The sequence below is a fragment of the Oreochromis aureus genome, linkage group 6, assembly GCF_013358895.1.
Source record: "Oreochromis aureus strain Israel breed Guangdong linkage group 6, ZZ_aureus, whole genome shotgun sequence".
Taxonomy (NCBI): Eukaryota; Metazoa; Chordata; class Actinopteri; order Cichliformes; family Cichlidae; genus Oreochromis; species Oreochromis aureus.
The window spans coordinates 9,053,759-9,125,847 of NC_052947.1; the positions used below are offsets into that span (position 1 = coordinate 9,053,759).

A 72,089-nucleotide genomic window follows, 5' to 3' on the forward strand; every position below is an offset into this window, starting at 1 on the left:
GTAATGTCTACAGTGATTAGACATGCTTAATAAAACAGTGTGGGGCACAGAATATTTTTGTGTGTCAGTGTGGAACATGTCAGTAACACTGAGGGTTACACCCACTTTGCCAGGTACACCTGTTCACCTGCTCGTTAAACACAAATATCTAGTGAACCAATCAGATGTCAGCAAATTGAAGTATTTAAGCATACAGACATGTTCATGATGACCTGCTGAAGGTCAAACCAAGTATCAGAATGGGGGAAAGAGAACGCGTGGTTGTTGGTGCCAGATGGGTCTGAGTATTTCAGAAACTGTTCATCCAATGAGCTCACAACATTACCTCTACAGTTTACAGACTGTAGTGGCAATCCAACCAGCAAAAGGCCACCTGAGGGAAACTGAAGTATTTCCAACTCCTCCTGGTGATGAGGTCAAATACGGCCACTACTTTTAACACTTTTTGTGGTAACTTGTTTTTAATTTTGCTGCATACAAGTTGAATGTAACTAAATCACATGACGTTTTATCGTCCTTGAACTTATTTCTAGTACAACATTTAATATAAACACTGTATTTTTATTTAAAAAATAATTATTAAAAACACTCCTTTTAATGTGTTAAAATCAGCCCAACTGTTATTTTAAAATGTAAATAAAGTATATCAGCCAACATACTGGACACTGTTCTGCTGAACAACACACATATTACCAATATTGTAGCTGGTGTTATTTAATAATAAATATTATATAATATATAATAATAAATATTTTCAGAATTAAAGTTTATATTTTTATTTGTCACACTATCTAAAACTTTATTAACCTTACAATAAAACAAAGTCTCAGATTTAATTATTCTGAAACTAAGTTTAAGCTTCTCATAACTTTGTATTGCAAGTTACATTACTGATATAATAAATATAAAATGTTTTTATTGTTCATCCACAAGTGCAGTCTCTGGCTCAAATAACACAGAAGCTTGGTGTGTTCTAATATCTTTAAGGATGGTTTGTTTGTCAGTCCAGGCAGTGTTTGACTTTTGTGGAAAAACTTGCGATACATTGAGTATATTCAGTATATCGCACACTGTGAACCCTCCAGTGTGAGCCGGAGGCCACCGGCTGATGGCTAACCAAGCCTGATAGAACTCCGCCTTCAGTTTAATGGCTTCCTTCTGGGAGATTGCCACCACGACAGGCACCAAGCACCTTGCTGCCACAGCTCCTTACAGCAGGCTCAGCTATGGAGGTGCAGAACATTGTCCATTCTGACTCAGTGTCCAAAGCCTCCCTCAGAATGCTGTCGAAGTGGCAGTTTAAGGGGAGTCCAGCATCCGCCCCCCGCCACCTGACCCAACACACCATCAGGTAATCATCAGTTGATAGCTCAGCTCTGTTCTTCACCTGAGTGTCCATAAGATACAGTTGCAGATACCCAAGCTGTTTACTGAGGTCAGTATCTCTCAAGTAAAGTAAAAAGCAAGGAGAGAGAGGAAAACCAGCAAATTATTTAGAAGCTGATTTGATTCATAATGGGTGTGCAACCATTATAACCTACAACACAGAACATCAATGTACTTCTCATACAACTAAAATAAACTACTGCATATAGTACTTATTTATAAAACATATAGTCATTTAAAAACACCATCTACTACTACAGTTGAAACCAGATGTTTACACTTAAAAAAAAAACCAAAACATTTTTTTCTTTACCGTCAAACATCAGATAAGAGTAAACTTTTTTGTTTTAGATTAATCAATGTCAACATATTCTTTGTATTCATGAACTATCAGGATAAAGAGTGAAAACTATGTATTTTCTTTTATTACTTTCATCAAAGTCAGAAGTATACATACACTAAGTTTACTGTGTCTTTAAACAAAAGGAAAACTCCAGATATTTTCTATTTTTAGCTTAAAATGGTTCGATAGGTTAATTAAGTCCATTTGAGTTCATTTGTGGCACACCTGTGGATGCATTGAAAACCACACCCCAAACACAGAGCCTCCTTCTTTGACATCATAGGAAAATCACCAGAAATCAACCAAGACATCAGGAAATTAATTGTAGACTCCACAAGTGTGGCTCATCGTTAGGTGCAATTTCCAGATGCCTGAAGGTCCCACATTCATCCATTCAGACAATAATAGGTGAGAATAAAAAGTACAGGAATGTACAACCATCATACCGCTCAGGAAGGAGACCTTCAAACCTGACCCAGTTACACCAGTTCTGTCAAGAGGAGTGGGTCAAGATTCCAGCAAACTATTGCAGAAAGCTTGTGGAAGGACACCTGAAGCGTTTGGCCCAAGTGGAACAATTTCGGGGCAATTTTACCAAATAATAAGGAAGTGTATGCATACTTCTGACTTTGATGAAAGTTGAAAGAAACAAAAAACAAACAAACAAAGTTCTCTCTTTATTTTGAATGTGTAAACAGATTCTACAAAAAGATGTAAACACAAATCATCCAAAGCAAAATAGTCAGTTCCCTTTGGGCATGTGATGTTCTAGTAGGAAGATTACACTATGAAATAACAAGTTATCTATAAGGTTATAATTAAACTGCTACGCAGATAAGCTACACAAAAACACCACTATGTGTTGGAACAGGAAGTGATACTCTACCGCAGAGAGAGCGAACACCAACTGGATGGCGCTGTAGTCTGCACTATAACTTTTTATTATTTATTCACTAATGAAAAAGCACACACATTGCAGCTCTTCCTTTTTGCTTACTGGATCTAGAACACCATTTAGATCATAACAGCTCCTGATCAGGATGAATTTCATTTTCAAATCAAATTTCATGTCCCAGTTTCACAATTTTGTGACATAATATTTCAAAGCTTGCTTATGGGCTTGTTTTGGAGCAGACCAACAGTCAGGCTCGTCTTCACCCTTACTGTCAGACTCTGAATTGATGGTTCTGCTATATCTCACCTGGCTGAGTGGGGACACATGTACTAAAGGTTAGAGTTCCCACTGCAGGAGCTTGGGTTTGAGTCTGCCCTCGACCATTTCCTGTGTGCCATACCGCTTCACTCTCTCCCCACCTTCCTGTCTGCTGTCTGGCAAAAGGCCTCATGTTCTGAAATCTCTTCCTCTCCATCATCTTCCAAATCTCTTTGAGTTTCTTTGAGCAGAGATTCTTTTGCAGCTGTGACAAAATATAGAACGGTTTCTGCAACCAGGGGAGTAAAATGTGCTGCAGTGTGAGGGCGCACAGGTGTAGGTGCTTGAAAAGTAACAATGTTGGAACCGTGTGCAGGAATGACAGACGACAGAAGAACACACACATGCAGGCACCGCTTCAGAGTACTCTCTAAGGAGACTCAAACTACTTATGCACCACTTAGCATACAGCTTTTAGTCTTTCTGAGAAAAAATCTCACTCTGTGAACATGACAGTTGCTTCAGCCACGTTCATGAAGCCCATTCTCACTGTGACTCGGGTTGAACTGCATTTTCTGTCTTAGTTATTGCTAAGGAGGAAGGTGAAATGCACTGGCTGACGGTCGTAAAGTGACTGCCTCATTCAGTTAAAAAGTCTGGTCTGAACATGGACTGTTAATCAATGGCCCCTCCATTTTTACTTACAGCTATTCACAGAGGCAGAAAGATGAGAGAGCAAAGCAAAGAGCCTGCTGTGTTTGTATGAATTTCTATTTTTGAACACTTTGTTTGCATTTCTGAATCAGAATTAAATGTCTAAAGAAACACAGCTTTTTAAAATCGCTTTGTGCAAAATATAACAAATTTCCAACTACATTGCCCATTGTGTTATTAAAACAGACACTGTGATAGCACTATCCCTGTACTTTGTTATACAGTACTTCTTACCACCAATTTGTCTTGAGGACTCAAATTTAAGTGCACAAAAAGTAAAAAAAACTGAACCTATGGTAATGGCACTTATTTAAAGTGATGGTTTTCCAAAGCTGCTGCTATGAGTAATGGCTCCAGAGATTCAGGTGCTTAGCTGTTTGTTAATTTGTGCACTCCCCGCAAAGGTATTAACAACTGATTAGTGTAATGGGAAATTTTAAGACTCTTTGTGAAGCTGACCTGACTCAGTGAAAGGCTCCATATTTTGTCATGTTTTGTCATTCTGTCTTCATGCACTCAGAAAATATTTATGCTGAATGCTGATTTTAATTTAATTCGTGTCAACTTTCTGTGTCTTTGTTTTTTTCAGTAAGTCCCGCGTAAAACATGAAGTTTAATGGAATCTGGCCAAATGAAATGTACTTGATTGGTATGTATTCACTTTATTCTGAGCATATCTTCCTAATAATTTGAATAAATAAACAGATTTTATTTATTTCAGTTGCATTAAAGTATTGTTTTGTGTTATGATGGCAAAGAATAATCTTTCAGGTATACCCCACGATCATGCATCAGTTATCTTTCGCACACAGTGTTCTGACCGTATTCTGTGATCGTGGCAGTGACGTGTAAATATTGGAGGTTAGCGTCCCGCTTTGTAAAAAAGCACGTGGACCTGCTGGTAATTTGAACCAATGCAAAGTCAAATAAAAGTCACAGAGAAAACCTGATTTATTTCAGATTTCCACAACATTCGCTGCTCAGCTACGAGAGAGGATAATACAGGATGTGATTAAGCCGAGCATAACCATTATAATATAATGTATATATAAAACATCTAAAATTGTTTCTGGAACTAGGGTTGGGGTTTGTATTGGTTAAGAGAGTTGCTAATACGTCGTGTCTGCAGGGTCCTCGAAATTCCGACAAAAACAGAAGGAAAGAAAAAAAAAGAAACACGGGCGCGTGTGTGCGCGCGCGTGGGTATTGTAGGTGGAGGCTGTTCTTACAAACCCCCTCAGCTCACAGAGCTCTGAGACAGTCTCCGCTGTGCACGGCTCCGAGTGAGTCTGTTCTCAGCTGAAGTGCAGACCGGTGAAAAACAGTGAGCGGATAGTTGTAAGTATTTTTTTCCCTTCGTCATGTCTTTACTCTCTGTTTAAAGTGTGCAGGACAGCCTTTTTAATCCACGCTGCCGCTAACACGAGCCTGTGAAAATGAAGCGTCGTTAAGTTTGTCTTACTTAATAACATAAACTTGATGCCTTGTCCAAACAAAAGCAGCCATTGCCGTCAGCTGGCTGCATTTTCATTTGCATAATTCAGCTGTGATAGCGGACAGCACACAGTCATAAACTCGTGCTTACATGTAAATACATCAGGTGAAGGTGGCTGGTGTCCGTGTTTAGGTTCACTTTAGCAGTCTGTGCTTTGTGTGTTGCTTCTGTTTTGTCCTAGTTGTTGCTGCGTATTGGTGGGATTTATTTTAATCTCTAATACTGTTTATTAATGTGAGATATATTTCGCGTCGTGTCTCTGGAGGTGCAGCAAGCCGAAAACATTATCAGTCATGGTGCTCATCTGTCTGCTGCTGATACAGAACTCCTGGAATTACTGTAAAAATTAGGATTTTTGTGTATGTGGCTTTTAAAAATGATACAGGTGGAAGTGGAGGCCTCGATTTGCTCTAAAGGGTCACACATACAAAAAAAGACACTGGAATAGAAACTGGAAAAAGAAATTGAACTCAAACTAAAAAGGAAAAATGCAGAATTAAGAGGAATAGGAGTCACAAGAGAAGAAATGAGGAGAGAGTGAGATGAAGAAGGGTGACATGCGGTGTAGGGGATAGAAGAGGAGATGAGGGGAAAACAACAACAGGGTAGAGAGGAAATAAAGATGAGGAAAGAAGAGGAAGGAATATGAAATCTGCTCCACTATCACTGATAAGGTTTAGAACACTGTTATTGAAGCCCTGCTGCTTGAATTAATGGACTGCCGTGAAACAGGTAAAAAAATAATTAACCTCTACGTGACCCTTTGTTTTCTCTTTCTTTCACTGTCCGAGGAAACAGAACTTTTAATTTAATTGGTCACCCACTCTTTAGCTTTTAAAGCTTTTCATTCTCGTCTGTTCACCTGTGGTACGTTTTTTTCATAAACTGCATGTGTCCTGCACACTGTGTAGGAAGAGGATAAAAGTGTTGCTGATATTGGTTTTAGCAGAACTGTGGCAATGCACGTAAGCATTAATGCACCCCAAAAATCCTGTATACCTTCCTAAAAATCTACCCTCCACAAGCAGTGTGACACTGTGGGTGCTGCACAGTCTCCTGTGTTTTTTAACTTCAGTCACTCCCTTAGGGCCAAATGACTCATGTCTGCACACGAACACCTCCCTGTGTGTTTATCTAACCATAGATAAGTCCATCCATATGTGTCGACCATAACCGTTCTGTGACCATGTTTGCATTTGCAGATCTTTGATCCACATGACATGCTTGTAAGAGTATTGATCAGACTCTGTGCAATCTGTGACCACTTGTCAGCTTTGTAATAAAAAGTGTGGAGGCAGGCAGCGGTGTGGAGGTGGCTGGGATGCAGATTGGATCCAGTCCAAATCTGTTAATTAGACAGCAACAGAGGAAGTAGATTCCCTGAGGGAGTAGGACTAATGGATAGCCAATTAGCTGATGGTGTATCTCTGCTCAATCTATGCTCTCCTGCTTCGAGTGAAATTGCTTTAAAAAAAGAAAAGAACATTACTGTGTATTATTATTGTATGTCATAAACAGTGTACACACATCATAAACCCACTATTTTCCCCAAAGAAATATCACAGATGAATGTTTATAGTGCAAATTTTTGCCTTGCTGAAAGCATATATGTGTTTTTGTGAAAATACAAGCTTAGGATCTTTGTACTTTGGGCTAAAGTAACTTACAAATGTTTACTGGTCTGTCTTGCAAAGATGGGGCTATTTTTAGTAACTGTAGATATTGAATAGGCTAAATTTAGTAAACCAAAAGTACAGTATTTCACACTGATAATATGATCACTATTTTAAACATTACCTAAAGTCAAACACTGTACATAAAATTTGGACCCAATCACAACAAGAGCACACACTCTTTTGTGGACTACTGTTTTGAAGCTTCAAGGTTGGCATTTTGGCTGTCACCATGTTATTTCTTTGGGAGTAAACAATGGCCATATTTGGATGAGAGGATGTAGTATTAGCAGCTAGTTAGCAGCTAATGTGGTTTATCTTGATTAGCAACTTGCATACATAGACTGAAGCATATTCATACAGTATTACAATTTAAGTCACAGAGCTTTTTGTGACAGAAGACATATAATTTGCCAGATAAACCTGTTAAAATGGTCCAAAAGAGCACAAACATGTTCAGTGATTTTTAACTAGCTGAGGCGTTACGTAGCATTTGCTAGCAGCTTTAGCTACCCTAACCCTGGAGACTGCTGCCAACCTAGAATGAACTAACTTTGGTAAGCTTTTTAAAATGTTTGTGTCATTAGCATTATTGTTGTATTTTATTGGCATATAATGCAAATTCACAGATGCAGGAGTGTGTTTCAAGCTCCAGTCTCTAAATGTTTTGTCTACACGAAGTGTACATATACTTAGGTGTGTGCATGTCCAAGCTGAAAGCGTCGCAGCAAGGAATTCAAGTGGTGATTTTGTGCAGCATCACCATCGTGTGATGATCAGTTGTATCCACAATTAGAACTAACATTATAAATCATATGAAATAAATGGACAGATGCACATAAATGTATACAATTTATGCTGCAATTCCTTGGCACCTTCTTAATGATGGCATGATAAGTAAGGCTTTGAAATCTATTTTGTGCAGTGAGTGATGGTTACTCTTCCCCATTTCCCATGACCCTTTATGACCCTTTATGACCCTCTGCAGCCTGATGGCCACACCACCAACAGTCTTTGCTTTTTCCTGTCCTATTTTTTATATGCTGGGAATAAGGGCGGCAAAAAAAGAAAAGACCAGACTGACATTAAAAGAAACAATAGAAATGCCCTAAAATGCACTTAGTGAATGTAACAATAATGAGCGGCCCTTTGGGCAATCAGCAGGCATTCACTTCCCCAACGAAACAGTTGCCAGACAGGCGTTTGTGTTAATGGGGACCTTGTGGCCTCTAGATTGCATCAGCAGGTTGTTTGTTCCAAGCTGTGGATTGAACAATTACAAGGTATTACGCAGGCATCAACAGAGTTTTCAGTGAGGAGGAAACATGTATTTACCACCAGTATCAACCATGTAATCATCACCAGGCCTCTTATGAAGAGAGTCACCATTAATGTTAGTATAAATGCTTTCCAAAAATTCAACTATTGAAAGGACATCTCTTTGCCATCTCTTATGCGCTCTTTTGTCTTTATGAGAGGTTAATCACACCAGAAATATGAGAGGTTAAAGACAAATTGATGGTTGTACAAAACGTAATGGTGATGGGAAAAAAACAAAAACATAAAAAAACAAAACATGGAAACTGATGTTAAAAGTGTTTATTAAAGCATCGTGCACCAAACCGCTGTGAGCATGAATGTGGATTTTTGAAAGTTTTCAGCTTGTTCCTAAGACACAACAGCTGAAGCTCACAGCAGGTGCAAGCTATTTTCATTAGCAGAAACCATAACAATAGTATCCAGGGTTTTTATGTGCCAGGCAATTGTCGCTTCACCAGCTAATCTCTAAGTACAATACTGCTAGTGTCGCTTTGCAGTTACGAGCAAGCATCATTATGGAAATAACTGAATTTAGGATTCAGTGATGTTGTGGATGAACAGCTGGAATGATCGATATGGGAGTGTAGAAGTGTGTTGTCCTGCAGTGTCAGCCATGGCGTCCAGTTATGAGTACACACACCTTCAGTGAATTCCATCGAGGAACAATAACTGCTGAGGTGGTGCATGACTCAGTATAATAGTCTTTCCTCTGGAAAAGGCTCCCTGAAAATCTCAAGATGACATCTTGGCTTCAGCTAATTCAAAGGCTAACTGTAAAGCCTATGCTAAAATACACTGAGGCTTCAGTGAAAGTGGATTTTATTTTCTACTGATTCATGAGGAACAAAGTGACATGCATTTGTTGGTAATCACAAACTGAGTTTGCAGCATTGAGTTTAGTCAGAGTTGTATTAGAGCAGTGAGAAAGTCTCTGACGTGAAAGCCTAAAGGTGTTCAAGCCAGCACAGGAAAACATCGGACTGATGAGATTAAGAAAAAATACATTGAACTGTAATGTGGTTAAAGTGTGTAGTGAAAAAGTGGATAGAAAGGACTGCTGCTTAGACCACCGACAGTTTGAAAGCGTTGCATAATTTCTGTAGGTTATGAACTGCTGCCTCAAATTATACTGTACAAATGGTAAATGGACTGATTCTTATATAGTGCTTTTCTACTCTCCCGGAGTACTCAAAGCACTCTATACAACATGCCACAATCACCGTCTCTAAACCAAGTGCTTTCTATTGACATTCACACTCCGATGGATGCATCAGAGAGCAAACTGGGGTTAGTATCTTGCCCAAGGATGCTTGACATGCAGACTGGAGGAGCCAGGGATCGAACCACCAACCTTCCGATCAGTAGGTGACCTGCTCTACCTCCGGAGCTACAGCCACCCCACCCAGGACTCTCATTGTACTGCCTCAGCAAATAGGTACAATTTCACCAGTTCATTTGTAAACCCTGTGCTGTCTCACTTAAACAGGGTTTTTTTCTAGACTTTTTTCAGTTTTTTAAATATATTTACATTCAATTTATTAACTTTAAAAAATAAAAAACTGTAAATTAAGATTTTAACTTTTTCATTCTGTCACTTTGAAAATTAATATATATTATATTTTTTTTATTCAGTCTCATATGTGGCATATGGCATTCACTTATTATTAATAGTTAAATTACTGTAAATCACAACCAGTAAGTTACCATTAAAGTTTAATGATCAGGCAAAATACATATTTCAGTTGCACATGAGATTTCTTTCTACATTTATTTTTTCAGCACAGCTTCAACGTCATTTAAGTTTTTTCCTGCTCGCACAGAACGATAAGGTTACGAAACCACAGAAGATTACCGTTTCACTCCCTCAATCCAGTCTTGAGTCTTTTCCAAATGGGTTTGATATTCAAATTTGTATGCTTGGCATTTGCTTTTCCCTGCTGCAGCCACAAAATGAGGTAAAAAGTGGGGAAAGTGAACCAGAACACTGAATTAGTAAGCCATATGACTGTATAACCTTGTTTGCCAGAATGATAGAGTAATCCTTGAGACGTGAAATAATAAAAAAGTAAGTACCTTCCTATTTTTAACAAACTTTCAAGCTTCTGTTTCTCCGTGTGTCTGTATTAGGAGAGATCAGACTATGCAAAATTTGCCAAAAGCAGTAGCTCAATGTTATTTTGTGTTGAGCCTATTATTTTAAGATTTGCTTTGAAAACTATACATATTCCATTCTATGCCACAAATGGCACATAAATATAGATATGTATAGCAAACAAGTGAACATTTAGAATTGTAATCATCACTTCAGCTAGCATCAGACTTTAAATAACAAACAGTTAACATAAATTTACCCTGAGATCTCTAAGACTATATTATCTTCACTCTGCAGATGCACAGAGGGCAGGTTTTGTGTACACACATGCACAAATGCATTTGTCACACACCTGGCCTCTCACACACAATACTCTTTGTATTTGAATGTAAATGCAAGGACTCCTCAATCAGCAGTCATTTACACTCTCACTTATCTCGTCAATTTGCTCCATGCAGGGACCTTTAAGCCTTGTCTTGACCTTATGTTACCATAGCAACACCTCCTGGGAGGGTTTTCAGAGAGAGCTGCTCGTGCAATGGCAGACAACAGAGGTGATGCACTTCAGGAAGAAAAATTGTCAGTCTGCTCTTATTGTGTTTATCAGAGATTAGGGTGGGAGGCAATAGCAAAGGCAAAATGAGGAGAATGTGGGGAGTGTGTGTGTGATTAGGTTAGCCTTGCTGACTGTTCGCATCTCAGTGGGACATTCAGTGACTATCTAATGTATGGTGTGAGTAAAAAACAAAAGATACCTGCAACCACTCCAGTTTGTGTTATGGAACCATTAAACTTGTTATTTCCCTTTTATATATTAATTAAACCAGTGTATTGTTCAGGTTATTATAGTGAACTAAAACTAAACTGAAAACTAAAAATAGATGTGAAAACATTTTAGTTAACTAAAAAAAACTAGATATTAAAAAAACCCCATTAAAACTAAAATGATTTTGTGAACTTGGAAAACTAAAATAAAATAAAACTATAGAGGAAATAGCCTTAGTTTTAGTATGTGGTAAAAACTGTGTTACAATGAAGCATTGATGGATGTGTTTATTGGAACTGTGGATGTCGACAGCACTGTGAGTCGGCTGCTTTCAAAAAGCTTATGTGTTTTTATTGTAACGTGTACTGATTTTAATCCTAAATCCTGTCTCTGACACGTCCTACATACAATAATAATTGAAAAGACTGAAAGTAATGAAAACTAAACTAAAACTAAACATTTTCAAACACATTTACAAACACGAAACTGTTATAAATATCATGCAATATAGAAGCTTTAATGACATTTTCTTTCATATCATATTAACAGATATTCTCGTTATGATAGTGATGTGAAGCCTGTGATATGTTAGAAAATCATTTGTCTTCACTAACCATGGATGTGAATTGCATTACTATAGTTTTTATATGTTCAATTCCATTTTATTATTATAGCACCAATTCACAGCCACAGTTGCCTCAAGGTGCTTTCTATCAGAAGATAAAGAGCCTACAATATCATAGAGAAAAACCCAGCAATTCACTGTGAGCAACCACATGGCAACCAACAAATGGTTGGTTTGCTATCGGAACAACATCTACTTTCTTAGCCAGTTGTGTTGCTAAAAGGATTTAGCAAGAAATAACAGTTGAAATTCAAACATTTTGCATGTGTGAGTATTCCTGACACTGGGACATTCTGACAAATATACATTAATTAATATCAAAGGAGAAACAAAGAATTAGAAGAACATACATACTATTTATCAGTTCAGTGAAACTTAACAAAAATCAATTAAACAAGTCTTTATTAACACAGATATGTCATAACCTAAGGAATAGTTCAAGTAGACAAAGTTCAAACAAGCATAGGAAATGAGTGCATTAGTTCACTTACCAACCCACAGGAGGAGAAGGAGGAACTTCAAATGAGTCATTGCTGTCATTCAGCTTGAGGTAATGGCTGTACTGGAGGATCTTTTTAACTATGGTCTCACCATCTTGGTGACAATGGCTCCACCAATCACAGAGCCTAATGTTATCACCAAAATCCCATTGGTTGGTACGGTCTCCATGCAAATGTTGGATATCTTTCATCTTAACAAAAAAGTGTTCTCATTATTTGTAATCTGCAGGAAATGACACTGCAGTACTAAAAGAAGCTATGTTTTAATAGAATTATTGCAAAGTTGGGCTTTATACAGTATATACACACAGCTTGTTAGGGTCTGTCTCAAACTTCTCAAAAAAGTAGCAAAAAAGAAAACCCATAAAACATCTGTTTTTCAGTTAGCATGATATATGCTGACTTAATTTAACAATTTATTTATTTTCTTTTTTTTAATATTTTGTATTGCACTGTCCTGTACTTTTATACATGATGCTGTTGAACTACCACATCTGGCAGAAACTAATCCACAATATCACGCTCACTCAGCACAAAACTCGGGCCCTAAGAATTTCATATCTGAGTTCACTATTTGCTTATGACTAAGCTCAAAAGTTCTTTGTTCTGTGAGAAGCAGCCCATATCTCTTGTGTTACCAACCTTAAAACTTTCTCTGTGCCTCTTTCAGTGGTCAGCTACTACTTTCTAAGGTGTTAATACATTGATATTTAGTTTTTGCCCACAGTGCAGGTTAATCATTCATGTTCACATGGTTATAATATACTACATATATATATATATAATAATACCCATAGTTAAATATAAATTCGTTTTTGGAAACCTATTAAGTTGTTTGATATCCTCCTGGATCATATTATCATATTCTTACTTTTTAATAATGGCACAACTTTAATAATTGGTTGTTTTTTTTTCTGAGCTGTTTCAGAGCAGTTTGTAATGTGTCCATGTGGCAAAGCCCTTTGAGTCAAATTTGTGATATTTGGCTGTATAAATTAAAATGGTCTTTGTCTTGACTGTTGCCACATATCGCTTCAGAAGAACAAAGCGATCTGAGCACTGTACCCTCTACATTGATGGGGAGGAGGTAGAAAGGGTAGAAAGCTTTAAGTTCCTCAGAGTCCACATCTCGGCCGACCTTACCTGATCCACAAACATCTCCCACCAGGTAGGGAAAGCACAACAAAGGCTGTACTTCCTCAGGAAACTACGTCAGGCCCAATTACCCAAAAGACTGCTAGTAAACTTCTACCGCTCCACCATTGAGAGCCTTCTGACTTACTGCTGCACACTCTGGTTCAACTGCTGCACTGCGGAGGACAAGAGGAAACTGCAGCGGGTGGTGAGGGCAGCAGAGCGGGCAATCGGCACTTCACTAACCCCCCTCAGAGACATCTATACTGGCAGACTTCAGCAGAAAGCCAGCATCATTGTTCTGTCCTTATTGTGCGTCCCTTTGCCCAACTTGACAGACAGCTAACGGTTTCAATGAACATAGGAGGCGGAAGTAAGTTTGAGGCTTTTTACTTCGTCAGTAGTTCAGTGATTGACATCCTTTTCTTCCCGTAAAACTAAAAACAAACACAAAGTAAATGTTACAAGATGTATTTTCCTTTTAACTCACACTTCTAGGATATGAACTACACTGTTATATAGAATGCGTAATCAACAGCGACTCAGTAGTGATCACAATACTACTTAGCGAGTTTAGCTTCCTCAAAGATAAACATAACAGATGAACTAACTGGTTTCTAAACAAATCTATGTAATAGAAATGTACCAAATAAACTTGTAAACATGTTGTACATTAATACTGACAAGCAATAACTCTCCAAGGCAGAAATGTTTTAAAGAGCATCTAAGGCGACAAACAGCATATTCTGCAGGCTAACAAGCAACCAGCTTCCTGTTTCCTCTACCCACAGGAACACAGAAAAACCCCACCAAAATATAAGCTTGTGAGTATTCCCACTATGACCAGCAGAGGGTGCTGAAGAGAAAGAACCTATACATGTCATAACACTCCCCGTCTGGTATTGTAAAATACCACTATGAACCAACTGAAACATCATAAACTGCAAGATTTTACAAATTATATCTGAATACAATGTTTACCATCATGACACACATACTTCTCAGTCCTTTGGGGACATCAATAACACTGTCTCTGACACAGGTCTCAGGTAAGTATTAATAGTTCCATTTCTTGAGACCCTCACTTCAATCTTCCTGAGCCTGCCATCCTTATCTGGGAACATCTGGTTGACAAGTCCCATTGGCCATTCATTGCGCCTCACTTGTGCGTCTTTGATGAGCACCAAATCTCCCACCTTGAGGTTTGCATGGTTACGTTGCCACTTGTTCCGGCTTTGCAGTGTCCCTAAGTACTCCCGTCTCCATCTGGTCCAAAATGTGTTTGCAAGGTATTGAACTTGCCTCCACTGCTGTCAATGGAGATCTTTCTCAATAAAACTTCCCGGAGGGCGGAGAGGAGTGCACATCTTCTGAGTGAGAAGCATGGAAGGCGTCAACAGGAAGGGTGTGTCAGGATCTGTTGTGATAGAAGACAAAGGTCTAGCATTAATGATGGCTGTTACCTCTGCCATTAGAGTGGAAAGCACCTCATGTGTCAAGTGAGCGTGCGTGGTTTGGAGAAGCATTGCATCCAGGATACGTCGGGACAACCCTATCATACGTTCCCAGCTTCCTCCCATATGAGAAGAGTGAGGTGGATTAAAGATCCAGGTGCATCCCTCTTCTCCCAGGTATGTCTTAATGCTCGACACGTCGGGGTCTGTCAGTGTGAAACCTAGCTCCCGGCAAGCACCCACGAAATTAGTCCCACAATCGGATCGAATCTGCTTAACAGGCCCTCTCAAACTGAAGAATCGACGCAGGGCATTGATGAAACTTGATGCGTCCATTGACTCAATCACTTCAATGTGCACAGCACGTGTGCTAAGACACGTAAAAAGAACAGCCCACCTCCTGCTATTTGCCTGGCCTCCTCTTGTGCGCCTTGTGACCACAGACCAAGGGCCAAATACATCCAAACCCACGAAGGTGAAAGGGGGTTCGGTGCTGACACGATCAGAAGGCAGATCTGCCATTCTTTGCTCAGTTGCTCTCTTCCTAAGTCTGTTGCAGGTGATACAGTTGTGGATAATCTGCTTGATTAGCCTCCTTGCTCCTGTAATCCAGTATCCAGCAGTACGGACTGCACCTTCTGCGAACACCCGTCCCTGATGCATTACTCGCTGGTGATGGTGTTCTACTATCAACTTGGCGACGTGGCTACCACCTGGAATAACGAGAGGATGTTTCTCCTTGTAGTCGATGTTGGCATGTTTGAGCCTTCCACCTATCCTCAAGAGTCCTTCATCATCACAGTAGGGACTGAATTTTTGTAAAGAGCTGTGTTTTGGTATGTCTTTACCATTGGCAATACAGGCAAGTTCCTCCTCAAACATTTCCTTCTGCACACTTTTGATGATGACAATCTCAGCCCTTGTCAGTTCCTCTGCTGTGCGAGACTGTTTGCAATGATGCCATGAACTGCAAGAGGGACCTTCATCTTTGCTCTTGAAGACCTTTGCAATATGAATGAGCAAGCTAAGGGCCTTGAGGAGTTTCTTCAAAGAGGAAAAACGTCTGAACCTTTGCGATCCAAGCAGAGACCCATCATTGCTCGTGTGAGTGACAAAGCTATGTATTTCATCATCCAACTCGGGGTCCACAAGGTCATAGGTTTCAGCTTCTCTTGTAACACTAGCTTGTAACAAGAAGGCAGGTCCTTTAAGCCAGGCACTGTCACCAAGCATGGCAGTAGGCACCGAGCGTGTGCCTATGTCAGCAGGGTTAGAGCTCGTAGGGACATAGTGCCATTGTTTTGGTTCTGAAATCCTCCTGATTCGCTGCACCCTGTTGCCAACATATACATAGAACCTCTTCGTCTGGTTGCTTAGAACCTCTTCGTCTGGTTGCTTATATAGCCTAAAACCACACGACTGTCTGTGTAGAATTCAACTGCATCAAGATTTAGGTCCAGTTCACTTGTGATGACTTCGGCAAGCTCTGCAGCTAACACAGCAGCTCCCAATTCCAGTCTTGGAATTGTATGAGCAGATTGTGGGGCCAATTTTGCTTTCCCTAGAACGAAGCCCACCTGATGGTTCTGATTTTCGCCAGTGGTCTTTAGGAAAGCAACCGCTGCAATGGCTTTAGTGGAGGCATCTGAAAAGATGTGTAACTCTTTTCTGATTGCTGTTGACATCGTAGCAGAAGTGTAGGTTCTTGGAATATGTACATTCTTGAGATCAACAAGAGATTCTTCCCATGTAGCCCACTCGGCCTCCCTTTCTCTAGGCAGTGGAGTGTCCCAGTCTAGGGCCTTACTTGAAAGTTCTCTCAGCAGCATCTTTCCCTGGATTGTAACTAAGGGATCGAAAAGACCATTGATTGTAGCTAAGACACCTCTCTTTGTAAAGGGCTTCACTGACTCTGCTACTCGAAAGGTAAAGGTGTCTTTCTTTAGGTCCCATATCAGACCAAGACTTCACTGTGTAGGTGTCACATCAGTCTCCAGATTTAGCTCCTTAAGCCCCTTTGCATGGTCAGCTGGAGAAAATGCATCAAGAACCTCAGAGCTGTTTGATGCTATTTTACGCAGGCGAAGGTTAGATGTGGCAAGCATTTCCTGTGCTCTCTTCATTAGATCAATAGCTTCACTGGCTGTGGGCCTTGACATAAGCGCATCATCAACGTAGAACTCCCTCTCAATGAAGCGTTGTGCATCTGATCCGAATTCCTCTTCACCATGAGCTGCTGCACATTGAAGGCCGTATATAGCTACGGATGGTGAGGGACTGTTGCCAAACACGTGAACCTTCATTTGATACTCACAGATGTCATTGGCAGGATTGTTGTCTTCATGCCAGAGGAAGCGCAAATAGTTTCAATGGTCCTCTCTTACAATGAAACTGTGAAACATCTGTTCAATGTCAGCGGTTACTGCAACAGTTTCACGTCTGAACCTCAACAATACTCCCAACAAGCTATTATTGAGGTCAGGTCCAGAGAGGAGAACATCATAAAGAGAGACGCCATGGCACTTTGCACTTGAGTCAAACACAACTCTGATCTGACCCGGCTTCTGAGGATGGTACACCCCAAACGTAGGTAAGTACCAGCACTCCTTGTCCACCTCAAGTGGAGGAGCCAGTTCAGCATGGTCACGATCAAATATGTTCTGCAAAGAGGCAAAGAAATGCCTCTTCGTTTCAGGCCTTTTTTCAAGGGTGCGATGAAGAGAGGATAAGCGTTTGACCACCTGGTCACGATTGTTGGGCAGCCGCTGGCGAGGTCCCTTGAATGGAAGTGGCGCCACCTAGCTGTTGCTGTCATCTATGAACATCTCTCTATTCATGACCTCTAGGAACAGTTTGTCTTCAATAGAAAGGCCGATTTTGTTATCGTCCTCAGATGTATCAAAGACAGTGCTTCCAAGAGTGCATGCCTTAACTCTAGATGTTTCGGTGGTAGGGAAGGCTTTACGCTCAGACTTGGACCCATAATTCTCTTTGATATGAACCATATTTGGACATGGTCTGAAATAGGATGGGCGATTGTTCTCAAGCACATTAGTGTGATAGGCATCCACAGTTGCAGGCTTGTGAGCATCACCTAAACAGACATCATCAATGATGACCCATCCCAGGTCCAGTTTCTGTGCATATGGGGCATTGTGAGGACCGTTTCTATGCTGCCTCGCTTTGTGGACACTAAGTAGGTCACGTCCAAGTAAAAGGAGGATCTCAGCTTTGTGATCGAGTGGTGGGATGAGATGGGCTATTGGCCTTAGATGAGCATGTTCTGCTGCCACCTCAGGGGTAGGTATCTCAGCTCTGTTACTCGGAATGTTATTACATTCAATTATTGTCGGCAGCATGACTGATGTGGCTCCATGTAGTCAAAGTCAAAGTCAAAGTCAGTTTTATTTGTCAATTTCTTCAGATGTACTTGCCATACAAAGGAATTGAAATTACGTTTCACACTGTCCCATGCGTAGACATAGACAACAATAAAGTGCAGATGCACAACATTTAGGTAACATACAGGATATAACAAGACACGACCTACACATAACATATAATAAAGTGTTCCACAGTGCGCCCTGGAAAGTAGTGTACTAGTCTACTTGACGTAGTCCCAGGTTGTGGTTGGTAAGTGTTTTTGTTTTAATGCAGCATAAGACTGTAGCAGCAGTAATAGTAATATAAATAATATAAATAGTGCTAAAGAAAATACTAAAAATACTAAAAATATATAGCAGCAGGTGTGTGCAATTGTAATTGTAGTGACTCCACTACAAAGCCTGTAGCTCTTCTACCCATCATTTCTGTCGTTCCCGCACATGTACGAAGTGTGAATGGAGAATCTGATCCCTCTATGCCATAAACATCAAAAAACTCTGACCTGGCAAGTGACCGATTACTCTGATCATCGAGCACGACATAAGCCTTTGTCACTCGCTCTGGCTGCGCTTTTGGGAAAACCTTTACCAAGCAGATCTTAGAACAGGATCTTCCTCTCTGAGCCTCTCCACATACTTCGGTACAAGTCGATGTTATAGCAGGCTGAGTTGTCTCTTCTGTGCCCTCCCCGCCATGACCAAAGAGAGTTGCAGGAGGTGGTCCTGGATGAAGGGCAGAGATATGATTCCTGCTTTCACATTCTGTACACTTGATTGTTGTGTTACAGTTCTTGGCCATGTGACTAGTGGAAGAACAGCATCTAAAACAGATACCATTGTCTTTGAGGAAGGTCTTACGCTCCTCAATGGGTTTATTGCAAAACCCTCTGCAGCGCTTGAGGGGATGAGGCTTTCTATGAATAGGACACTGCCTTTCCACATCACAGGTTTGCTCTCTCACACTGTCCTGGCCAGCTTTCTCCTGTGATATTTCCGTCTTGTGAGCAGAGACCAAACCCTTATAGGGCTTCCTCACTGTAGTATCTGATCTAAAGTGGTCTGTTGTAGATGCTAAGAGCCTGAAGCCTGGGTCATTGCGGGCTTGTGCCTCTCTGCAGACAAAGTCACAGAGAAAGGAAAATGGCGGAAAAATGACACTATGGTCAACTTTATACTTAAAACCCTGAGAGAGCCACTTTTCCTGGATATTGTGTGGTAACTTGTCCACAATTGGAGCGACACCACGTGCAGTGTCAAGATAGCTTAGCCCTGGGAGATAACCTTCTGATTTTGCTGCCTCAACCTCTTGCAGCAGGTAACTAAGCTCTCTCAGCTTCACAGGATCCTTGCTACTGACCTTTGGGAAGTTTGTAAGCCTGTCGAACAGTGTTTTTTCAATTATCTCTGGAGAGCCAAAACATTCCTCCAAGCGCTCCCACGCTTTGTCCAGTCCAACTTCGGGACGACAGACGTGCACCGTCTTTATTCTTTTCACATGCCGTGCTGAGTCGTGCCTAGGGATGGGTACCGGTGTCCGGTGCCATGATGGCACCGGTTCTGACATAAACGGTAGTAACCAGACCGAAAAGCAGCGCACATTTCGGTGCTTTATTTCGGTGCTTTTTTTTTTCCTGAGCCAATTCTAGCCAATCATTTTACGTTTCCGAGGATAGTAGGCGGGGCCAGGTACGTACGTTCTTTTAGAGCAGAGCTACAGATTAAAAACGCCCTAGGCGAAGCGGTAAAAAGTCTGGCTGTACTTCACAGCAAAAGATGCAAACTCAGCAGCCTGCAACAAGTGCTTTAAGCTGATACTGTGATACTGTCAAAGGAGGTAACACCTCAAATCCGATGAAACACCTGGCGATGCATAGCGGTTTTTTAAAAGCCGAGCACATCTACTGCGGGTGTGGTGCCTGTTATCGGACCCGGAGTTAACATCTCCCAAAAACCCGAAGAGTAGAGTCCTGGCCCCTAGCCCTGTTAGCATAGCAGAAATGATGACGGATGATGATGGCAGCAGCAGCCGTTCTCCTCTGCGTGAGTAGCTTCATGTTGTTCGTGTGTAATTAACGTTGAGTACGCTAACCACATTATTACATTAATGCATGTAAGGTGAACTAGCAAACACCGTCGTAGTTACATGCGGCTGTCTTCTTGTTTGATGGCAGATGCTCCCTTCACCCTGGCCAAAAAGGCTAAAATGACCAAAGAAAAAGTGGAAAACAGTTAAACATGAGAGGTTTTTGGACAAAGTTTGTGTTTTTTTCCATTGTTTAAGCACTGCTTCCAGCCAAGAGTGATGCCATATGCCCTATAGCTGCAGAAAAGGCTAACATTGTTATCTTTTTACAAAAAAAAAACAGTTAAACATGAGAGGTTTTTGGACAAAGTTTGTGTTTTTTCCATTGATTAAGCACTGCTTCCAGCCAAGAGTGAGACCATATATGCCCTGTAGCTGCAGAAAAGGCTAACATTGTTATCTTTTTACAAAAAAACCAGCTGAACATGAGAGGTTTTTGGACCAATTTTGTGTTCTCCATTCTTTAAGCACCGGTTTGAGCACCGTTTAAGCACCGGCACCGTTTCAAAAGTACTGGTTTGGCACCGGTATCGGATAAAACCTAAACGATACCCATCCCTAGTCGTGCCCCAGCCACTTAATAAGGAGGTCCAACTCTTCACTGGAGCTGAGTTTTAGTCCACTGATTGCATTCAGAAAGGAGGATTTCCACGCCCAGTAATTTTCAGGGCAGTCATCAAACTTTGTGAGACCAGCATTAATAAGATCCCTCCGTGCCAAGTACCTTGCTATATCACCCACCTGAGCACTGCCATCTGGTAGGAGTTGTGGTGTGACTCGATCAGGCAACCTTTCCCTTGTGCTCTCTGGTGGGTGCGGTGTTGAGTGGGGGTAAATACCAGACTTTGGTTCCTGAGATAGCCCTGATGTTGGAATGGCTTTGTTTCTCATTTTGAACAAGTGGGATTCAACATATGGAGTACCAAAGCTTTGCCTGGGAGGAATCGTGGGCTTCAGCTCATGAACAGTTGACTCTCTATGCTCTGCCTCTGGTTTAGCACTCTCGGTTGGCTGTAGATGCTGCTCCACATACTGGCGTGTCCTTTCAGCAGTCTCTTCAAAGGCTGGTTTCCTTTCAGTTTTGACAGACTCCTCTGCTGCAACCTCAAGGATGCTGGCTTCAGCCATAGCTGCTGCTACCTCCTTTTCATACTGTAAAGTGTTCAATTTGGCTTCTATGCGAGCCTTCTCAATCATCATTTCTGACTCTATTTTGGCATAATTGGCTCGTGCGCGAGCTGCCTCCAGTTTAGCACGAGCTGCAGCAGCGGCTCGACTGGCTGATGATCCACTAGATGCTATAGAGGCCACTGACCTGGTCTCTAGAGCCGACAGCTGCGTTATTTCTTTTGCGGCTTGTGTGTCCTCCATCCCACAATGCTGCTGTGTGGCAAGCGTAAGCAGTAGTAGAGATGAGACGTGCTGGCAGCCGAGGTTGCTGTCTTTGATTATCTCTGCCCGCTGAGAAGCTGCCTTTTTACTGTTCTGTCCTTATTGTGCGTCCCTTTGCCCAACTTGACAGACAGCTAACGGTTTCAATGAACATAGGAGGCGGAAGTAAGTTTGAGGCTTTTTACTTCGTCAGTAGTTCAATGATTGACATCCTTTTCTTCCCGTAAAACTAAAAACAAACACAAAGTAAATGTTACAAGATGTATTTTCCTTTTAACTCACACTTCTAGGATATGAACTACACTGTTATATAGAATGCGTAATCAACAGCGACTCAGTAGTGATCACAATACTACTTAGCGAGTTTAGCTTCCTCAAAGATAAACATAACAGATGAACTAACTGGTTTCTAAACAAATCTATGTAATAGAAATGTACCAAATAAACTTGTAAACATGTTGTACATTAATACTGACAAGCAATAACTCTCCAAGGCAGAAATGTTTTAAAGAGCATCTAAGGCAACAAACAGCATATTCTGCAGGCTAACAAGCGACCAGCTTCCTGTTTCCTCTACCCACAGGAACACAGAAAAACCCCACCAAAATATAAGCTTGTGAGTATTCCCACTATGACCAGCAGAGGGTGCTGAAGAGAAAGAACCTATGCATGTCATAACAATCATCATCAAAGACCCCTCGCACCCTGGACACTCACTCCCCCCCCCTTCCCTCTGGTAAACGCTACAGGTCCATCAGGTCGAAGACAAACAGACTCAACAGAAGTTTTTACCCACAGGCTGTCAAACATGCCCTACCTCCACCCTGATTGGAGGATAACTGCACTGCCAACACTCATGGACATTACACCTTATTTATAAATCGTATTTCTGTTTATACTTCAATGCAACCAACACCCTTACCTCTTTAAACTGTATTTATTATAACATTATTTAGTATAGTTCCAACAGCACCCCCCCCCTCAATCTGCAATATCACTGATCACACTGCACCTCTCAATGCACCTGCTAGTTAGATGGCATGTATGTGTATGTATATAGATGTAAGCGTGTATGTGGTGGAAATATGTATGTGTATGCATGTACGGATGCAAATATGTATATATACATATATATATGTATGTGCATGTATGTTTGCAGGTGTATGTATAACTTGTACACATCTTTCTTGTGTAAATGTAAATTTGTCTGTTATTGTGTAAATACTTACGCTATTGTGTACTCCACACACATGGAGAGATGCCAAACTGCCTTTCACTGTTCTTGTAACAGTGACAATGAAAAGCTATTCTATTCTATTCTATTCTATTCTATTCTATTCTATTCTATATGATGATATTGTAAAGCTTCTGCTATGGGCTGTGACTCCAGAGATTCAGATGGTGCAACAGAAGATTTAATGGTTTTTTTGATGTATTTAGTGAAGGATTCTATTTCTTGGGTTTTGATTTTGGCCCATGTGTCATTGTTCTTATAACTGAAGAAGCTTCTCGGATGAAGTAGACCACAAATGGGTGAAACGTCTTCAAGAAACTTAAAAAAGTTTGCTTCTGATATTGTACTGGTATTGTTTTACCCACACTGTAAACCCTAAGAAGTCAGCAGAACACTAAAAAAACACAAAACAGCGTTTTTTTAAGCAACTGTTTGCTTTAAGTTTTTTTTTTTTTTTTTAAGTTGGTTAACTTAAATGTTGAAGCTAAAGTCCAATGTTTAATGATTAAAATAATAAATATTCGGTAACTGGTACTTTGTTTTCATTTATGTCTCCCATGGGAACACGTTAACATAACTTATAATCAATGAGTACAATAGAGTCACTTTTTCAGTTCAACAAAACTCAATATTTATTGTTCACTTTTATAATCGGTTTAAATTAAACAAAAGTCAAAGATTTGGACATCAAAAATATGAAACACAAAATGTTAAAAAATGAAGGCAACGGATTGCCTCAAATGCATTGGGCACTGCTAAAATTTAAAAAGAAAATATTCAAATTAATAATTTTAAAAATAATTATCAAATTATATGTACTTTAGAATATCTCAATAGCAGATTTGGTTAATTATGCCATAAACTGTTGAAACCTTGAAAACTCTAAAATGTGAATCGAACTTTCAAGGCGACTGTGGTTCAGGGGTTTGGGAAGCTCATCTTGTAACCGGAAGTTTACCGGTTCGATCCTCAGCTCTGTCTGTTTTGGTCGTTGTGTCCTTGGGCAAGATACTTTACCCTACCGCCTACTGGTGATGGCCAGAGGGGCCGATGGCGCGATATGGCAGCCTTGCTTCTGTCAGTCTGCCCCAGGGCAGCTGTGGCTACAACTGTAGCTTACCTCCACCAGTGAGTGAATGAATAGTGGAATTGTAGAGGGTCTATATAAATGCAATCCATTATTATTATTATAAATATACCACTGTCCTGGTTCTGTTATATTTCAGTATCTGCTTGGTTATTCATATTCAAAACAATGACTATCCAAAAGCTTTTGAATTTGATTAATCTACAATAATACAGCCACTGAATCTGCATTTGACTCCAAATAATGTATTGGAACATACTACATGATACTTCCTGGTCTTGCTGCCTACTTGATGTTTATGTTCTTTAAAGTCCTCCTGACATCATCCTCAGAAAGAGTGATTGATGTGGAGGTGCTCCCTCCAATTCAGAAACATCTGCTTCAGTTAGTTTTCCTTTTTAGCCGCTGATGGCATCAAAGCAAGTAATGTAAGCAATGTGGTGTAGCTCACTTGCAGACGATGCTAGCAGTACAAGTATTGTAGTGGTTGTTCGGTTTTTGTAGACTAATTGTATATATATGTTTAGCTATTTAATAGTACACAAATGTTTATAAGCTCCTTTTTGTATGCAACTTGCATGTCTTTCTGAATGCATTGTTTGTTTATATCATGTTTTTCAGGAAAAAGAAGAAGTTTAAATCAAGAAGCCCTGCTCAACATGGTAGGTAGTAACAACTTAGTTGGACGGGAACAGACATTTATATTGTTGATAAATAGTTATCACCTCAATTTGAATTCATGCATTGCCCGAGATTTCAGCTATCAAGCTCCCCAGTGGCTCCGGGGCGATCGCGGCTCAAGAGTTGGCAGTTTGTCTTGTAATCGGAAGGTTGCCGGTTCAAGCACTGGCTTGGACAGTCTCGGTTGTTGTGTCCTTGGGCAAGTCACTTCACCCGTTGCCTACTGGTGGTGGTCAGAGGGCCCGGTGTTGCCAGTGTCCGGCAGCTTCGCCTCTGTCAGTGCGCCCCAGGGCGGCTGTGGCTACAATGTAGCTTGCCATCACCAATGGGTGGATGACTGAACGTGTAAAGTGCTTTGGGGTCTTTACGGACTAGTAAAGCGCTATACAAATACAGGCCATTTGCCATCTTCTGTGAAACAAACTATCATTTTGAGTTTGGGAGGCAGACATGGTCAAAATTTTAATAGTAGGCTTAAGACTTTACTTCTTGATAGAGCTTATAGTTAGGGCTGGTTCAGGTCATCCCTTAGTTATGCTGTCATAGAACCAGACTGCCGGGGGTTAGGGTTCCCTCCTCTCTCTCTCTCTCTCTCTGTCGGTCTGTCTGTCTGTCTCTCTCTCTGTCTCTTTCAGGGTTATGCAAGCACAGTATTGGTAGAAGATGCAGTCACAGCACCTTTTACTGTGGTTGTTGTTGTTTTCTTTTCCTGACAGGGGCATAAAAGTTCAAAATGGCTTAAGTACATAAAACATCCATGAATCTGGTCGATCAATAATATCTCACAGAATGTATTCCCAGCACTCAATATGTCACATTTGTGGTCTACTTCTCATAGTTTTACACATCAACCGACAATGTTGTCTAAATCCTCACCACTATAGAAGTTAGTAGGCTATTATAACATAGTGCAAGTTAAAGTAATGATAAAATGAATATGGAAAAGAATCCTGTTAAAGTTTTCCTTTTGAGGAGATTTGTGTGTTATATTGCTTTCTTTTCTTCATTCTCTTCAAGAGTGATTTTAAAAATGCATTACTAAATTTAAATGAAACTGCATGAAACTTAGTGTTGATGTGATATTTGTCCAGGAAAGAAACTGTGGGGAAGTAAAAAGAGTTTGTCACAATCCTGAAACTAAAAGTAGGTACACAAGTATAGTCACAGATATGAATCATCAGAAACCCTGATAGTCTTTGAACTTATATTCTACATATTAAATTTTAGCTGTTGTTGTACACTGTTGTAGACACTATTCAAAGAAGTGTCCTGTCTTGTTTTGTTGCCTTGACCTCACACACATGTGGCTCCAAAAAAGTGTTTTCAATGAGTAAAGTCATTAAAAGAAACTGTGAATGAATCTCCCACACAGTAGAGACTGTTAAATGGTAAATGGCGCTTTACTAGTCCCTAAGGATCCCAAAGCACTTTACACAACCAGTCATCCACCCATTCACGCACACATTCACACACTGGTGATGGCAAGCTACATTGTAGCCACAGCCACCCTGGGGCGCACTGACAGAGGCGAGGCTGCCGGACACTGGCGCCACCAGAAGTGATCCAGACCTGCTGCTTAGGATTTTTTGTTTGTTTGTTTTTGGATTTTTTGGGGGGGGGGAGAAATGTACTGCTGGATCCTGTTCTTGGTCCCTGATTCATATTCATGTGTTTTATGGTTTTATACACAGGTGCTATATAAATCCCCTTAATCCCAACCCAATTCTAGCAAAAAATAAATACCCTTAGTTTATTGAATCTCAGGATACTTGAGTGTACTTGTGTTTTTCCATAATGTACAGGTTTACATATTCACTTGTGCCAGAGACACAAATCCCCTTTGAGGACTGTATCAGGACAGTTATCCAATGTAAAACTCTGACACATCAAACATGCACAGCCACCTGCTGTGACAAAGGAGCAGCTGAAAGTAGCTTCTTCCTGGTGTAGTTTGGATAGATATATTGGAGCTGGACTCCCTTAAGGTGGTGTCGGAGAGGGAGATGTTGTCCAAGATAAAGACAATGTTGGATAACACCCCCCACCCACTCCATGACATGCTGGTCAGTCACTGAACGACCACTGAACGACACAGGAACAACACAGGAAATCATTCCTGCCTGTGGCCATCTCCCTGTACAACTCATCCACTTAACACACTGTTTACTGCAACAGCTACACCATTCTTGCACATGTTCTTTTCAGCTATTTATTAATAAGTGACTTTTATGTATATATATATGCCTGTATATATTGTGCTATTCTTAGTTAGTGTATTGTCTGTCTTTGTTAATGTTTGTTTATAATGGAGCACTGTAACGAAAAATAATTTCCCCTAGGGATCAATAAAGTATTCTGATTCTGATTCTGATTCAGATATACTTAAAGTGTGTTAATTATAATCATCCCTTCCCATTTCTTCATGTTGCATTTAGTGTGGAAAGAAAATCCTGCAGAGCCTGTGTCATGAATCTGCAGAAATCAGCAGGTATTCAAAGTCATCCATCCAATTTTGTCAGCTTAGTTAAACTCTCTTCTAATGACCACACTAATTAAAATCACATTTTAGGTCACATTGATATTTTTTCAGTAAAATAAAAGTAAAATGCACATCTCTGTCTCTGTGTCACTATTTGTTCACCTGTGATCTAACAGAACATTGTTTTTATCTCCCGAGCTGCTCCTAAAGTGACAGGTTACAGCTTTTGAATGAATGAAACACACAATCTGTGCAACTGCCAAAGCTTTTGGTCACAACTGTGACTTGAACTCATACAGAGATAATGCTGTTTGTTTTTCTTGGGCAGATTAGAGGTTTCATCATTTTCACTGAGCATTTTAGTCATTGCTCTCTGGTGATCTGCAGTGGTCCATGGATTGCTTCTCTGTTAAGTTTTCAAAAATCAGAAAAACTAAATCAAATGTACTAATATTCTATTATTTGTTAATTAGATGAACTGAAAATTGATCTTGAAAATTTACCCATTGTTGTATTTATTTGTGTTTTTCACTGCATAGGAGGGGTGGTGTCTACTCTCATGTCTGATTCCCTATCCTGCCCATTGTCGTGCCGCCAACAGAGATTCTGCTGTTAAGGGTGAGCGTCCATTTTTGATGCCCTCCAAAGGATATTTCCCAGGGGCTGCAGATTCAATTCAATTCAATTCAATTTTATTTATATAGCGCCAAATCACAACAAAAGTCGCCTCAAGGCGCTTTATATTGTACAGTAGATAGCACAATAATAAATACAGAGAAAAACCCAACAATCATATGACCCCCTATGAGCAAGCACTTTGGCGACAGTGGGAAGGAAAAACTCCCTTTTAACAGGAAGAAACCTCCGGCAGAACCAGGCTCAGGGAGGGGCGGCCATCTGCTGCGACCGGTTGGGGTGAAAGAAGGAAAACAGGATGAAAGACATGCTGTGGAAGAGAGACAGAGATTAATAACAGATATGATTCGATGCAGAGAGGTCTATTAGCACATAGTGAGTGAGAAAGGTGACTGGAAGGAAAAACTCAATGCATCATGGGAATCCCCGGCAGCCTACGTCTATTGCAGCATAACTAAGGGAGGATTCAGGGTCACCTGGTCCAGCCCTAACTATATGCTTTAGCAAAAGGAAAGTTTTAAGCCTAATCTTGAAAGTAGAGATAGTGTCTGTCTCCCGAATCCAAACTGGAAGTTGGTTCCACAGAAGAGGGGCCTGAAAACTGAAGGCTCTGCCTCCCATTCTACTTTTAAATACTCTAGGAACAACAAGTAGGCCTGCAGTGCAAGAGCGAAGTGCTCTAATAGGGTGATATGGTACTACAAGGTCATTAAGATAAGATGGGGCCTGATTATTTAAGACCTTGTATGTGAGGAGCAGGATTTTGAAATCAATTCTGGATTTAACAGGAAGCCAATGAAGGAAGCCAAAACAGGAGAAATATGCTCTCTCTTTCTAGTCCCTGTCAGTACTCTTGCTGCAGCATTTTGGATTAGCTGAAGGCTTCTCAGCGAGTTTTAGGACTTCCTGATAATAGTGAATTACAGTAGTCCAGCCTGGAAGTAATAAATGCATGAACTAGTTTTTCAGCATCACTCTGAGACAGGATATTTCTAATTTTAGAGATGTTGCGCAAATGGAAGAAAGCAGTCTTACATATTTGTTTAATATGTGCATTGAAGGACATGTCCTGGTCAAAAATGACTCAAGGTTCCTCACAGTGTTACTGGAGGCCAAGGTAATGCCATCCAGAGTAAGAATCTGCTTAGATACCATATTTCTAAGATTTTCAGGGCCGAGTACAATAACCTCAGTTTTATCTGAATTAAGAAGCAGAAAGTTAGCGGCCATCCAGGTCTTTATGTCTTTAAGACATTCCTGCAGTTTAACTAATTGGTGTGTGTTACCTGGCTTCATGGATAGATAGAGCTGCGTGTCATCTGCATAGCAGTGAAAATTTATGCTATGTCTTCTAATGATGTTGCCTAGGGAAGCATGTATAATGTAAATAGAATTGGTCCTAGCACTGAACCCTGTGGAACACCATATTGACCTTAGTGTCTGAAGAGGACTCTCCATTTACATGTACAAACTGGAGTCTATTAGATAGATATGATACAAACCACTGCAGTGCAGTACCTGTAATACCTACAGCATGTTCTAATCGCTCTAATAGGATATTATGGTCAACAGTATCGAACGCAGCACTGAGGTCTAGCAGGACAAGCACAGAGATGAGTCCACTGTCAGAGGCCATAAGAAGATCATTTGTAACCTTCACTAAAGCTGTTTCTGTGCTGTGATGAGCTCTGAAACCTGACTGAAACTCTTCAAATAAGCCATTCCTCTGCAGATGATCTGTTAGCTGTTTGACAACTACTCTTTCAAGGATTTTTGATATGAAAGGAAGGTTGGAGATTGGCCTATAATTAGCTAAGACAGCTGGGTCTAGAGATGGCTTTTTAAGTAAAGGTTAGATCTTGAGGAAGAGTGTAATGTACCATGTACGACTCCATCAGGACAGCATATCAATATGTGCCATAGTGAGAAGGTTTGATGAGAGCTGGACAGGGTCACAGAAGGTCCTTAACCCATTAGCAGAACCAGTACAGTCTCCTCCTTTGTGCAAGGAAAAACAGAGTCTCACAAAATGACCTCCAGTGGGTCACTGGTGTGAATTTCTCTGACCAAACAATCAGAAACCGACTTCATGAGGGTGGCCTGAGGGTCCAACCCAGCCTTCCTCCCTAAACTTGATGAAATTTACTTCATTGTAATAACGTTCGTATAGTTGAGGAGAGAGAAACAGAAAAGATGAGGGAGTGAACAGAGAGCGTTACGCAAAGTCTCCTCCACTCCCACCTGCTAACAAACTGTCTGTTTCTAATGACACTGCGCTCTCTCTGATTCTTTCACTGCCTGTGAAAACTAAAATTATTCATCGAGATGTTGTCTTTTAAAGATTTTTATTCTCTTCTGTTCGTGAGGCCATTTTGGGATATTTTAGTTTGTTATTTTGCACTATCTGGGTGCTGCACACTTTGTAGGAAGAGAATGAAAATGTTGCTAATATTATTTTTATCAGTCTGTGGCATGTACATCAGCATAAATTCACTCAAAGGTTGTGTGTGTTGTTGGATCTAATCAGTTTCGTGGTGCACATGAGCACCCCATTGTCCTGTATGTTTATATTTTATATATTATGTTAATTCAGTTTGGTTCATTTCAAATTAATTTTGTGTGAATGATCAATAATTAAGTATCATAAGCACTATTTCCAGATCATTCACTATCAATAAGCTTCTGGTATGTTAATATGTACTGGGTGGCCAAATGTGACTCCTAACGAGATGTTACTTAGCTGACTGAAATTTGGAATGTTGGGATTCAGAGATTCTTTTATTGCTACCATATAATCTGCCTTATGATAAATGCATTAATAACATGTTCTACAGTATTATTTTATCAGTAATATTTCTTATGGGGTTCATAATGCATTGAATATGTTTGTCATTACATTGACCTTTTTATTCACAGGTTGAGTTCATTTTATACACAATGCATAACTGTGCTTGTTTAGAGTTGATGTTCCATCCAAGAGGGTTTTAAGCTTCACTGGTGAGAGTGTCCAGGTGATACATGTTGAGGGAAGATGAGAACATAGCAGGTTAATTGCATGCATGCTTACAATACACATAAATCTAGTAGCAGGCCTGAGCGAAGGCCCAAGTGTCTTCTGCTTCTTATTTGAGACCTGCGCCAATTCAGTCTACTTAGTGATTGAGGACGAGGGTCCATTATTAGCCCTTAGAGGCCCTGAAGCTTGAAGTTATTACCTTAAAAGGAAGGTGTTATCAAAAAGAGAAGTTATATGTCTGTTCATAGTTATTAGAGATGTACAAGATGTACCCTTGTCTGTAAACAATGACTGGACATAATGTATTTTTGACCTGTATTGACGTGTATATGGGGGTGTGATCCTCTATGCTATAAAACCAGAACTCAGTGTATTTTTGTCAGAGCAAATAAGCCATATGCTGACGGTTGTTCTCCGTTGTTAATAAACTCATCGTTTGATTGCACTTTTCTGGGCCTCCGTCGTTTGTTGTCTGGTCTGCAGTTGAATGATCTCGCTTCATTTGGTGCAATCAAACGATGAGTTTATTGACAACGGAGAACAATGATACCAAGTATCGCCTTTCCCTTTTAGTTGACCTGCTGTAGTTGTTCTGGCAACGACCTCATAAGGACCAGTCCAGCGTGGCTCCTTCCACTTGCGTTTGATAACCTTCAGCCAGACCACCTTCGCCTCTGGGGTCACCTGGTCCGCCACATGCAGTCCAGAAGTAACCTGTTTTGTGAAACTGGAGACAAGACACTTCAATTCATCCCAATATTCTGCATGAGACCTGTTACCTCTTGTGGTGTGTTCCGCCGGAACCTCTGTCCAAGGTGCTGGAAATGGCCTTCCCGTCTGCAACTCATGCGGGGTGAATCCTGTTGACTTATTAACAGAACATCTTATAGTCATTAGAGCAATTGGTAAAGCTGAAACCCAGTTTAACCCCGTCGCTGCGCAGATTTTAGATAACTTGTTTTTCAAATTCAGGTTCATTCTTTCTACCTTCCCTTGAGACTGAGGATGGTAGACAGTCCCAAACCTGTGTTTTACTCCCAACATCTTCTCTACTTCCTCCAGGTCTCGATTTTTAAAGTGGGTTCCATTATCTGATCTAATGCGCCTTGGAAACCCATGCCTGGGGATATAATGATTGATTAAGCACTTAATCACACTTTTGGCGTCCTCCTTTCGGGTGGGCCACGCTTCTGGCCACCCTGTCAAAGCATCTACACACACTAACAGATATCTGACTCCCCCTGGGCCCACATCAATCATATCAGTATAATCAATCACAATTTCTTCTCCTGGCCTTTCTGGCAGGAGAAACTTACCTGGTTCTGGTTTTACCACTGGTTTTGGATTGTGAGCTCCACAAATTAAACATGTTTGGGCTTTTTCCTTTATCATAGCTGTTAGTCCTGGGTGCCACCAGTGACACAAATTTCTCTCCATCTGTGCCACTCCCACATGGCCAAGCCCATGTGCCTCAGTTATCTTCTGTCTGGCCAGTTTGTCAGTTAGGACTGGTCGTCCATCGACTCCTCTCCAAAGACCACCCTCTTTTCGGGCTCCTTTGCTCTGCCACACCTCTTTCTCCTCCAGAGAAGCCTCCTCTTGGGCCTGTCTGGCCTCCTCCAACATATTGATGCCTGCCTCCTCTTCAGCAATTACCTGCACCATTTGCTGTCGTCCTTTATAGCCTGCTGCTTCCTTTGCGGCTTCATCCGCTTTCTGATTTCCTCTTGCAACCATGGTATTTGCCTGAGAGTGTCCTTTACATTTGATAATGCTCACCTTACTTGGGTCGTGCAGGGCCCTCTCCAGTTCCTCCATTTCCTTCCTGTGGCAAATAGGAGCATTTGTTGCTGTTCGGAAGCCTGCTCTCTTCCACTGCTGGAGTTCCACGTGGGCTGCTCCAAAAGCATAGGCTGAATCAGTATAAATGTTCACTCTTTTGTCTTTGGCCAATCTCAAGGCCCTACTCAGTGCAATGACTTCTGCTCTCTGAGCAGACTGTTGTCCCTCAATTCTCCCTGCTTCTTTTACCTCAAATTCAGTTCCTTGTTTGCAGACTATAGCATAGCCTGCTTTCAGTCCCTCTTCATCCCGATGGCAGCAGCCATCTGTGAACCAATCCTCAGCTCCAGGAATAGGTTCTGCTTTTAAGTCTTCCCTGACTTTCCCTTCAAGTTCTGCTTTCTTAGTACAATCATGAGGTTCCCCTGCTCCCATTAAATCTGCCATATTGATTCCTTCATGTGTAAATGTCAGATTTGGAGCATCTAAAACTTTACTCAGTCTCTGTTGTGCTAATGATGTCATAGTGAACGCCTGCGAGTTCACATATGCCACCACACTATGTGTAATCAGAACTTTTAGTGGGTGTTCTCTCACTACATGTGCTGTTTTCTATATTATTTTGGCAACCCCTGCTGCATGCTGTGCGCATGTAGGGTGCCTTGCTTCTGTTGGACTCCACCTTATGCTGACATACATAAGTACCTGTCTTTCTTTATTCAATCATCTTCCGGGGGTGAGAGACCTAATATTTAATAATCCACATTTCACTGTTTTATTCTTCGGTTCAGATGTGGATTCTGTATTGTTCTTGCTTTGTTACTATTGATGTTTAAGTTGTTTATTGCTAGGTTTGGTTTGTTGTTGTCTGTTTGGGAGCTGACATAGTCTCTATAGATAAGGGTCTTTGGCAGGGTAGCATCAGGAGAGAAGCTCCAGAGAGGCATGTTCCCTGTTAAAGCTAAAATATAACAAAAGAGATTATGCTAAACAAACAAAACCCTTCAATTCCCCAACCCTATCTGTCTCCTCAACGGGTTGTATGTTTTCAATGTTTCCTTATTATTTTGTCATAAAAATAAATCAAACAAATAACTTAAGCTGTGTGACGGCACCTTGCGTTTACGCCAGGCTGTGAGCTGCCCTAAATCTACTTGCTACACCCCTTTTTTCACCTAGTTTAATTTTTTCAATCCTAGTTTAAACTATTCCTGACTTCCCTCAGTGCACACTATAAAGTGTAAAAGATACAATTAGCTTTCTCCTGGTAAAAGGTCCTACATTATTTTCTCAACCTTTGGAAACCTCCTCTATCGAGTTAACCCGTTTCATTTTTCAAACTTAGGCCTGATTTCTTCGCCCCCTTTAACGGGTAGCGCATATCCAGTCTGAACACTGTGTTTGGGCAATTTACGAATTGTTGCAGGATTTCTATGTTATGTAAAGTTCCTCTCATCCCTTTTATGCTTCCATTATAACCTATGTCTAACAAGCTTTTGATCTTCTTTGTAATATAAACAACTAGGTGTCTTTGTGCTCTGTTTCTCTCCTTTCTCTGGTTGGTTCCGTTCGATCTCAGGCTTCGAGGATTCTTGCCACCCCTGTAGTCGCTGTGGTCCTGAAATCTTCTCCTGTAAAGGATAGAAAACAAACAGCCTCTCTCTGCTACACCTCACTAATCTACTGTGTTCATCTAAGGTTCCTTTAATCCTTCAAAGTTGTTTCACCATATCATGTTCTGGGCTCTGTCCTTTATATTAACTTTACTTAATCTCCATGCCCTTCATGTGTGTGAGCAACACTTTTAGTTTTATTAAACACGCCCAGGGTAAGATATAAACCATCACCATCTGAGCATAGAAACAGATCAAAAAGAACCACAAAACAATTTCTATATCTAAATTATCAAAAACCCCAAACGTCATAAAACGATCCTAAAACCCCTTTCAAATTAAACCTTAAATCCTGAATTGGGAAAAAAACACGTTTCTCACATCACTGAATGATTCACTTTTTATGAGGAAATGTATCTCTGTTTTAACCTCACCTGTGAAACGGTGATCACATTTCTATTTTCTTTCTCTCTTCTTTGGAGGTCCAAAGTTAACGAGTAACAGTACAAGCTGGAGGAGAAGCTGTCTTCTTTCCTTTAACAGATAATGTTGCTGTGCCCAGAGCTCCTGATAGTGGTGGACGATAACTAAGTACTGAAGCAGGCACTTCAAGTCAAATTGACCTTTTTGGGGCTACAACAAGGCTGGTAAGAGGACAAAGGAGCTTTTTCCTCTTCGTGATGTTTGTTATATTGCCGACATGCTCCTGGAAATATCAGTATCAGTAAAAAATTTACCCCTGTCATTATTTTTATCAATTCAAACGTGGTCATTTGTACTCAGTGTAAACCACAGCAGTAAGACAGGAAGGCAAATTGGAGATATCAAGATGTATTCATACACTTTCTCTCATAAAGGGCCATTGTGTGCTATCTCTTCTCTGCTCTGCTGGCTGTATTTTGAAAAGATGAAACATCCATGAATGTCACAGTGGCAGAGGAGCGATGGGCGGACACTGCAAAGTTGGCTCCCAATTCCAGATGTAAGCCAGAACTAGTGCTGTGTGATATGACCAAAGTCTCATAATCATATGCAGGTTCTTGTCCTGATAACAGAATAACCAGCCCACTGAATGAATGAACATTCAGTGGGCTGGTTTCAGTCATTGTACAAATGTACTGTTTATAAAGTTGGGGAAGCCTGCAGTCAGCTGACACTGAAGAAGTCACTTGGATGAGTGATGAAACGTTTCTCCCACTGAAAACGCTGCGTCCAGATAAACAAAATCAACCTTTTGGGATTTACTGGATGATTGAACATGCATCAAGAAAACACAGTGGAGTAAATTTTGCGATCATTGACCATAATTTCAGTTTGCAGCAGCTGTTTTACTTCCAGTCTGCCTGCAGATGATTAGCAGGTGCTTACATTTAACTCTGTTAGTAAAATGACTTCTCCTGCTGTTGGCTTATCAAACAGAGGCAAGCTGGCCATTGTGCATGAACTTATACTCCCTCAGTGTGCATTTGATGAAAGGTACATTACAGTAACAGTGGACTATTGTAGGCTGCTCTTTTTATGACTGGGATTTTACACACAAACACAATAATTTACTTTGACCACAAACATTTAAACATTTCATTCAGAACACTTTGTTTTGATTATTTTTAAAAAATGTCTTTAATGTCTGTAAGATCTTTAATAATATTATATAAGGTATTTCAGAAGTTGTTGTAATATTAAGTTTCAGGCTTTAATTTTTGATGACAGATCATATTGACTGATTATTCTGAGAGGCTATGAGCCTGGCTGAGAATATTATAAGATTGAATCGAACAAGGAAAATGAAAAAGGAATAGAAAAGGACATGAGGAAAAGGAAAGAAAAAATGTAAAGTGGGATAACGCAGAGTAGAGAGGGTAGACGTGAGATGAGTCAGTAAGAAATTAGGAGGATAACAGAGACATGAGATGAAGAAATGAAAAAAGATGTAAAGATGGCACAGGAAAAATGACAGAAAGAGGACAGAAGGAAAAAAAGAGGTGAATAAGTTTCCTCCAGTCCCACCTGAAACACAGAGAGCTGTTCTGACATCCATCTCTCTGTTTATTCTGTGTATTTAATCTATTTTTTTGCAAATATATATGTATGTATGGTTGTTTGCAGTTTTTAAAGGAGTGACACTGTAATTTTGACTTTAAAAAAACATATTCATTCATTCATTCACTGCTTTCACTGTATCTTCAAACTTCTCTGTCGTGTTCCACACTTCCTGAAAATAGATTTTTTAAACATGTATTAATGTATTTTTTTTATCTGGCCAAACACTCTTTAGCTCTTAAAACTCGTCTTCTCTGTTCTTCTGGTCAAAGGGCCTTTTTCTTTCTAAAATTGTTTGAGCAGAACTGTGGGGTTGTAAATCCGCATAAATGTACTCTAAAGTTCCCTACTGTGTGTATGCAGGTGGGTTTTTCGCTTCCCTCCAAACTCTAATCTCTCACTTGGACTTGAGTGACTTTTGCATGCAAGCGAGCGCTTCATTGTGTAATTATCTGAGTCTTTGCATATGTGCAGTTTGTAACAAGCAAATTCCATTCAAACCTGTTCTATGACTTGATCCACATGATGAGTTTGTAAGAGTGTTGTTCAGACTCTGGCCAGTCTGCAAGTGTTTGTTTTATAATAAAAAAATGTGGAGACAGCAGCAGAGTGGCTGAGATACAGAAAGGATGCATTCAATGAAGATCTGGTGAAAAGATGGTGAGTCCCTGTGTAAATCTGTACTTTCTTACTTGCATGTTCAAAAGGTTCAAAGGGTTTCAGCATTATGTTTGACTTCTTTGTTGTTCTAATCTTGGTTTTCTCAGTGTTGTGCTACTTTACCAGCTAACATCATATATACATATAGATACTGTAAATAATACTGGAATTTAAGTCACTAACAACCTGGGAAATTGATTTTTATTCATTTTACATGGGATATTAGTATTAGGAGCCCTGCGACAGACTGGCGACCTATCCAGGGTCCCTGCCTCGCGCCCTAAGACAGTTGGAATAGGCTCCAGCCCCCCCACACTGACCCTCAAAAGCAGAAGCAGAAGAGAATGGATGGATGGGTGGATATTAGTACTAGGGACCCACTTATCCAATAGTTTGATTAGATATCAGTCTTATATCTACTCAAAAACCTCGATCTGATATTGGTGACAATGAGCTGATCTACAGGATTATTCACTTCTGGTTTTACTTCAGTATGCCACAGGAGGTCTAACGTAGCATGGAGGAAGCTAAGTGGACAGCAACAGCATTGTGGGCGTGTTTTGCCCCACCCACAAGTTTATTATTATTATTGTTATCATTACTTGACTTCAACTTATATTGAAGTTAACAGGACTGATAAGACCAACTTAGATGCTTTGGCTTCTCTCGTTTGTTCACTACTGTTACTCTTTATGTTCACTCATAATCACCACTGAATACCAGTTCACTACATTTATATACTTGGACATATCTATTTGCCACATTATGTTTTTTTAGTTAGCAGAGCAGTGTTTAAGTGGAGCCTGATGTTGCATAAAGATTGATCCTCAGTCTCTTCCTCACAGTGAGGACCAGAGCTTATTCATTTCACACTGGCTGTGAGATCAATGCTCAGTATCAGCTGAGAGGTTTTTTCTAAACTGTAACTGTAATGTTTTGTGACATCATCTTTAATCTCTCTCTAATTTTATTCCCTGAAACATTTTCATTTTATTTTTCTGATTTCTCCCTTTATGTCTTTACTTGTGTAATTTAGTGCTGTGGGTCCAACATCCTTTTTTCCTCAGCTACACAAGCTTTAGTGGAGAGTGTACAGCTAGTGTGTGAACATTAAACACACACCACACACTCTCCCTGCCTCTCTGTAGATGCACGTTTACAAAGACACAGGGACAGATAACAGATGTAATAGACAGTGGAGGAAAATAAGTTTTTCCTTTAACAGTTAATGTTGCTGTGTCTCTGAGATGCTGACAGTGGTGGAATAAATCTGTACATTTACTTCACTCCTGCATTTAACTAAGGACAGGTTTCTAGAATTTAACATATCAGGATATAAAACATATAATCTAGTCCTTGTCAGGCTTTAAAATGAGGTAAATACCAATGATGTATTACACAAATTACACTAGAATGTTTTTATTAAGATGCAAAATCCTAACATCTTTAAAACTGTATGATGAGTAATAACAGGTAACAAGTGTTGGTTAATGTTTTACTGAAAATAACATCAGCCAGGGAAGAAAAATCACGATGATAAAAATTACACTGAATTTAAACATTCAGGGAAACTTTCAGCAACAAGTACTCAGGTCAGAATGGAAGTTCAAACCTGTTGTGTTTTGGTGTGATCACACAGGCTGTGCTGCATAAATGTAAGAATGTATGACTCAACATCTCCTCTTTTTAAATATATAATAAAGAAAACAAGTCACTAGAACTTATATTGTCTCATATTGTTATTAATTGTCAGGTTGCTTGTTAATCTTTTGTCAGTTTGTCCAGATAAACTTTGTTTCTCATGGTTTAGTTCATACAAACCATCTCCTCTCAGATCTCGGAGGACTCAAATCTCATAATGAGTGCCTGTACAGTATGATAGTGTGTCTGTGGCATTGAGAAATTAACTGCTTCATAAAATGAAAGCCTGATTAATGGCTGATGTTTTCTGCTCCCCACAGATTTCACAACAACCAGCTAAAGTGGCCGCTGACAACAAGCCAGTGAACCTGAGCCTCTTTCTCACAGTAGGCAGGCAGGTTTGGATAACTTTATTCCATTAATAAATAAATTCATCATTTAAAAACTGCAGTTTGTATTTACTTCTGTTACCTTTGACTTTATTAACCTTTATTTGATCTGACAAATTTAATCATAACAAATGTGCAACATAATAAGAAATCAGGAAACGGTGCAAATACACTTCTAATTTGAGAAATGGGTTAAATTGGAAATAATTTTTGTTTGTTTTTTTGTTAAAACTCTAAATTCTCCCTCTTTCTCTCCAATTCAAATTCAAAGCAATTCCTTTATTTGTGGACATTAATTAATGAAATTTGTTTGATTTTTATATTATTTTAGGTAGATAGATCAGTAATTATTTATTAAAAGCACTATGTCCAGGTCATTCACTGTCATACAGGTTCTGGTGTGTTGATATATTTTGGGCAGCCAGATGTGCCTTCTTCTCCTCCAGAAGTGTTTTTAACTTTGAGATGTTGCTTTAATGATTAAAATTTGGAACTGAATTGGAAAAACGTGTTTCTTCAAAAGATCAAAGTTCAACCAGTAACACAGCACTGGGTGGAGGAGAAGTGAGAGACACACTTCTTTTCTTTAGCAGTTAATGTTGCTGTGCCCACAGTTCCTGATAGTGGTGAAAGATAAGTAAGTACTGAAGCAGCTGCTACTTAGACAGAGCTCCTTAATGCCATTTGCAAGTCAAATTGACTTTATAGGCTGGTTAGAGGACAAAGGAGCATTTTCGTCTTCAGGATGTTATATTGCTGATGTGCTCTTGGAGCCGTCAGTATCAGTTCCACAGTAAAACATTTGCTCCTGTCGTTATCTTATCAATGCAAACGTGGTCATTTGTACTCAGTGTAAACCACAGCAGTAAGACAGGAAGCAAATCAGAGACATCAATGTGTATTCATACACTTCCTCTCATAATACCCTTTGTGTGCTGTCTATTCTTTGCTCTGCTGACTATATACGATATTTTGAAACAGAAGACACAACCATGCATTTCACAATAACTACTGGAGCTACTGCAAAGTTGGAACCCAATTCCAAAGAGCTGTGGGCAAGACATGATACCAGGGGAATTCTTGATGGAAAAGTGTGCACAGTGTGTGTTTTAGGGGTTGAGGGTACTCACTGTTCCTGCACTCAATGCACACAGACTGACAAAAACAATAGTTTACAAGTAAAATTAAATGTAGTCTCTTTAAATTTTTGTGCCACTTGTGTAAAAAGGTAAAACAGTGGAAAGTTTTGGGTTTGCAGGAGTTGTTTTACTTCCAGAGTGCCGGCAGATGGTTAGCAGGTGCTCCTCCTGCTGTTGGCTTATCAAACAGAGGCAAGCTGTTAACTTATACTCCCTCAATGTGAGTTTGATTAAATTTACATTATTGTAGTATTAAACATGTTATTATAAGCTTCTCTTTTTATGGCTGGAATTTTGCACACAAACACAATAATTTACTTTGACCACAAACATTTGGCCACATAATTGTATTTAACCAATTTTTTCTTTTTATATTTTTAAAATCTTGTCTCTGATGCCTGGATTGTCTTGGAAAATATTACACAAGATATTTTGTAAGTTCTTCTTTTATTTTATTCTTTATTTTATTGATGATGAGAGATTATATTGAGTGATTGTTCTGGAAGGACAGAAAAATAAAAACTGGAGGACGCTGAGTAGAGAGGGTGGATGTGAGATGAGGCAGTAAGAGAGTAGGTGGATAATAGAAACTGACAATAAGATCATCAAGAGTTAATCAATTTGATTAGTTTCATTGTTTTTTATTTTAGTTTTTTGTTTTTGGTGAAGGGATGATTAAAATTATACTTTCAGCAGCGACTAGTGAGGTGAAGAAAATGAGAAGCTATTGTGTTTTGGTGTGACCACAAGGGGGCAGTGCTATATAAAAGTTGTGTTTTCTTACCAGGCATGGTCTCTTCATAAATGTCCAACAGAGCCAACAAAATGACTTTATTTATATGCTCTATGGTCAGCTGTCAGTTTGTGTTGTTTGTTAAGCTTTTTGTATGTCAGAATGTCCAGATAAACATTGTTTCTCATGGTTTTGATACTTGATACAAACCGTCTCCTCTCAGATCTCAGAGGACTGATGTCTCATTATGGGTCCTTGCATTAGTGGGATGGTGTGTCTTTGGCATGTAGAAATCAACTGATTGATTATTTTTTTTCTTCAAAAACAGAAACCTCTGACTTAATGGTGGCTGATCTTCTCCACAGATTTGCCAACTACTCAGCTAATGTGATGGTGGACAGGAAGCCTGGGTGACTGGGACACAGTGGGACCCACTGATGCACATCCAGTAACGCATATAGAAGATGAGGATGTTTAATTTAAAAATTAAATACAGATTAAATTTACTTAACAGTGATACAGAGTGAGTGGAAGTTAGCTGAACTCAGTGAGCAACATCCTGAGAAAATCACGACTTAGCTCTAATGTCAGTTATTTGTTTTCAAATCATATAATATATTCAAAGCACTTGAAGATATTCTTTTTAACCAATGTCTAAGTTATTCCTAAGAGATCGTTCCACCTTTTTCCTCATCACCACATCATAAACTTCATGTAAAACACTGACTATAGCTGACACATATTCTCAGCACAGTCAGACATTTAACACTAAACAGCACAAGGTGGAGGAGAAGTGAGAGTAAAACATTTAAGTAAAAGTATCTTATATTTGAAATTACCACCAACTCTACTTCTGTGTTTGCAGTGCTGTGTTTCCTCAGTGGATCTAGATCAGGGGTGTCCAACTCGAATCCTCGAGGGCCGGTGTTCTGAAACTTTTACATTTGTCTCTGCTGCAACAGATCTGAATAAAATTAATAGGAACCTAGCTGTATAGAACCGAGCTACATGCCGAGGTAGCATCCCCTAACACTACTCTAGTAAATTAAAGTGAAGTCAAGTGTTTGGAAAAATGTACTTTTATTGTCACCATGTTTATTCACTCATGTGCTGCTGTAACATGATTCAAATGGCTGAACACCTCAGCATGCTGTCAAGTTCTATAGAGTCTTGCTAATGACCTACTTATGTTATTTCAGGACACTAGCCCTCAAATTTGATGCCTTTTTTGTCACTTGTGATCTAGATGGTCAAATTCTGTGTTTTCAAATATGTAGAGTGTCTCTGCTCTCTGTCATATTTTAACATCTTTGCACTAAAATGCTGTTATACAAGAATCCATTTCAAGCCTGGGAGACCTTAGAGAATATGACAAACATTGCTGTGGTTTTGTCTGCATCTTTTTGGAGGATCTCAAGATTTTGTGATCTTTTCTGATGCCATAATACTTTAAAGATGGTGTGCATGTTTCTTCAGGAACAAAAGCTTTAAAACAGACTGAATGTGCTGATGTTAGAGTGATGATGTGTCTTCAGTCATATTGTTCAACAATGTCTCCCTCAGCTGGACTGATGAAAAATAACAGAGAGGAAATTAAATGTCCCCTTCAGTCTGGGCAGAATGAAGTGTTTAAATAGTGTTTAAATGAACTGGTTAAATATTGATGTTGAATTTCTTATTGACTTTTCGTAGTGGTGTATCCATCCATCTTTTTTTATCTCTGATTGTTCTGTTTAGGATCATAAGAATGAAATCATTTTGACCAATAATTTTGTGTCACACTGTGAGCTAAAAAGTTGAGCACTTTTTTTTAAAGCACTCTTACTGTTTTGGTAGTTAGACTCCAAAACATTGTTTGAATTTATGAACTTATGATGTGTTCAGTGCTTTGGATCAGGTCAGCTCAGACAGGTCGATGACGATGTGAAATCATGTTTGAGATTTCAAATCAGTGTTTCAGATCATGGATCAAGTAAAAAGTCACTACAGGCAGTTCAAGTCTGTTTGGTGCTTCATCCCCAAGATTTTATCTTCAGTTATTTTCTTGAACTGAAACTCTTATTGTTGTAAACTGCTGTGTTGGTCTCTACTTTCTGTCGCAGGTTTGGAACCCGATCGTAACTCTGAAGTTTACTCTGTTCTCTATTGTGATTAATGCCAATAAAATCTAACAATTACAAGCCTGTGTTCACTAACAGTCTATTCAATGCTTCTAGAAGATATCATCTTTTATTTCCTCACTGAGGAAAATGAATGAAGAGAGAATAAAACAGGTTTGGTTGAGAGAGCAAGTGGATGAAGATGACAGGGAGTAAGAGAGAAATGTAGTTGATATAAAGATCATAAATGTCAGATTTCTGTGAGCTCAGTGGTGATTCTAGAGTTTAGACTATTCTAGAGTCTTGGTGCCCTGGACAAAAATTCAAAGTGGGCTCCTCCCACCAAAATTCTTATGTTCTAAGTTATCTGACAGCAAAAAAAAGGTTGCCCACTGGTTTTGGTCATGTCAAGGCCAGCAGTACTGGGCACATTACATTGCCCAGCACAGATTTGTGCTTGAAAGTTTTACAATTCGAAGTAAAAAAAACCCACAACAACGCCACCCTGGGAATATTTAGTGCAAATTTACCAAGAAGGTACTCAGCTCTGTTATACATCAGACAGACATGTGATGAAGAGTGTCAAATAAAGAATTTATTGACAGTATTTAAAAAAAAGAAAAACAGTTATCAAATAGAAGAGTTGCACATGTACTGTTAATTAGTTCAGAGCTGTGGTGTAGCAGTGGACGAGTGGGATGCCAGATGAAGACCAGAGAATCATCAATTCACACACTCACACTAAGATGCAGCTCACACCAGGGGTGGGAAAATAACAGCACCACATGGAAGTAGATCCACCACCAAGGCAGCTACACACCTCCACTTTAGGCCTTCAGCTTCTAAATAAAGAAAACAAGTTGTTAATATATCCCAAACATGAAACAATCAGTCTGTAGTTAACCTTACTGTAAAGAGACTGATATAAGGTGAAAGAAGAAGTATTCCCTGATACCCATGAGTATCAAATTTCAGTGTTCAGTATTAAGAGACAAAGACCGTACGGGTCGGGCCAGTTCTCAAGTCCTGGAGCAAAGTGAGCCTGCAAATCAATAAGATGGAAATCAGTTTATAACTTTTATATAATGTGTGTGTGTTTTTTTATTCTGAATTTTAGTTTTCAATTAGTTTCCACAGTTCATATATCATGTGTGTTTTTTCATTCGTTTCAGTGTTTGTTTGTATTTTGTTCTATTCATGATGGTTGTATTGACAGATTTGTCCAAATTTAAAGCTACAGATGTGAACTTTTGGTTCCTTTATTATTACCTGTACAAACACTAAGCCTTTTATAAATAATTCATATTCATGCATTTGTACAGTCCTGAAAGACGCCCATACATTGAGCTACACTCGACATTAGTCCAGCTGAAGATCATAATTTTATGTAGCAACTTCTTTTCCCTGACCCCGCCTCCACAGACAGATGTGCACAGAGGTTCAAAGGCCCCGATCACTGAGGACAGACTGCATCAGGAGTGTGACCTCCAAATTGCTTTATTTATTTCAGCCAATGTCTTTTATGTCCCCATTTATTTAAAATCTGCTCTAAGAAATATTTCCTGTGATCAACTTATACAATTTGGAACATTTGTATTTTTTTTTTAAATTTTATTTAACCTCTATTCAACCAGGAAGATCCCATTGAGATTAAAAACCTCTTTTTCAAGGGAGACCTGGCCAAGATAGGCAGCAGCAAGTGTCTCACAGTTACAGAAATTACTCAATTAAACACAGGCAGCAACAACACACATGCAAAAATAAATGAAAAAATAAAATAAAATTCAGTAAAATTCAATAAAATTCAAATAAAAATAAAAAAGCAGTTAAAATGACAGTCAATCTAATTGAAACAGTTGCATGTTATGGACTTGGCCTCAAGTATTTGTAGTTTAGATTTAAAAGCACTTAATGACATGAATTCAGTCATTTTCCATTCGTTCTGCAGTTTGTTCCAAGCCGAGGGTGCTAAATGGACAAAAGCTCTTTTACCAAATTCAGTTCGGGCAAATGGAACAGAAAGCAACAAGCAACCATACGGACGAAGAGAATACCGACCAGCATGTTTCATTGCAAGCAGGGAACATATATAAGAAGGCAGCAACCGAAGTACTGCCTTACATATAAAACAGTATAAAGAGTAGAGAGAGTTCCTCTGACTTACCAAAGCAGGCCATCCTACCTGAGAGCATAACTCACAGTGGTGAATCTGAAATTTACAGTTAGTGATTGTTAGGATTCAGAGATTCTTTTATTCCTACCATATAATCTTCCTTATGATGAATGCATTAAGAACATGTTTTACAGCATTATTTTATCAGTAATATTTCTTACAGGGTTCATATTGCATTGAATATGTTTGTCATCACATTCATTCTATTCACAGGTAGAGTTCATTCTATACACATTGCATATCTGTGCTTGTTTAGAGTTGATGTTCCATCCAAGAGGGTTTTAAGCTTCACTGGTGAGAGTGTCCAGGTGATACATGTTGAGGGAAGATGAGAACATAGCAGGTTAATTGCATGCATGCTTACAATACACATATTAATCTAGTAGCAGGCCTGAGCGAAGGCCCAAGTGTCTTCTGCTTCTTTTTGAGACCTGCTGCAATTTAGTTTACTTAGTGATTGATGACGAGGGTCAATTATTAGCCCTTAGAGACCCTGAAGCTTGAAGTTTATTACCTTAAAAGGCAGGTGTTATAGAAAAGAGAAGTTACATGTCTGTTTATAGTTATTAGAGATGTACGAGATGTACCCTTGTCTGTAAACAATGACTGTACACAATGTATTTTTGACCTGTATTGACGTGTATGTGTGGGCGTTGATTTTCTATACTATAAAACCAGCATTCAATGTATTTTTGTCAGAGGAAGCCATATGCTGATGGTTCCTCTCCTGTGTTAATAAACTCATCGTTTGATTGCACTTGTCTGGTGCCTCCGTCGTTTGTTTTCTGGTCTGCAGTTGATCGATCTCGCTTCATGATGAACCTCAGACAAGCATGAGACAGTATCAACCATTCGAAGACATTGAGCAGAAGCAGAATTTCTCCATAATCCAGCACAGGCAAAAATATTGCTTTGTAATAAAAGAGAAACACAACTTATTTTGAAAATAAAATCTCAGTTTTAACTTCAGATTTTTCACAAGATACTCTACATGTGGTTTGAAGGTGAGCGAGTCATCAATTAAGATTCCCAGACATTTATAGGTGTGAACCAACTCTATTTTATTACTTTCAAGAGTGGTTACTGATGGGATTGTTTGGGCCCATTTCCATGATTTAGAAAACAACATGAGCTTTGTTTTGTCTGCGTTGAGAACAAGTTTAAGCTGAAGTAATGAGTGCTGGACAGCAAAAAAGGCTTTCTGCAAGGAGTCAATGGCTTGGACAAGAGTTGAACCACAGGTGTAAATAACTGTATCATCAGCATTGTGTCTGATAACAACAGCAGCTAATCTGCAGTACAGCTGATTCTTTTGAGGGTTTTTTTTTAAATTACATAATTAACTTTTTAAATGTTTTGTATTGGAGTTCCCTCCAGTCACAGCCTTGCTTTGAAACATCAATGCATAAATGAATGTGTATTTAAAATAAAATACTTATACAAGACATTTTTAATTGTTAACAGCTTAATTATTGTGCTTTGTATATGTTATATGTATATACAGTAAATGCAGCATGACAGAAGTTTAGTGCCAGGCTTTACATAAATAGTCAAATATGTTATGATCCATGTTTATCATGTGTGATGTGTGTTTACATTTGACGGTGTGTGTGGGTGTGTGCAGATCTCTCACCTCTCTTCAAGGTGTGGTTGTGTTTGTGATGCTGAAACAGATGGACATTGCTGATTGGCTTAAGTAGGGTAAATTAAATATTGTTGGTTGATGGTTTGGGCAGTGCTCAGGTCCACATTAAAGAAACTGCTGCTCATGTGTGTTTGTAGGTCCTCAGTCATCCAGGTCATGGTCGTCTAAAGAGCCTGGAAAGTGACTTCACTTCTTTAAGGTTCTGGATGATGTTTAACTTCTGATCCAAGAAGCTTCTTCACTTCACGAGCTGCTCATGTTCCTCCTCTGCACAGTTTCATGTCATGAAAATGCAGTGCAGTTCTCTCAAACATACAACAGAGGGCGCTATGCACATTCATTGAAGTCAAGAAAAATACAAGTGGAGGAGGAAACAAACAGCAGCATGAAGAGAGAAAACGGAAAAGTTCAAAAAAAGTTAGTTTCTTATTGTAATAATAAACAACATTTAAACATCATGTTGATGCTTCATGTTAAAACTCTTTGAGCTCGGTGTGCTTTTATTGCTCAGTAAGAAAATATTTGATTCAATTTAAAAGAAATTGTTTAATTTAGGATTTAATGATATCTACTTTGAAATGTCACTGTACTATTTCAAATTAAATTTGAAAGTACTGCCTCATATGGAAACTGAATCATGATGAAATCCTGAAACCTATTTTCAAATGATGAAAGTCGGCTCTTTTTCATGTTAATTTTCTTCAGGGCTAAAAATAAAAATCTCCACAAGTGATAACAATCAATATATTAAAAAACGAAATGTTTCAGAGCTTTGATGAGGTGGAACACATTCTCAGTTTATTGTTCATGAGAGTAGTTAAAACAGCATTTACAAAAGAGAAGCAGTAGAGTGAAATTGTTTTGTGTAGCAGCGACATCTGGTGGAGCAACAGTGTTTATGAGCTTTGTGAGTATGAAACGTCTAAAAAACGTCTAAAAAGTATAAAAATGCAGGACTGAAGATAAGATGGAAATGAATTAGGATGTTTTATGAGATATGAAATACATATGTCTCCCTGTACTACAATTTAATTTAAATTATTCTGTTTTTGTAGGGGTTTTTTTGTTTGGGGTATTTTTTAAAAACACTGCTTTTAGTTTCAAAATTGGATTCAGTGTTTAGAGTTGGGACAAAACAATGGACAATTTCAAGAAATGTATTGTTATGAAATCAGTTTTACCCTGGTTCTTTTATTCGCCGAAGCATCCAGAAAACGGCACCGGAACTCAGTAGTCATTTTTACAAAATCTTTATTCATCTCTTATTCATCTTCATTTAAGCATGCACTTCTAGAAGGGAAGACGAGGCCGGTGTCCCTCTGAAACAATCTTCACCCCTTTGTTAGTTCCAGGCAGCTTTATAGAGGCGACCCCATCATAAATCCCCCACAGTGTGCTGCAAACTCTGTGTCTGTGTCTATGTACACGAGCACATGAGTGCCTGTGTGTGCGCGTACCCACGTGTCTATGTGAGTGCACGTGAGTGACTGTGTGTGCATACCTGGTATGTGCGTGCACGTGAGTGAGTGTGCATATAGGTGTGGGAGTATATCAGTTAAAACACTGTGGGTGTGTGTCTTTTCCTAGGGGCCATAAAAACCATCTCCCTTCCAGACCACAGTTATCAAGTTACAAATGTTGAGACCCCCACACAGGTATCCTCTGGGGAATTTCCACTTAGCATTAACTCCTCTTTGTCTTACTTTCACAGTTCAACTGGGGAGGGTCTCCTAAGATCTACTCCTAAGTTCATGACACAGTCAGGCCTTTATTTATATCCAGGGCAGTGTCAGTGTCTCTACCATAATTCTACATTCTATCTTAACACATTTCTAAACTCTAAAGCAAACTAAACATTCCTACATGTCTAAACTCTAAAATAAGCTAAACATTTCCACAGTATTTTATCAACAAAACTTATTTTGATGGTTACTGTATTTATTTTAATGCTCTCTATAGTGAAATGATTAAAAGAAAAGTTCATCTACCAGCAATAAGCCAACTTCCTCCACGTAAACATTTCCACCCTCAACAATCAGCTCTGATTTATGAAGTTTATCATATTCAGGCCCTGCAGCTGATTGGTGGCCTGTCTGATCAGAAAGCCTTTCTGCATCTTCACAGTGTGAGTCTGAGAGTTTCTGAACAACATGATGAGCTGCTACACACCTGACACCACATTCAAACACACACAAAATCTAACACAATATTTTAGACCAAAGAAAAAGGGTCACAATTTGCAGTTAACATGGAGATATTCTAGAGTAGAAACAACACACAGCACACAAGTTTCATGTAGAGATGATTGTTTATTCTGAATGTTATTTTCATTCAGTTATTTTCCATTACTTTTTGGATTAATTTTCTGGTTTATCCAGTTCATGTAAGGACAGACATTCACAGTAACAACTGGTTCAGTACAGACACGTTTACCACCGCCACTGATTACCCCATAAATCATGTTGTTGTATATCACTCCACCACCAGAATCACCCTGAGAGAGAAAAATATAGTTTGTGTTTAAGTTTCTTCCAAAAGATCTAAAACATACACACATGATATACAGTAATGTTAGCAGTCAACTTACGTGACGTGCATCTACATTAGGTTCTTCCAGACACAGCCTGTTGTCATACGGCACATCTGAATGACATGCAAAGTTTCTGGTAGGCTCACAGTCAACAACATGCATGTTTGCACATTGGAGATGAGGTGGTTGGTCAGGGACTAGAGTCATTCGTGAAATAAAATCATGAAATAATGTTCTGTCTTATTTCTGGATATTTCCAAAACCTTTCAAAGAAAATGATGGTTTATCCACTATAAAATGAAATAAATAATGTTTGTATTTCTTACAGTACACAAAAAACATTAATATAGATATAAAACAAACATAGAAATGAAAATGTGATTCCAGCACAAACTGTGAAATAATCAGACAAAAAATGGTCTTACGTGTGTGGCCGGTGGCATCTACCATATAACCACCAAGTCCTGCCACCTGAACGACGTCTCCTCTAGAAAAAACAAAATAACCAAAGATTAATTGCATGTCCATCCATGTGATATGAACACAAAATAAATCAATAAATCATAATGATGTACTCTGCATGCTGGGTATTTGCCTTAACTCAGCTAATGCAACTGTGAGGGTTCATTTATCACACATCACTGTTTGCCACACGTGTTTCATTCACTCTATGTCATGCATGTAACTCCTAAAATCAAAACACAAAGTCTTAACTCTTGATGCAGGCTCAGAATATTATTGATGGTGTCAGTCAGGAAGAGATAATAATAATAATGGATTGCATTTATACAGCGCTTTTTGGGACCCTCAAAGCGCTTTACAATTCCACTATTCATTCACTCTCACATTCACACACTGGTGAAGAGTCAGTGAATCCCTGGCTCCTCCAGTCTGCATGTCAACACTGTGAATGTGTATGAATGTAGTTAGGAAGCACTCAGTTTAGAGAAAGTCTGTGAATGTGGCATGTTGTATAAAGCGCTTTCAGTAATCCGAGAGAATAGAAAAGCGCTGTATAAGAATCACTGTGTGAACAGAGTTTCGTCGTGTTACTTTTGCACTATTATGTTCAGGCACATGTTGTTATTACATGGCTTGATTAAGGTAAACATTAGGCTGACGTCTGGGGCCAGAGCTGAAACTGTTCTGGGCCAGCACAGGGCCTGCAGTGTGTCTACAACTGGCCCGTGGCTCCACACCACTTACAGATGGCCCACATACCGCAAAAAATGACGGCCCTTTGGTGGCCCAGATCAGGTTTGCCAGAGGTAATCCACACATGGGCCAGCACAGGACCACTGGTGTGTCTGCAACTGGCCTTGTGCTGGCCCGTGTCTGGGCCACCTCTGGCAAACCAGATCTGGGCCACCAAGGCCGACATTCTTTGTGGTATTTGGGACATGTGAAAGCACATTGTGTGGGCCATAACAATTTAGCTATGTGGGTAATCAGAAAAACAAACACTGTAAGTGGCTGTCATGGTTATATATATATAATATTTTATCAAATTACATCGCTTTTTGTCCTTCTCTCCCTCCCTTATCTTTCCTGCTTGTCTTTTGTATAGTCTTGCCTATCTCTAACCCTCAGAGTGTCTCCCAGACTTGTTCTCTAAAAACACAATGGATTTGATCAACTGGTCCCGTAACGAAATTGACACCCTCCTGAGCTTGGGAGAGCCAATTGTCCTGTGGAGATGTTTGCTGTCGGATAACCGAAGGTTATTGACTTTTGCCTAACCGAGTGAAGGGACACTTTCTCTCGGCTGAACACGGAACACGGAACACACACGCACACATATGCATGTACACTGACACTGACCTACACTCACCAGATACAGACCGGACATAAAACTGAACCGACCCAAACAAGGCACCAAAACAACAACAGGGCACAAGAAGCGTGTCTCTGACCACAGTGTGACTGTACCTGGCTTCATGATTATTTCAGGTGCACAGAGATGTTAAAGTGCACAGTATAAAGAAAGGTGGAGGGGTTGTACTTCCCAAACATGAAACTGAGCTGCTAAAAAGTGTCCATTTTACTTCCTGAGGGAAGTTTTCATTGCTGTTGTTTATGTTTAAACTCCTTCTTTAGTGTAATGCAAGTTTTTACTGTGTTAATTGAGCTGCAGTATTTTCGTTTATTTGTCTGTTTTTAGTTGCAGTAATTTCCAAAATACTGCATTATTTTGGAAATTGCTTACTTCATATCTTTAATCATTTTAATTATTTTTCTTTATGTTTGTCTCATATTCTGTGCCATACAGTGTCTATAAAAAGCGTGCGCCCCTGTTTTTCCCTTCATTGTTTTTATGAATGGAAACACTGTGAGTATAATATGGCATTTTTGACAAAAACTTAAGGAAAATGTTAATAATGTTAATTAAATAATTTAACATATTATGTAAATTAACATCATGGGTTCAGTAAGCAGGTGACTAATATTCAACATTGTGAATAAATAAATACCAAATTGTAAATAAATGTAAAATTTCAATACAAATAAATAAAAATAAAAATGTGTAAAAGTCAGAAAGGATTCAGACTTATTAGGTAAGGGCACAACTTACTCTTTGGGAGGTTTTGCACAGTCTGGTAAGGCAACGGTCTTCCTGCCTGTTTGTGGAGGAATTTCCAGTAGCATGATGTCTTCAAATGTATTTATGCCCACAAAAAACGATCTACCTGTGATTTCCACCTCTTTTTTTTTATCTGAAGATCGTTGAAATAATAACTTTATCCATGATGGTTGTGGATGAACTCCTAAAGTTACATACATATCCCTGCACAAGGGGAAATGGGTGTAAGCGACTCTAATTACAGAACATGAGCATTTGAAATACTGTCTTAACTTTTAAATTCTATTAAAAACATTTATAAGTGAAACTGTTGTTTTCTCACCATCCAGGTTCATTTTTCCAGCAGTGGGCTGCAGTCAGAATCCACCGTTCATGGATCAGTGAGCCACCACAGAGATATGCTGTGTTTCCACTTGTTCCATGTTTTGCCATGAGTGTCACGTGATACCGACGCTCAGTGTCTGGACACTTTTGGCCTCCATAGATCCTTTTGTGCAAATCTACTCCTGTGCTGACTGTGATGCCTGAAAAAGAAAATAATTTACTCACAACTGGTTGTTTCTTCCATCTGAAGAACAACATATTCTTTCTAGTTATTATAGTTGCAGAAATCTGTCTGCAAAGAGTTGATGAAAAGAAGAAAAAATACAATCATACTGATACTGTAACATTCTGACAAATGTATAATAACTGATATCAAAGCAGAGACAAAGAAGAACAAAAACAGTATCTGGTGGTTTAGTGAAAACTTAAATGATCCTTTAATAACACAGATATGTCGCAACCTGAGAAATGGTTCAAATAAAGTGAAAATAAACACAGGAAATAAGTGCAGTGGTTCACTCACCAACCCACAGAAGGAGAAGAAGCAGCTTCAGATGAGCCATTGCTGTCATTCACCTTGCAGTCAATGCTGTGCTGGGACCTTTTTAAGCCTGTTCTCACTGTGCTGGTGGCCATGAAGCCACCAATCACAGAGCATAATTTTATCAACAAAACCCCATTGGTTGGGACATTCTTCATGCAAATTTTAAATATGACTTTATCTTTTTTTTTATGTGTTGCATACATAAATAAGATAAGTTTCTTTTTTAATACAAATTTGACAAAAATGATCTTTTGTAGATATTTTTTCAACATATGTATCCAAATATGTGATGCCAAACAAACATTCTCATTAAACTTGGATGCACCAGTGGAATCACTGTTAGGGAAATTAGGAGTAAAGTGATCTGTTTCTGTGCCCCACTCAAGCATTGACCCATGTGCCTGTTCATCTTAGCTCCTAACAGGAGCTTCAATGTGGTGCTGAGGCAGGTTATTGGTCGATAGTTGAATGAGACCGGTCCCTTCTGGGGTTCCTTGAGGATCAGGACTGTCCGGCCTTCAGTTGGCCATTCCGGGTGTCTCTCATTGACTAGCAGCTGGTTCATTTGTGCTGCCAGACACTCATGTAGTGCAGTCAGCTTCTTCAGCCAGTAGGCGTGAACTACATCGGGGCCTGGTGCTGTCCAACCCTTCATACTGGAGACCCTTTCTTTCCACTGTAATGGTTATTGGACCCTGCTTAGGGAGGTTGCTGTGGTCTGCTCTCAGATCCACTAGCTACTGAGCATTGCTGTGTCTAGTCTTACGTCTGATTGCCTATCCTGCCTATTGTCATGCTAGCAGCAGAGTTTCATTGTTACAGTTCAGTGTATTTTCCAGGGGCTGCAGATCCTGAGGAGCACTGTGTAATGTAAATATACAGCATGTAGGACTCCAGGACGGCACATCAACACGTGCCACTGCCAGAAGACACGTGTTGATGCCTCCTATGGACAGGGTCATAAAACCCATCAGCAAGACCGGTACAGTCTCCTCCTTTGTGCAAGGAAGAACAGGAGTCCCAACAGAATCTTACAAAATAAACTCCAGCAGGTCACTGGTGTGAAGTTCTCTGACCAAACAATCAGAAACAGACTTAATGAGGGTGGCCTGAGGGCCCAGTCCTCTGGTGAGCCCTATGCTCACTGTCTGGCACCATGGAGCCTGATTAGCATTTGTCATAGAATAAGAGAGAGATGAAAGAGTCTGGAGAATATGATGCCTCTAACATCGTTCAGCATGACCGGTTTGGGCTCCACAGAAAGTGAAGAGATCCATTGAAAATGTACTGTCATTTTGTTATGTCATGTGAAATTTGTTCCCCATAAATATCATAAACATTAGAAATGTTCAGATTTTAATTGTGAATTTTTTTACATGTTACAAACATTAAACCATGAATCGTGGTCTACAAGCTGGATTTCAAATGGACATAAGTGCAGACATCAGTCAGATTTATATTATATTATATTATATTATATTATATTATATTATATTATATTATATTATATTATATTATATTATTATAGTCTATATAGAGAGAGACTAGATTCGATAGGAGTAAAATAAATTTGAGAGCATTGAACAGCTGGCAGGTTTATTACAACTTGACAATGGTGTGATAAACCAATGTAAATAAGATCAGATCCAGGATCACAAAAACCCAGTCTACACATACAGTACAGAGCAATGAACAAAATAGTTCTTACAGTTGTTTCTAAATAAATTGTTTCAGTTTCTATGAATTTGTATTGCTTTACAGCATTACAATCAAATATATTTATATATCCCTTTTTAAGGCATGTGTAATCAAATCATGAAATGTTTGTGACTTAATTAGTTTTAAACAACTTATTCATATGAAATAACTCATAACTGAAATGACAAAGTCCAGAAAAGGCACTGAATAACAACTAAAAGAAAAGTGCATCTTGCATTATTTTGGTGCATTTGTGAAGGTGCTTAATCAAATAGACAATATAATAAAATATAACGCTCCATTTCACACACAGTTCCAGTACTCCAACTGGTTTTCGCTTTTTTTTTAGACATTACAGGGTTCACACTGTTTCAGTAGTTACCACGTGTAAAGTTAGCATAAGTTTTCCTGCTACATCAATTTTAGTAACTCACCATAGTTTCCAAGAAATAAACTCACGCTCCATCTTGTTTGGTCAAGAGCAAAACACATAAAAGCCTTGCGTAGCTTGTTAATTGCTCTGTCTTGCTCTACCACTTATAGCACTCCATAAGGGCTGCTGAAAGGCCAAAGGATGATGCAACTCTTCGTGATTTTTTTAACATGGTGTTATATTGCTAACATTCTCTTAGAAACTAGTACAGGTTCCTAAGATCAGTGCAGTTTTACCTATAGTGATAGGTTTGTAGCTTGAACCTATTCGCTGGAACGTTGAAGACAATGTAATTACACAGCAAGCAAGACACGAAGTAGGCAAAGTTCTTTATGTTTTACGTGCACGGGAGAGAACTGGACAAAAGCCGTTCCTTCGCTTGACCCCAGTTGCTCTCGTCCGCTCCCTCGTAACACTGCTCTTTTATTGTGGTTACATGAATATGCATAGGTTCATTAACATATGACCTCTTACATAGGTATACATGTGAACAAAGAATACCTTGTGTGTGTATGTGTGTGTCTATGTGTGTATATGTGTGGGGTCAAGATGTGACCCCTTGAAGACTCCCCAAAGCTGGTGCCAGGAGTCTAGCGGTCCATCTAAACAAAAGGCTCTTATGCTTAACCAGATACAGAGAAGGTGTCCTCCTATACCATAAAACAATAAGACAAGGCACGGCCTCTCCCATGCTCCCAGAGTGCTCTGGAATGCACACAACGTGTCTCTGCAGACTACTAAGGATCAAACCTCCTATCACTACACAATCGATTATATACTTCTAAGCATATGGCATAAATATTTCTAAGCATAAATGACAATCAACATTACAAAAACCTAACATATAGTATATAACATATCAGACTAACATATTGTCTTTCCACTTGGGTACTGATCACCCCCTGCACTCATGTACATATCTATCCTCTTAGCACTTTTAATTCTTATTTTTATGTCTATTTAAGCGTTGTATAACATTATGTTTGCACTAAGTACCGCAGCAATTTCCTAATGTTGTAAACCTGCTCAACATTTGGCAATAAAACCCTTTCTGATTCTGATTCTGATTCTGATTGGGTTCCTTGGGTTAGGGTTACAGGACAGGATGTGTGTTATGTTGAGGATAGAAAGACAAGTATGTCTGTGCACAATGTTTCTTTACAAGTGAAACTAGAACCACTAAATAACATGTAAGGATAGTGTGCCACTTCAATAAACAGAAAGATGGTGTTAAGTGTATTTTTATGATGAAAATTGTGTTTGTTCGCTGTGTTATATTTGCAGGAGCTACTTTACTTCAAAACTTTCTGCATTTCATTAGTAAAATAGCTTCTACTGCTGTTGGCTTATCAAACAGAGGCAAGCAGAGACAGTTTGTCACCTTCCTCGCTAAACTTGATTAAATTGACCTCACTGTAATAACGTTCATATACAGTAGTCGACGACAGAGAGACAAAAACGAGGTGATGAGGGAGCGAACAGGTGGGCGTGGAGACTCTCCACGCCCACCTGTTCACAAACCATCTATTTCTCATGACACTTCTCTCTCTCTCTGATTCTTTCACTGCCTGTGAAAACAAATATTATTCAACAAGTTGTTAGCTTTTAAAGATTTTTATTCTCTTCTGTTTGTGGGACCATTTTGGGATATTTTATTCATTAATTTACTTATTTATTCATTTTGAACTTTAATGCTGCACGCTTTGTAGGAAGAGAAGGAAATTGTTGCTAATATTATTTGTGTCAGACTGTGGCATGTATGTCAGCATAAATTCACTCAAAAGTCATGTGTACTTTTCTAAAAGGACACTCTCTATGTGCACTTTTGTACATTCTCCTGTTGTTACATCTAATCGGTTTCTTGGTGCTACATGAGTCATGCACACGAGCACCCCATTGTGCTGGATGTTTATCTGAGTCTATGCATATGTGTGGCTTGGAAAAGACCACATTCACCTCCTGTCAGTTTTATAATAAGAAATGTGGGTGAAGACAGCGGTGTGGCTGGGATGCTAACTGGATCCAAATCCTTGAATTATAGGAAGCAGATTCTCTGGAACGTTAACTAATTTTTAGTCCATTTGTAACCGTCAGTTATTTATCAGCTTGATAAAAAGTTGATACACAAAATAAATACTTGCAAGGTTGTGACCTGTTAGTCTCACTGTTGGCATTAATGTTAAAATGTCTTTGTGAAAATGGATGCTGTGGATGTTGACTTTCCCACTTTGAAATAACTCCAGCTCACTCCACCATGCAAACATGCAGTGCTCCCTCTTCACCCTAAAAAAAGGAGATTTGGCTTTGTTTAAGAGCTGGAGACCAGTGTGGCTCTGTCAGGTACAGTTCAGTAAAATGACTGAGAGATCTGATACTTTACTTATATTAATTCAGTTTGGTTCATTTCAAATTTATTTTGTGTGAATGATCAACAATTTTATATTATAAGAACTATGTCCAGATCATTCACTATCAATAAGGTTCTGCCATGTGAATATGCACTCGGCGGCCAAATGTGACTGCTTAATTTTGATATGTTGCTTAGCTGGTTGAAATTTGGATCTGAATTAGAAAAAAATGTGTTTTGAATTCATTGAATGATTAACTTTTTAGGAGGAAATGCATCTCAGTTTTAACCTCACCTGTCAAAGAGTGATCACATTTCTATTTTCTTTCTTTCTTCTTTGGAGGTGCAAAGCCAATGAGTAACAGCACAAGATGGAGGAGAAGTTAGGAGCTGTCTTCTTTCCTTTAACAGTTAATGTTGCTGTGCCCGGATCTCCTGATAGTGGTACTAAGTACTGAAGCAGGCACTTTAAGTCAAACTGACCTTTTTTAGGGATAGAACAAGGCTTGTTAGGGTAATTTTTTTTCACCCTAACCCAATTTATCAATGCAAATGGGGTCATTTGTACTCAGTGTAAACCACAGCAGTAAGACAGGAGGGCAAAACATCAAGGTGCCCATTGTGTGCTATCTCTTCTCTGCTCTGCTGACAATATATAATATTTTAAAAAGATGAAACATCCACAGTGGCAGAGGAGCAGTGGACAGACACTGTAAAGTTGGCTCCCAATTCCAGAAATAAGCCAGAACTAATGTGTGTTTAGATTAATTTTCAGGTTTATAGAGTTCATTTAAGAACAAACATTCTCAGTAACAGCTGGTTCAGTACAGGCATAAATACAACCAGAACTGATTACACCATAAATCATGCTGTTGTATATCACTCCACCACCAGAATCGCCCTGAGAAAGAAAAATATAGTATATGTTTAAGTTTGTTCCAAAATATCTCAGAGCTACACAGGTGATATACAGTAATATTAGCAGTCATGCCATCTCACCTGACATACATCTACACGAGGTTCTTGCACACACAACCTGTTGTTATACAGCACATTTAGCTCCTGTGAATAACAATGATTGTTTCTGGTAGGCTCACAGTCAACAACATGCATGTTTCCACACTGTAGATGAGGTGGTTGGCCAGGGACTACAGAAAAAGTAAAAGAACAAAGGTAATTGATAACCTTTCAGAAACTAAAATTTTAGAAAAGAATGATGCTTTCTTTGTTTTATTTCTGAAAATTTCCAAATGATTTTTAAACAAAATTCTTCTTCATATGAAGCTACATCTAAAAAGTCTGACATACAGTATACCCACTATAAAATGAAAGGAATAAGCTTTGTTTTTGATACATTTACATTTCATTTGGATACTGTAACTATAAAACAGACATTTTCAGTTTAATTTACCCTATAACCACCAAATCTCCTCTAGAAAATAAACACAGTTGGCAGTCAGCTTTAATTCTCTCACTGCCACTGAGGCCACTCTTTGCCTCGATCTGCACCTAAAGTAAGCCCTCTAATGGACTCCATGAACTCCCTACAGGATCACACATCATAAGTTCAATAACTGCAAAAGTTTGTTAAATTATCCTGATAACAACACTATAATAATAATAATATAACTATTATAATAATAAATACCCTATAAATAATACACCATATATGGTGTCATTCATCATTCATTCAACATGTACACATAAGCATCCCATTGTACTGTGTTTATCATTTGTTCAGGCATATGTGAGATCACATCTCTGATCTGTGATTTGGGGAAAGCAGTTTACATTCCAAACTGTTCTGTGACCTTATTATTTTGCATGTCTTATTCTACGGACTTGGACATTTTCTCACTGAGTTTTGACTGTGAGAGAAGTTTTGTAATAAAAGTCAGCAGTGTGGCTGTGACACAGACCAAATTTGAAAAGCCAGTTCTCTTTCTTTTTGCCAGTTTTTAATCAAACTTTAAAGTTGCAGTTTGATTAAGACGTCCCAAAGGACCCATACCTGGAGGTGACAGCAGCTTTATCACCAAGCATCAGACAGGGAAAGGCAAAGGGAGTAAAATCATTTAGCTTAACATACAGGGACAGCTAGATAGATAGATCTACATATTAAATTTTAGCTGTTGTTGTACACTGTTGTAGACACTATTGAAAGCAGTGTTCTGTCGTGTTTTGTTGCCTTGACCTTAAACACGTGTGCCTGCATAAAAGTGTTTTCAGTGAGTAAAGTGAAGAAAAGAAATTGTGAACAAATCCCACACACAGTAGAGACCGTCGAGGAAGTGATCCTGAGCTGCTGCTGTTAGTGTTTTTTATGTATTTTGGCTTTTTTTTTGTTTGTTTAATACAATACAACTGCCCCTTAGCAATCAAACAAACTTGGTATAATTTCCTTTTAGCATAATAAACACAGGTAAATCAGCATGAAGGTACTGAGGAAGACCCTTGCTTAGTTTGTGAAATAGATGAGCTAATGCTAATGTCAGGGCAGCACACTGATCAGGATAATTATCCTGGATAGCTAGTTAGCTAGTACTGATACTGCTAGGGATTTCTGTGTCACAGTGAATCACATTAACCTGTGAAGAATTTTAGTGAAGATGATTTACAGAGAATGTGCTGTTTTGACTCTTCATCCTGACTTGCAGATCGAACCAACAGATTTCAGATGAAGAAAAAGGAGAACAAAGAGCAAAGAGTCACTCTCACAGAGGAAGTTGGCATTGAGCAGATGTTTGTTCACACTGCAGACAGGTTTGCTTAGTCATCACTCAAATGTACTAAAATATTTACACATGCCAACAAATAATGAGAAATGCAATAAAAGGCTGTCAATAAGTTCACAAATTGTTTTGATAACTTCCACTGCCATGTTATAACTAAGCCAGAGTGGACACTAGTATTGATCACCAGGTTCAGTATGTGATCCGTATGCTGTAAAGCTATTGCTATTGCAGAAGCTTAGCATTGAATCTGCCCTGGGCCATTTGCTGTGTTTCTTCTTCCTGCTCTGTGTCCTGGCTGTCTTTCCACTCTACACTGTCCTATGACAAAAAAGCCCAAAAAGATATATATAAAAAAGAATAATCCAAAGAAACTAGAAAAAAGTCAAAACGATTTATGTCAAACAAATAATATAAAACAAACAAATTCAAACTCTTGGGACATTTGGGATGATTCAGTTAGAAAAGTACTATTCCTCTGGCATCAACTGAACTCAGACTTATCTATCGGTTGTCAAACGGAGAAGCGTGACTCATTGCTCCAGACAACACATTTGCACTTCTTTAGAGTCCAGTGGCAGTGTGCTTAACACCACTGCATCCAACATTTTGTATTTCACTTCGGTATGTAAGGCGTGGATGCAGCTGCTCAGCCATGGAAAGCCACATTCAATGAAGCTCTCTGCAACTGTTCTTGAGCTAATCTGAAGGCCACATTAAGTTTGGAGGTCTGTAGTGGTTGACTCTGCAGAAAGTTGTTGACCTTTGCACACTATGCACACCAGCAGCATCCTCTGACCCCACTCTGTGATTTCATGTGTTCTATCACTTCGTGGCTGAGTTGCTTTCATTCTAAGTCACTTCCACTTTGTTATAATACCACTAACAGTTGACTGGAATATTTAGTAGTGAGTCAATTTAATTACTGGACTTGTCGCACAGCTGCCATCTCAGTATCACACTGGACTTCACTGAGTTCCTGAGAGCGACCCATTCTGTCACAGATGTTTGTAGAAGCAGTCTGAATGCTTAGGTGCTTGATGTTATACACGTGTGTACATGCAAGAGACTGTAACTCAGAATTCAATGATTTGGATGGGTGGGTGAATAGTTTTGTCAGTGTAGTATATATACATACATGGTGGATTTCTGTGTTAATGTTGTATTTTAGTTCATTTTGTTTACAGTGAGCTTGAGAACATGTGCTGTTTGACTTACAGATTGAAGAAGGTGATATCAGGGGAGAAATAATACCAAGAACTAAAATATGGACACATTATGCAGAAGTAAGAAGAAGTTTTTAGAAAGAGGAAATATTCTGCAGTTATTCAGAGGTCATTTACATAAAATGGACAGACGTCTAGTTTACCACTAAAAGAATGTCAGAACAGAGTAAACAGGAGCTGATGTCTGAAGATATCCAGACGACAAAAAAGTTACCGCAGACATCTAATGTGTCATGATTTTTGAATGCAAACTATACCTAACTATAATGTGATATTTAGACTCCCCATATAACACAGGTGTCGAACGCCTGGCCTTGAGGCCCGGTGTCCTGCAGATTTTAGATTTAAACGGCTAAATTACCTCCTCAACGTGTCTTGCAGTTCTCCAGAAGCCTGGTAATAAAATCATCATTTGATTCAGGTGTGTTGACCCAGGGTGTTATCTAAAACCTGCTGGAAACCGGCCCTCAAGGCCTGGAGTTTGACACTCCTGCCATGTAACATTATCTGTCATAGGCCGGGTGAGTGGCTGTGTTTCTCCATGTTTTGGCTGTGGTTCCACCTGTGGGCAAAGCCCTCATCAGCCCACCTGGCATACCCACCTGTCCATGATCTGGGATAATCAGCAAGTAGTAGTTAAAACCAGCATTCACAACTATTCTAACCCATGCTAGAATAGGCCACCTTAGTTTTTTATCTTTAAGTTGACTTACCTTGTTTTCCCTGTGTCCTTAGTAGCTTCCTGGGTCAACCATACTCATCATTTGCAGATGCTCACTCACCTGGACACTGGTCATCTTTGGAAACAGTATTTGCTGGTTCATGCTCACAACGCCACACCTGCCTGTCTTCCTGCCACTGCAATCCCAGATCACTGTATTATTCAGATTGGACTCATGAATCAAACCCATCTGTCCGGACACTCACCCGGCCAACACACTCTCCACCTGCTCTTAAAGTAAGTCATAAAAGATCAGACTACCACATCTCCTCTTGTCTCTGTTCCCTGGTGTCCCTGCTAATCACTCTCTCCCTGTGTTTCAGAGACCCACGTTCGGGTTCCACACGCCACGCGCATTTCCCTCATGTACTGTTTATTTGCTGTTTAGCTGGAGTGGCCATCGGGCATACCATTTGCCCGGTATGCCCGATGGTGATTTTTTTGTTTTTATGGGCCGATGTGGGTTTTTTTTTTTTTTTTTTTGTATCAGTATAAACAATGAAAGGTGGTGGATTGGCCAGATGCTGGCAGATGTGTGAAAATAACTCAGTTGTTTGGTGGCGGCTATGGCAGAGCTTCCTTTTGTCCCCAGCCCTGGGCACGACACGCAGTGAATTAATCTGAGAAGGTGCATTAAAAAATAAATGGCCAGCCCAGTGGTGCACATCGCAAATTAGCTCGCATAGACACATTATTTGTGCCGCTTCTTAAAGACGGTATGTGAGCTAACAACCCCAACTACCAGATTCAACTTGTAATTGGCTAAAAATAACTTAGCCTACTGGTGAGAGGGACGTTGCTAGCTGGCAGTTTTTTCAAGTGATGTTGAAATTTCCACATTCCGACATTTCAAAAGCTTCAGGAGCTGCCCGCTCAGCACAGCATCAGCACCGCGGAAATACACGGATACATCCGTAGACTCGAGACAGAATTCACAATGTGTTTTCGGGACTTTCAGGTGTATGGACCAGTGTTTTCTTTTCTGATCAAACCAGAAAGCTTTAATGAGCAGCTGGATTTGTCTCGCATTAACTGGCTGTACACAGAGGACATCGAAATGCAGCTGATTGATGTGAAAAGCTCGACTCTGTGAGGGTCAAAGTTTGCAGAACTACGAACGTAGCTGGAATCCACAGCTGTGCGTGTTCATGGAGCTGCATTTTCACCTGCTGGACATCACTACCTGACAAGTTTAACTGTCTTCAGAACATTGCAGAGGCCTTATTGACAGTATTACAGTAACTGTTCATATAGAGCGTTATTAAATTTATTACTAATGCAATCATATGGCACATGGACTTCTGAGGAAATTTTAGATGGCACTCATCATCAGAAAGGTTGCCTACCCCTGTCCTAAGTAAAGCAATATTTAGAATCCCCATATATCACTACCTTTTTGCCTTTATGCTGTTAATACACTGACAGTAAGAAACATAGTTTTAAAAAGCTCCATATAGTATTATTAGCACTTCAGATCAATCTATTGACCTTGAAGGAGAGGTCAAAGGTGACATGACATTTTAAATCTTTCTTTATGATGACAATACTCACCACACCTGTAAAAATCACTATTTTAGTTTATAGGCAGAATGACACAGACGCAAACGCTACCAAGAACATCACCTTGTTGGTGGAGGTTATAAACAGCATCATGTCAGCTTGATATAAGCCACTGGTTCCCTAAGAGTGTGTGGGGGGGCTCACCCCACCAAAAAAGAATGCTTGGACACTGCTAGCATAATGGACAGGTTTTGATAATTGATAATTGATTTTCCAATTCAAATCAATTTTAGCTTGAATAACATTATATCGATTCATTAAATCCTGAATCAATTTTTAAATATAAATGTGTTTTGCCAGAAATGCCAGGATCTCAGGTTAAAACTCACAAAACTGTATCAACAACCGCAAAACAGCTGAAACTGCAAATGAGAGCAGGTAAATGAATTCCACACAAAGACGTAAAAACAAAGCGCAGACGCGATGCATCAAAATGTTGGCTTTCTCCACCGACAGCACGTGCACCGACACGCCGTCAGTGCTGAAAGCCGACATCTCACAACTTCTGATGCTGCAGCTTTTGTCACTCGCCTACCAAAATTTAGTGAACCAACTGCAAAAGAAAATGATGTTTAATAAACATCATCATTAACTCCCTGTTACTTTGGCTGTTTTGCTTCTGTCACGGCTAGCAGGGCAAACCGTGTGGAATTATTAAAGGACCCAAGATGCAGGCACTACTGATGTGAGGGAGCTTTATTAATGGAGAGTGAACATACAAAAGGCGAGGGTGGCGAAAACACAACAGGGAAAAACAAACCTTGAAACAGAGATGCAGGGAGACGCAGGGAAAGAACACAGACGAACCAGCAACTAACAGAGGCACACACAAGGCTAAAATACACAGAGGGATAACGAGGGAATGAGACACAGAAGGAGGGCACAGCTGGGAGTAATCAGACATGACAGGACGGGGAAATGTAAACTGAACACACTGACATCAGACACAGACCTTCAAAGTAAAACAGGAACACACACGCAAAGACACAGACTCAGAGACGCAGGCTTAACACAGAGACCTGACTAGAGGGGATACACAGGCAGGGATGACACAAAACAGAGGGAGCACAGAATAAACACTGGGAAACGAAAACACAAACGGTCATAATTCATAATAAAAGTACAAAAACCAAAAACACTGGGTCACCGACCCAGGAACATGACATCTTCCACCATGATAAAATCACACTTCCTGCACAGTTCTTTCTCTCTCTAGGTGTACTCAGAGAACAGTTTCCCATCTAAAAATCTCAGTTCTTTGCATTATTTGCTTGCTCGTTTCACACGAGTCTACCGTTGTGTACAATGCTGTCTTTTTTTTTCTTTTTTTTTTCAAAAATGACTTCTGACAAGAAAGCCTCATTTCTGCTGTTCAATACCAAAGAAATTTAAACTTGATGCCAAATTGAAAATCTCTTAGCCATTTCTTCAATAAAACCTCTGTAACTTTGCTCTGGTTCACTTCAACAGCATCAGGTAATGTTCATCTGTTGATTCATGGTTTTCTTCAATTTTTGATCTACTGCAGAATATTTTTAAGGTTATCTGCTATAAAAAGCCAGGCCAGGAAAATCTCCTTCATGTTTTTCTGTGTTTTATCCTCAGTTACTTTGACACAAAGGCATCTGCTGTGATCCTTATAGGTCTGAAGTCTCACAAGTGTCAGTACTGATAAATGATCAGAATTATAATACAGTGGAATCCCAACTTACGAAATTAATTCGTTCCCGAGGGTCTTTCGTAAGTCGAAAATTTTCGTAAGTCGAAGCACCCATTGTGCCTTTTGAGTGAGGCGATGCTGAACGATAGGCTATAGGCTAATTCCTAACTAGAACAACAATAAGTCATACGAAAGCCAAGGGGTTGTCACATGATTCGGAAGGCAACACCCTGCGTCAGGAGCTCGCGCTGGGTTGTCCAAATCACAGGCAAACAGTATCCTACAGGTTTTAAAACCCATTTTGCACAGAGAGGCATTTTTTGAAAAATGTATTGATAGTGATGTTGAATAGTAAAACAAAAAAGCAACTCCCCCTACAATAATTACACCATAAAGATGGTTTATTTTTCTGTTATTTAAAAGAGGAAGTAGTTTATTTTATTGCAACCTATTACTGCAGTTTACATTATTTGTTTTACTGTTTACAAAAGGTTTGAAGTGTGAAATTGTTGGAGGATGTTTTTGTGCTGTGGGAGCAAAGATTTTCTTGTAAAGTTTGGGAACCACTGATATAAGAGATCATTATATGTTAAGAATATCAACAACCTTGTTTCTTCATCTTCACCAAATTGCTCAGAGTCATAAACATTTCACACAGCAGACATTTTGATTTTTTCATGTCATGTTGAAATCCCTCATCTAACAGACTAGACGGGCATCGACTGTAACAGGAAGGTAGCAGCAGACAAAACCACCCTTTAACCTTCAGTGACTCAATTGTTGTTGCTTATCAAATAAGGAAGGTGCAAAGTAAAGTGTTTAGTCAGCATTGTGGCTGTGACACAGACTGATCTGGATTCCACTGGGCAAGTAAGACTAGTGGATCTCCAGTTAGCTGATGGTAGATCTCTCACATCAGAGAGTTCTAAATAAATATTATTATTGAAAAACGATAGTTTCCTATTATTTTTCTTTTCATCTTGAAGGTAAATACAGAAAATTAATTTACTGTCTTCTAGCAAAGAAGATCACAAGTTGTGTGTGTATGAATACACCTTTATTGTGCAACTTGTTTGGTTTTGTGAAAATACATATGATGGATCTTACGGCACTCTGACCTTTAATTATTCATCCTTATCCAAAACTACAGAACAATTTTATTCTGCCCTCCCTGTACGTTGATGCCCAGTTTGGCAGATAGATAAACAGTTCTTCAAAAGGAGAGGCAAAGGCTTCCAGTTCTCATTGCAGGGTTTATTTGTCTCCCTAATGAAGGCACTGTAAAACTACAAACATAAGAAAAGCATATTAAAACATACATTTGGAACATAATATATTTCTCACATTACAAAGTACAGACATAAGACTTGAATTACTGCTTGTGTAGCCAAGAAAAATAAATGAACATATGTAAACCCCAAATCCCGCTAGCTTAATGCTAACTTATAATGGAATTTCCCATTGACACGCTAACACAATTAGCATCGGCAGTGCAGCTAACATGCCGGCTTCAAATATGAGAGTCAACAACACATTTTACATCACATGCTTAACATGAACACAGACTATAATCGTACTTACAAGCATATATTTCTCATGCTCCAGTACAGCCAACTTCAGAGCTAATATTTTGTGTGCTGGTTTCAACTTAGCCAGACTCCATGAACTTTTCCTATATCTACTAGCGAAACTTGAGTACACAAACCCGCTTCCGCCCCCTAGTGGGGTGGTGGAGCTACTGCACCCCAGCAGTGGCAGCACACTCCCCGCCTGGTATAATGAACTATACCACTACCCTTTCTCTGGATGTAGTAGTAAAACAACCTCCGACACTGGCCGCAAATACACTTTAGGAGTGCCATTCTTGACTACCTTCACTTCTACCTTACGTACTCTATGATCTTGGCTAGGAAAGGCTTTAATCACAAGTCCAACAGGCCACTCAGTCCTTTTTACTTGTGAATCCTTCATCAGTACAACATCGCCCACTTGAAGATTTGGCTTCTCTGTTGTCCACTTTCTCTGTGTTTGAAGCGTGGTCAGATACTCCGTTTTCCACCTTTTCCAAAATGCATCAGCGAGTGCTTGGACCCTTTTCCAGTGTTTCTTGGACAGATCATTAACATCAAAATCCCCAGAGGGAGCAGTCAATGTATCTCTTTTCTGTGTCAACAACATTGACGGGGTGAGAACTGCCGGTGCTTCTGGGTCAGAAGACACTGAGACCAATGGTCTTGAATTTATAATGGCGGTAACCTCTGCCATCAGGGTGACAAGTGTCTCATGTGTGAGGTACGATGGATTCAGCTTCATAAGAAGAGCATCTAAGATTCGCCGAGCAATGCCAATCATCCTCTCCCACACCCCACCCATGTGGGAAGAGTGGGGAGGATTGAATATCCAAGTACACTTGTTGTCTTTAAGGTAACTCCTCACCTCAGAATCTGATGCATCAAGTTTGAGTTCTTTACAGGCGCCAGTGAAATTTGTTCCCCGGTCTGATCTGATTGTTTTGATCGGCCCTCTTATGGCAATGAAACGTCTGAGCCCATTGATGAAGCTTGTAGTGGTCATAGTCTCTATAACCTCAATGTGCACAGATCTGGTAGTCAAACAAGTGAACATTACTGCCCATCGTTTACTTTCCGCATGCCCTCCTCTTGTTCGCCGGGCAGTCACCATCCAAGGTCCAAAAACATCCAACCCTACGTGAGTGAATGGTGGATCTGGTGAAAGTCTTTCAGATGGCAAGTCTGACATCTTCTGGTCCTCCATTTTACCTCTCAGCCTTTTGCAAGTTACACATTTGTGTATCACACTAGATACAAGTCTTTTTCCCCCAATCAGCCAAAGTCCTGCCAATCTAATAGCTCCCTCCGTGAAATGACGTCCTTGGTGTGCAGACTGTTCATGATATTTTCTGACCAATAACGTAGCAATATGCGTCTTGGGAATCACCAGAGGATGTTTATCATCAAAGGACATATCGGTTGAGGACATACGGCCGCCAACTCTTAGCAGCCCATCTTTGTCCAGAAATGGTGTCAGCTTTCGCAGTGGACTTTGTTTTGGGATTCGGTCCCCTTTGACAAGACACTGCAACTCCCTTCCAAAGGCATCTTGTTGTGCAGTCTTAATGATCACTGTTACTGCTTGTTCATCTTCATTTCCAGTGTTGCCACCATGTGTATCTGCAACACTCCTTGCCTTTTTGATTAGTGTGGAGACTGCACGAGTCAAAGCTCTCCAAGTGGAAAATGTAAGAAACCTTTGAGCTCCAAGCGAGCTTTTTTTAACCATTGTGCTGAAAGTCGTTACTTCAGGGCGAACTTCTGGATCCACCTCCGGATGTATCAGCTCAAAGTCATCACTCTGGGGAAGGAGTCCTTGTGAAGGGCCCAATAGAAATGATGGTCCAGTGAACCAATTGGTGCTTTTGAGAGCTGCAGCAGTTGTTGGCCGAGTTCCATGGTCTGCCGGGTTTTCTTCAGTGGTGATGTAATGCCACTGATCTGGACGAGACGACTTTCTGATCTGTGCTATCCTGTTTGACACATAGACATAAAACCTGCGTGAGGTGTTATATATGTAACCCAGTACTATTTTGCTGTCAGTATAGTACGTCACAGAATGAATGTCAATATCCATTTCATCTTGGATGAAGACCGCCATTTCAGCTGCCAAAACCGCAGCACAGAGCTCAAGACGTGGCACGGTGTGCGCTGGGTGTGGGGCCAGCTTTGCCTTTGCCATAACAAATCCCACATGGATCTCTCCTGTTGCAGAAATTGTTTTCAAGTAAGCCACAGCAGCTATAGCCATGACTGATGCATCTGAAAACACGCACAACTCTCTGTGCTGAGTCTGTGTGGACAAAGACACTGGAACATATAGTCTTGGAATCTGGAGCTGATCTAAGTCTTTCATAGAGTCTTTCCAGAGTTTCCAGTGTTCTTGTTTTGAAGCTGGCAATGGTGTGTCCCAGTCATACTGTTCAACGGAGAGGTTTCTCACTAAATGTCTTCCTCCCACTGTGACTGGCACTACAAATCCCAAAGGGTCAAATAAACTGTTCACTGCAGACAAAATCCTCTTTTGTCAAGGGCTTCTCCTCCTTCGACACACAGAAGGTGAAGTTGTCTGTCTCCAGATTCCAAATTAGGCCTAGACTCCTCTGAAGAGGTAGTGACTCCACTCCTAAGTCTAGATCTTTCAAATCCTTGGCCAAGTCTTCTGGTGGGAATGCTTGCATAACACTGCTGCTGTTCGATGCAATCTTGTGTAGCTTAATGTTTGACCTAGCTAGCATCGCTTGGGCAGTGCGCAGGACACCAGTGGCTTCTGCTTCATTAGGAAAAGATGCAAGTCCATCATCCACATAAAAATTGCGTGTGATGAACTCCCTTGCACTGGTAGTGGAGTCATCTGCTTCCTTAGCAGCTCGTCTGAGGCAGTAAATGGCAACTGCTGGTGATGGACTGTTGCCAAATACATGTACTGTCATTGAAACTCTTTCACTGCCTTTTGGAGATCATTGTTTTCATACCATAAGAACCTCAGAAAGTTGCGATGTTCCTCGCAGACCTTGAAGCAGTAGAACATCTGCTGCACATCCGCTGTAACTGCTATAGGTTCTCTGCGGAAGCGGATCAGAACCCCAAGGAGAGTGTTGTTCAAGTCGGGTCCACTCAGGAGCACATCATTGAGGGAAATCCTTCATGTTTGGCACTTGAATCAAACACTACCCTTATCTGGTCAGGTTTTTGTGGGTGGTAAACCCCAAATATTGGTAGATACCACCTTTCCTCACCTTCTTTTAATGGTGGCGCCGGCTCTGCTTGCTTTTCAACAAACATTCTTTGCATGAAATCGATGAAGTGTTTCCTCATTTGTGGTTTTTCTCCAGAGTTCTCTGAAGAGATGCAAGACGCTTTAATGCTTGAGGTCGGTTATTGGGAAGGTGGTTTCGTGGTGACCGAAAAAGGTAATGGGGCAACCCAAGTATTGTAACTGTCTTTATAGACTTTTTCATCTAATGTCTTCAAGAAACTCTCGTCATCGATTGACATTGCCGGGACGTCATCACGTTGTGTCCTTTGAAACACCTGACTGGCAAACTCACTTTCCTTACTTTCCAAGTGTTGTGCAGAGCTTTGAAGACTTAGGTTTGAGGTGTGACAACCAAGCTTTTCTTTGACTTGCATATTGTTTGGACATGCACTCAAGAGTGAAGCTCGTCCATTTGGTAGAATGTTGGTCTTGTATACACAGATGTTGGATGTCTTATGCACTTCTCCCAGACACACTTCTCCCACGATCACCCAACCAAGGTCGAGTCGCTGAGCGTATGGTTCATTATGGAGACCATTATGCTGTTCTCTGACTTTGTGCACACGCAGAATGTCTCTGCCAAGGAGAAGGAGAATGTCAGCTTCTGGATCAATTTCTGGGATTTTTCCCTTGATTGCCTTCAGATGTGGGTAGTAATGAGTGATTTCTGGGGATGGGATTTCCGTCCCTATCATCAGGTATCATATCACACTCAATAAGAGTAGGCAGGGGAAGCTGAGTGGTGCCATCAAGGGATTCCAAATGAAGTCACGGGCTCGTCTCCTGCTATCTCCACAACACCTGAGCATGTTTTCAGTGTATACGGTTCAAGCTGTTCCTCAATGTTGAAGATGTCAAAAAATGCGTTTTAGCCAAGGAGCGATTGCTTTGTTCGTCTAGAACAGCATACATCTTGACAGCTTTCTCTGGTTGTCCAGCAGGATACACTCTGACCAAACATATCTTAGAGCATGACCTTGAACCAACTGAGTTACTGCAGACTTCTGTGCATTTAGATGTCACGTCAGCCACACTCGCTTCTCCTTCTCTTTCCTCCCGCCATAACCTTCACTAACCACCAGGCTCTCTGCATTTTGAGGACGAGGATTGGGGTGTAGTGCGGTGATATGTCTTTCACTACCACAATCTGTGCACTGCACTGATTTAGGACAGTCTTTGGCCATGTGTTGCACAGAAGAACAACATTTGAAACAAATGTTTTTGTCCTTTAAGTATGCCTTTCTTTCTTCCAGGGTCTTACTTTTGAACAGACGGCATTTTCTGAGAGGGTGAGGCTTGCAGTGTAGTGGACACTGTTTATCAGGGTCCAAGTTGTTCTTGCCTGTAGGAACGTTTGGGCTGGCTGCCAGATCATTTGCTACCTCCGTCCTTTTAGCAGAGACATGCGAACGATACTTCTGTTGCGTCATTCTCTCGATTCTAGGATTGATGGTGCTAGCAGCGGTGACGCAAGAAAAACTCGGGTCATTGCGTAATTTTAGCTTCTTCGCTCACAAGTTTCACACAAAAATGAAAATGGAGGATAAGACACTGCATTCTCTCTCTTGAACCTCGAGGCAGCTGTAACCCATTTCTCCTGAAGGTTGTATGGGAGTTTTTCCAGAATCGGATTCACCCCGTGGGCTGTATCGAGGTGTGAAAGGCCTGGGAGATGACCGCTTGTCTTTGCAGCATGAAGTTCTAGCAGAAGATCCCCCAATTCTCTTAAACGCTGGTTGTCTCTGTTCGTCAGCTTCGGAAAATCCTGAATTTTCTTTAAAAGTGCATGTTCAATGACTTCTGGTGCACCAAACCACTCTTCGAGTCTCTGCCACACCATCTGAAGACCTGCAGTGGGATTGTTTATGTACGCAGCCCTGACTCGCTTGGCTTGTGCTGCTGATTGTGGCCCGAGCCATTTCGATAGCAGGTCTAGCTCCTCTTGAGGTGTTACATCCAGATCCTGAATTGCACTTAGAAAGGAAGCCTTCCAAGCCCAGTAATTTTCTGGTCGATCATCAAACCTCAGCAGGCCCGAGCTGATCATCTCCTTTTCGTATCAGGTATCTCGTTAAATCCGACGTGTCAGCATGACCACTCTTTACAGGTGTGGGTGTCCATACCTTAGACTGAGGATGGTGAAATCGATCCTTGTTTGCTGGCTCGCCTCCATAGCTCCAGTTGCAAGATTCTCTCTTTGGGCTCAAAGCACGGAAGACTGTCAAAGGTGTGAATTCTTGGTTGTTGCTCCTACTGGGCTGATGGATACTTGGTTCTTTGTGAGCTTTTGGTGTTGCATCGATGGCCGTGGCTGGCTGTGGCACCAGAGAAGATAGGAGTTCT

General features: G+C 39.9%; 2 protein-coding genes and 1 long non-coding RNA gene across 4 annotated transcripts; 1 reads left to right on the forward strand and 2 right to left on the reverse strand.

The window, feature by feature from the left end:
* The first annotated feature begins 4,708 nt into the window (after positions 1–4,708).
* On the forward strand, positions 4,709–42,823 carry LOC120440774. Of its 2 annotated transcripts, none has more exons than XR_005613500.1 (5): positions 4,709–4,934; positions 24,456–24,496; positions 26,951–27,003; positions 27,534–27,612; positions 34,604–38,278. It is a non-coding gene; the product is annotated as an uncharacterized LOC120440774 (long non-coding RNA). The 2 variants fall into 2 exon arrangements; XR_005613501.1 differs by lacking the exon at positions 34,604–38,278 and adding an exon at positions 41,009–42,823 and having other exon boundaries at positions 4,712–4,934.
* Positions 42,824–48,849: 6,026 nt separating this feature from the next.
* On the reverse strand, positions 48,850–52,583 carry LOC116314921 (beta-fibrinogenase brevinase-like). Its single transcript, XM_031733073.2, has 6 exons — positions 52,519–52,583; positions 51,994–52,195; positions 51,663–51,875; positions 49,516–49,577; positions 49,148–49,287; positions 48,850–49,054 (listed from the first exon to the last, which is right to left on the reverse strand). The coding sequence occupies exons 1-6, from the start codon at positions 52,565–52,567 to the stop codon at positions 48,896–48,898; spliced, it is 825 nt and encodes a 274-aa protein (XP_031588933.1). The 5' UTR covers positions 52,568–52,583; the 3' UTR covers positions 48,850–48,895.
* A 13,396-nt stretch (positions 52,584–65,979) lies between these two features.
* On the reverse strand, positions 65,980–68,964 carry LOC120440771. The gene is made up of 2 exons (XM_039613990.1): positions 66,498–68,964; positions 65,980–66,202 (listed from the first exon to the last, which is right to left on the reverse strand). The coding sequence occupies exon 1, from the start codon at positions 68,841–68,843 to the stop codon at positions 66,708–66,710; it is 2,136 nt and encodes a 711-aa protein (XP_039469924.1). The 5' UTR covers positions 68,844–68,964; the 3' UTR covers positions 65,980–66,202; positions 66,498–66,707.
* Positions 68,965–72,089: the final 3,125 nt, after the last annotated feature.

Bases quoted from the DNA above. Each gene is read 5' to 3' on its own strand.
- LOC116314921 (XM_031733073.2), bottom strand. From the start codon at position 52,567: ATGACAGCAATGGCTCATCTGAAGCTGCTTCTTCTCCTTCTGTGGGTT. The intron at 51,876-51,993 runs GTGAGAAAACAA...CCCCTTGTGCAG, and splicing joins TGGAAAAATGAACCTGGATG to GGATATGTATGTAACTTTAG. The intron at 49,288-49,515 runs GTAAGACCATTT...GAATGACTCTAG, and splicing joins AGATGCCACCGGCCACACAC to TCCCTGACCAACCACCTCAT.
- LOC120440771 (XM_039613990.1), bottom strand. From the start codon at position 68,843: ATGAAAGACTTAGATCAGCTCCAGATTCCAAGACTATATGTTCCAGTG.